The following is a 72,089-nucleotide window of genomic DNA, read 5'->3' as shown; positions in this document are numbered from 1 at the left end:
TAACGTATAACGATATGTAGCATTACGTTATAACGTATAACGTTACATACTATTACCTTATAACGTATAACGTTATGTATCATTACGTCATAACGTATAACGTTACATACTATTACCTTATAACGTATAACGTTATGTAGCATTACGTTACAACGTATAACGTTATATACTATTACCTTATAACGTATAACGTTATGTAGCATTACGTTATAACGTATAACGTTACATACTATTACCTTATAACGTATAACGTTATGTAGCATTACGCTATAGCGTATAACGTTGTATACAGCTACCATATAACGTATAACGTTATGTAGCATTACGTTATAACGTATAACGTTATATACTATTACCTTATAACGTATAACGTTATGTAGCATTACGTTATAACGTATAACGTTATGTAGCATTACGTTATAACGTATAACGTTATATACAATTATCTTATAACGTATAACGTTATATACTATTACCTTATAACGTATAACGTTATGTAGCATTACGTTACAACGTATAACGTTATATACTATTAGCTTATAACGTATAACGTTACATACTATTACCTTATAACGTATAACGTTATATACTATTACCTTATAACGTATAACGTTATATACTATTTTCTTATAACGTATAACGTTATGTAGCATAACCTTATATCGTATAACGCTATGTAGCATTACGTTATAACGTATAACGCTATATACTAATATCTTATAACGTATAACGTTATGTAGCATTACCTTATAACGTATAACGTTATGTAGCATTACGTTATAACGTATAACGTTATATACTATTACCTTATAACGTATAACGCTATATACTATTATCTTATTACGTATAACGTTATGTAGCATTACGTTATGACGTACAACGTTACATACTATTACCTTATAACGTATAACGTTATGTAGCATTACGTTATAACGTATAATGTTATATACTATTACCTTATAACGTATAACGTTATGTAGCATTACGTTATAACGTATAACGTTATATACTATTAGCTGATAACGTATAACGTTATATACTATTACCTTATAACGTATAACGTTATATACTATTTCCTTATAACGTATAACGTTATGTAGCATTACCTTGTATCGTATAACGCTATGTAGCATTACGTTATAACGTATAACGCTATATACTATTACCTTACATCGTTATACGTTAAATACTGTTTCCTTATAACGTTATACGTTATATACTAATACCGTATAACGTATAACGTTATGTAGCATTACGTTATAACGTATAATGTTATATACTATTACCTTATAACGTATAACGTTATGTAGCATTACGTTATAACGTATAACGTTATATACTATTAGCTGATAACGTATAACGTTATGTAGCATTACCTTATAACGTATAACGTTATATACTATGTCCTTATAACGTATAATGTTATATACTATTACCTTGTAACGTATAACGTTATGTAGCACTACGTTATAACGTATAACGCTATATACTATTATCTTATTACGTATAACGTTATGTAGCATTACGTTATAACGTACAACGTTACATACTATTACCTTATAACGTATAACGTTATGTAGCATTACGTTATAACGTATAATGTTATATACTATTACCTTATAACGTATAACGTTATGTAGCATTACGTTATAACGTATAACGTTATATACTATTAGCTGATAACGTATAACGTTATATACTATTACCTTATAACGTATAACGTTATATACTATTCCCTTATAACGTATAACGTTATGTAGCATTACCTTGTATCGTATAACGCTATGTAGCATTACGTTATAACGTATAACGCTATATACTATTATCTTATCACGTATAACGTTATGTAGCATTACCTTATAACGTATAACGTTATATATTATTCCCTTATAACGTATAACGTTATGTAGCATTACCTTGTATCGTATAGCGCTATGTAGCATTACGTTATAACGTATAACGCTATATACTATTACCTTATAACGTATAACGATATGTAGCATTACGTTATAACGTATAACGTTACATACTATTACCTTATAACGTATAACATTTTGTAGCATTACGTTATAACGTATAACGTTATATACAATTACCTTATAACGTATACCGTTCTATACTATTACCTTATAACGTATAACGTTATGTAGCATTACGCTATAGCGTATAACGTTGTATACTGCTACCATATACCGTATAACGTTATGTAGCATTACGTTATAACGTATAACGTTATATACTATTACCTTATATCGTTATACGTTAAATACTGTTACCTTATAACGTTATACGTTATATACTACTACCTTATAACGTATAACGTTATGGAGCGTTACGTTATAACGTATAACGTTATATACTATTACCTCCTAACGTATAACGTTATGTAGCATTACCTTATAACGTATAACGTTATATACTATTACTTGATAACGTATAACGTTATATACTATTACCTTATAACGTATAACGTTATATACTATTTCCTTATAACGTATAACGTTATGTAGCATTACCTTGTATCATATAACGCTATGTAGCATTACGTTATAACGTATAACGCTATATACTATTATCTTATTACGTATAACGTTATGTAGCATTACCTTATAACGTATAACGTTATATACTATTACCTTATAACGTATAACGTTATGTAGCATTACGTTATAACGTACAACGTTACATACTATTACCTTATAACGTATAACGTTATGTAGCATTACGTTATAACGTATAACGTTATATACAATTATCTTATAACGTATAACGTTATATACTATTACCTTATAACGTATAACGTTACATACTATTACCTTATAACGTATAACTTTATGTAGCATTACGTTATAACGTATAACGTTATATACAATTATCTTATAACGTATAACGTTATATACTATTACCTTATAACGTGTAACGTTATGTAGCATTACGTTACAACGTATAACGTTATATACTATTACCTTATAACGTATAACGTTATATACTATTTCCTTATAACGTATAACGTTATGTAGCATTACCTTATATCGTATAACGCTATGTAGCATTACGTTATAACGTATAACGCTATATACTAATATCTTATAACGTATAACGTTATGTAGCATTACCTTATAACGTATAACGTTATGTAGCATTACGTTATAACGTATAACGTTATATACTATTACCTTATAACGTATAACGTTGTATACTATTACCTTAAAACGTATAACGTTATGTACTATTACCTTATAACGTTATACGTTATATACTGTTACCCTATAACGTTATACGTTATATACTACTACCTTATAACGTATAACGTTATGTAGTGTTACGTTATAACGTATAACGTTATATACTATTACCTTATAACGTATAACGTTATATACTACTGCCACATAACGTATAACGTTATATACTATTTCCTTCTAACGTATAACGTTATGTAGCATTACGTTATAACGTATAACGTTATATACTATTTCCTTCTAACGTATAACGTTATGTAGCATTACCTCATAACGTATAACGTTATATGATATTACCTGATAACGTATAACGCTATATACTATTTCCTTCTAACGTATAACGTTATGTAGCATTATCTTATAACGTATAACGTTATATACAATTACCTTACAACGTATAACGTTATATACTAATACCTTATAACGTATAACGTTATGTAGCATTACGTTACAACGTATAACGTTATATACAATTACCTTATAACGTATAACGTTATATACTATTACCTTATAACGTATAACGTTATGTAGCATTACGTTATACCGTATAATGTTGTATACCACTACCATATAACGTATAACGTTATGTAGCATAACGTTATAACGTATAACGTTATATACTATTACCTTATATCGTTATAAGTTAAATACTGTTACCTTATAACGTTATACGTTAAATACTGTTACCCTATAACGTTATACGTTATATACTACTACCTTATAACGTATAACGTTATGTAGCGTTACGTTATAACGTATAACGTTATATGCTATTACCTTGTAACGTATAACGTTATGTTGCATTACGCTATAGCGTATAACGTTGTATACTACGACCATATAACGTATAACGTTATGTAGCATTACGGTATAACGTATAACGTTACATACTATTACCTTATAACGTATAACGTTATGTAGCATTACGTTATAACGTATAACGTTATATACTATTACCTTATAACGTATAACGTTATGTACCATTACGTTATAACGTATAACGTTATATCCTATTACCTTATAACGTATAACGTTATGTAGCATTACCTTATAACGTATAACGTTATATACTATTTCCTTAAAACGTATAACGTTATATACTATTACCTTATAACGTAAAAAGTTATGTAGCACTACGTTATAACGTATAACGTTATATACTATTACCTTATAACGTATAACGTTATGTAGCATTACGTTATAACGTATAACGTTACATACTATTACCATATAACGTATAACGTTATGTAGCATTACGTTGTAACGTATAACGTTACATACTATTACCTTATAACGTATAACGTTATGTAGCATTACGTTACAACGTATAACGTTATATACTATTACCTTATAACGTATAACGTTACGTAGCATTACGTTATAACGTATAACGTTACATACTATTACCTTATAACGTATAACATTATGTAGCATTACGTTATAACGTATAACGTTATATACAATTACATTATAACGTATAACGTTATATACTATTACATTATAACGTATAACGTTATGTAGCATTACGCTATAGCGTATAACGTTGTGTACTACTACCTTATAACGTATAACGTTATGTAGCATTACGTTATAACGTATAACGTTATATACAATTACCTTATAACGTATAACGTTATATACTATTACCTTATAACGTATAACGTTATGTAGCATTACGTTATACCGTATAACGTTGTATACCACTACCATATAACGTATAACGTTATGTAGCATAACGTTATAACGTATGTCGTTATATACTATTACCTTATATCGTTATAAGTTCAATACTGTTACCTTATAACGTTATACGTTAAATACTGTTACCCTATAACGTTATACGTTATATACTACTACCTTATAACGTATAACGTTATGTAGCGTTACGTTATAACGTATAACGTTATATACTATTACCTTATAACGTATAACGTTATGTAGCATTACGTTATACCGTATAACGTTGTATACCACTACCATATAACGTATAACGTTATGTAGCATTAAGTTATAACGTACAACGTTATATACTATTACCTAATACCGTTATACGTTAAATACTGTTACCTTCTAACGTTATACGTAAAATACGGTTACCTTATAACGTTATACGTTATATACTACTACTTTATAACGTATAACGTTATGTAGCATTACGTTATAGCGTATAACTTTGTATACAATTCCTTCTAACGTAAAACGTTATGTAGCATTGCGTTATAACGTATAGCGTTATGTAGCACTGCGTTGCAACTTCTAACGTTATATACTATTACCTTATAACGTATAACGTTATATACTATTACCTTATAAAGTATAACGTTATGTAGCATTACGTTATAGCGTATTACGTTCTATACTATTACGTTATAACGTATAACGTTATGAAGCACTACGTTATAACGTATAACGTTATATACTATTACGTTATAACGTATAACGTTATGTAGCATTACGGTATAACGTATAACGTTACATACTATTACCTTATAACGTATAACGTTATGTAGCATTACGTTATAACGTATAACGTTATATACTATTGCCTTATAACGTATAATGTTATATACTACTACCTTATAACGTATAACGTTATGTAGCACTACGTTATTACGTATAACGTTATCTACTATTACGTTATAACGTACATCGTTATGTAGCATTACGTTATAACGTATAACGTTATATATTATTACCTTATATCGCTATACGTTAAATACTGTTACCTTATAACGTTATACGTTATATACTATTACCTTATAACGTATAACGTTATGTTGCATTACGCTATAACGTATAATGTTATATACTATTACCCTATAACGTATAACGTTATGTAGCATTACGTTATAACGTATAACGTTATATACTATTACCTTATAACGTATAACGTTATGTAGCATTACCTTATAACGTATAACGTTATATACTACTTCCTTATAACGTATAACGTTATATACTATTACCTTATAACGTATAACGTTATGTAGCACTACGTTATAACGTATAACGTTATATACTATTACCTTATAACGTATAACGTTATGTAGCATTACGTTATAACGTATAACGTTACATACTATTACCTGATAACGTATAACGTTATATACTATTTCCTTCTAACGTATAACGTTATGTAGCATTACGTTATAACGTATAACGTTATATACTATTTCCTTCTAACGTACAACGTTATGTAGCATTACCTTATAACGTATAACGTTATATGTTATTACCTGATAACGTATAACGCTATATACTATTTCCTTCTAACGTATAACGTTATGTAGCATTAACTTATAACGTATAACGTTATATACAATTACCTTACAACGTATAACGTTATATACTAATACCTTATAACGTATAACGTTGTGTAGCATTACGTTATAGCGTATAACGTTGTATACAATTACCTTCTAACGTACAACGTTATGTAGCATTACCTTATAACGTATAACGTTACATACTATTACCTTATAACGTATAACTTTATGTAGCATTACGTTATAACGTATAACGTTATATACAATTATCTTATAACGTATAACGTTATATACTATTACCTTATAACGTGTAACGTTATGTAGCATTACGTTACAACGTATAACGTTATATACTATTACCTTATAACGTATAACGTTATATACTATTTCCTTATAACGTATAACGTTATGTAGCATTACCTTATATCGTATAACGCTATGTAGCATTACGTTATAACGTATAACGCTATATACTAATATCTTATAACGTATAACGTTATGTAGCATTACCTTATAACGTATAACGTTATGTAGCATTACGTTATAACGTATAACGTTATATACTATTACCTTATAACGTATAACGTTGTATACTATTACCTTAAAACGTATAACGTTATGTACTATTACCTTATAACGTTATACGTTATATACTGTTACCCTATAACGTTATACGTTATATACTACTACCTTATAACGTATAACGTTATGTAGTGTTACGTTATAACGTATAACGTTATATACTATTACCTTATAACGTATAACGTTATATACTACTGCCACATAACGTATAACGTTATATACTATTTCCTTCTAACGTATAACGTTATGTAGCATTACGTTATAACGTATAACGTTATATACTATTTCCTTCTAACGTATAACGTTATGTAGCATTACCTCATAACGTATAACGTTATATGATATTACCTGATAACGTATAACGCTATATACTATTTCCTTCTAACGTATAACGTTATGTAGCATTATCTTATAACGTATAACGTTATATACAATTACCTTACAACGTATAACGTTATATACTAATACCTTATAACGTATAACGTTATGTAGCATTACGTTACAACGTATAACGTTATATACAATTACCTTATAACGTATAACGTTATATACTATTACCTTATAACGTATAACGTTATGTAGCATTACGTTATACCGTATAATGTTGTATACCACTACCATATAACGTATAACGTTATGTAGCATAACGTTATAACGTATAACGTTATATACTATTACCTTATATCGTTATAAGTTAAATACTGTTACCTTATAACGTTATACGTTAAATACTGTTACCCTATAACGTTATACGTTATATACTACTACCTTATAACGTATAACGTTATGTAGCGTTACGTTATAACGTATAACGTTATATGCTATTACCTTGTAACGTATAACGTTATGTTGCATTACGCTATAGCGTATAACGTTGTATACTACGACCATATAACGTATAACGTTATGTAGCATTACGGTATAACGTATAACGTTACATACTATTACCTTATAACGTATAACGTTATGTAGCATTACGTTATAACGTATAACGTTATATACTATTACCTTATAACGTATAACGTTATGTACCATTACGTTATAACGTATAACGTTATATCCTATTACCTTATAACGTATAACGTTATGTAGCATTACCTTATAACGTGTAACGTTATATACTATTTCCTTAAAACGTATAACGTTATATACTATTACCTTATAACGTAAAAAGTTATGTAGCACTACGTTATAACGTATAACGTTATATACTATTACCTTATAACGTATAACGTTATGTAGCATTACGTTATAACGTATAACGTTACATACTATTACCATATAACGTATAACGTTATGTAGCATTACGTTGTAACGTATAACGTTACATACTATTACCTTATAACGTATAACGTTATGTAGCATTACGTTACAACGTATAACGTTATATACTATTACCTTATAACGTATAACGTTACGTAGCATTACGTTATAACGTATAACGTTACATACTATTACCTTATAACGTATAACATTATGTAGCATTACGTTATAACGTATAACGTTATATACAATTACATTATAACGTATAACGTTATATACTATTACATTATAACGTATAACGTTATGTAGCATTACGCTATAGCGTATAACGTTGTGTACTACTACCTTATAACGTATAACGTTATGTAGCATTACGTTATAACGTATAACGTTATATACAATTACCTTATAACGTATAACGTTATATACTATTACCTTATAACGTATAACGTTATGTAGCATTACGTTATACCGTATAACGTTGTATACCACTACCATATAACGTATAACGTTATGTAGCATAACGTTATAACGTATGTCGTTATATACTATTACCTTATATCGTTATAAGTTCAATACTGTTACCTTATAACGTTATACGTTAAATACTGTTACCCTATAACGTTATACGTTATATACTACTACCTTATAACGTATAACGTTATGTAGCGTTACGTTATAACGTATAACGTTATATACTATTACCTTATAACGTATAACGTTATGTAGCATTACGTTATACCGTATAACGTTGTATACCACTACCATATAACGTATAACGTTATGTAGCATTAAGTTATAACGTACAACGTTATATACTATTACCTAATACCGTTATACGTTAAATACTGTTACCTTCTAACGTTATACGTAAAATACGGTTACCTTATAACGTTATACGTTATATACTACTACTTTATAACGTATAACGTTATGTAGCATTACGTTATAGCGTATAACTTTGTATACAATTCCTTCTAACGTAAAACGTTATGTAGCATTGCGTTATAACGTATAGCGTTATGTAGCACTGCGTTGCAACTTCTAACGTTATATACTATTACCTTATAACGTATAACGTTATATACTATTACCTTATAAAGTATAACGTTATGTAGCATTACGTTATAGCGTATTACGTTCTATACTATTACGTTATAACGTATAACGTTATGAAGCACTACGTTATAACGTATAACGTTATATACTATTACGTTATAACGTATAACGTTATGTAGCATTACGGTATAACGTATAACGTTACATACTATTACCTTATAACGTATAACGTTATGTAGCATTACGTTATAACGTATAACGTTATATACTATTGCCTTATAACGTATAATGTTATATACTACTACCTTATAACGTATAACGTTATGTAGCACTACGTTATTACGTATAACGTTATCTACTATTACGTTATAACGTACATCGTTATGTAGCATTACGTTATAACGTATAACGTTATATATTATTACCTTATATCGCTATACGTTAAATACTGTTACCTTATAACGTTATACGTTATATACTATTACCTTATAACGTATAACGTTATGTTGCATTACGTTATAACGTATAATGTTATATACTATTACCCTATAACGTATAACGTTATGTAGCATTACGTTATAACGTATAACGTTATATACTATTACCTTATAACGTATAACGTTATGTAGCATTACCTTATAACGTATAACGTTATATACTACTTCCTTATAACGTATAACGTTATATACTATTACCTTATAACGTATAACGTTATGTAGCACTACGTTATAACGTATAACGTTATATACTATTACCTTATAACGTATAACGTTATGTAGCATTACGTTATAACGTATAACGTTACATACTATTACCTGATAACGTATAACGTTATATACTATTTCCTTCTAACGTATAACGTTATGTAGCATTACGTTATAACGTATAACGTTATATACTATTTCCTTCTAACGTACAACGTTATGTAGCATTACCTTATAACGTATAACGTTATATGTTATTACCTGATAACGTATAACGCTATATACTATTTCCTTCTAACGTATAACGTTATGTAGCATTAACTTATAACGTATAACGTTATATACAATTACCTTACAACGTATAACGTTATATACTAATACCTTATAACGTATAACGTTGTGTAGCATTACGTTATAGCGTATAACGTTGTATACAATTACCTTCTAACGTACAACGTTATGTAGCATTACCTTCTAACGTATAACGTTATATACTATTACCTGATAACGTATAACGTTATATACTATTAGCTTATAACGTATAATGTTATATACTATTTCCTTATAACGTATAACGTTATGTAACATTACGTTATAACGTATAGCGTTATGTAGAACTACGTTATAACTTATAACGTTATATACTATTACCTTATAACGTATAACGTTATGTAGCATTACGTTATAACTTATAGCGTTATATACAATTACCTTATAACGTATAACGTTATATACTATTACCTTATAACGTATAACGTTATGTAGCATTACGTTATACCGTATAACGTTGTATACCACTACCATATAACGTATAACGTTATGTAGCATAAAGTTATAACGTATAACGTTATATACTATTACCTTATATCGTTATACGTTAAATACTGTTACCTTATAACGTTATGCGTTAAATACGGTTACCTTATAACGTTATACGTTATATACTACTACCTTATAACGTATAACGTTATGTAGCGTTACGTTATAACGTACAACGTTATATACTATTACCTCATAACGTATAACGTTATATACTATTACCTTATAACGTATAACGTTATGTAGCATTGCGTTATACCGTATAACGTTGTATACCATTACCATATAACGTATAACGTTATGTAGCATTACGTTATAACGTATAACGTTATATACTATTGCCTTATAACGTATAACGTTATGTAGCTTTACCTTATAACGTATAACGTTATATACTTTTTTTTTTTTTTTTTTTTTTTTTTTTTTTTTTTTTTTTTTTTATCGTGGGGAAATCCTCATGGACACTCGGCGCTGCGTAGCAACGACCGTGTAGTGTCGGACTCCTACCGACTAAAACCCCACGGTGGTCATCCCGACGTTCGGAAGTGCACCCGGGGTCTCTTGCGAATCACTACCGAGTGCAGCCTCGTCGTCTATCTCCCTGCCGTTGTAGTTGTCTAGGGAGGCATCCCGGCTTGAGTTGGGAAGCTAGGGGGAACCACTCCTCCTAGCGCCACGTCCCCTAATCTGGCGCACCCGGGGCAGCGACGGCGGCGCCGCGCCCCTGCGTCGTACGGAGCCCCTGCGACGTTGATGCGATGATCTACTGGGATCGGCTCTTCTCTTCCGGTCCCTCTCTGCCCGCTCCTTTCTCTGCATAACCTCCTCGCAGTAGGCGCGGACAGCGTTAAACTCCCGGGGCCCTCGGAGCATGGCCTCAACGACCGCTTCCGGAGCCAACCTCTCGCCGATGTCGAGCTGCAGGACGCGCCGCGGTTCCGCCCACGCTGGACAGAACTCCAGCGTGTGCTGTGCCGTGTCCTCCTCTTCCCCGCAGTGGTGACAGGTGGACGTCACCTCCCGCCCGATCTTCAGCAGGTACTCACCGAAGACCCCGTGTCCGGCGAGCATCTGTGTCGTCCTGAAGGTGAGCGGAACCCCGCCTTGATCTCTCCAAGCCTCCCAATTGGGAAGCACGGCGCGGACGGCTCGGTGTGGCCGTCTGGCGTCCTCCTCCATCAGCTGGGAGCGCCACCGCTCCCAGATCTCCAGCTTTGCCTCTTCCCGGACGTTCGAGGCCGAGAGGCCGCCCAGCGACAGCGCCACCGTCGAAGGCGGTGCCCTCAGGTGTTCATGCACCCGACAGAGCTCGAGGGCCCGCAGCTCGAACGGGGGGGACGCCGCCAGCACTGTCGCCGACTCGTAGGATATTGTTCGATATCCTCTGGCTATTCGGATAGCGATCGTCCTTTGCAGTCTCCTCACCAGGGTACGACTGCGGCGGTTGGCCATCAGGTCTTGGGCCCACACCGGTGCCCCATAGAGGACCCGGGACCGGATCACTCCCTCGTAGAGTCGGCGGACTCCCGACCCTGCTCCGCCTATATTCGGAAGAAGGCCGCACAAGGCGTTGGCTGCAGCCGTCACCCTCGGGACCAGGAGCTCGAAATGTGGTCCGAACGTCCACCGACTGTCGATGGTGAGGCCCAGGTACCTCATACGACACTTCACCGGCACCGCTTCGCCATTTATGGCCACGGACAAACCATCGGGAGGGGATCCCCTGCGGCGGCGGTCGAAGAACCATAGGGCCTCCGACTTGGCCGGCGACACGTTCAATCCCAGTCGCTGAATAGCGTGCACCGCGCATGCCACAGCGTCTTCCGCGAGAATCACGGTCTCACTCCACCACCGTCCCCCGGCTAGTACCAAGGTATCGTCGGCGTAACAGACCAAGCCCGTGCCCGGGGGCATCGGGCATCGAAGGACGGAGTCGTAGGCCGTGATCCACAAGATTGGTCCCAACACCGAACCCTGCGGGACGCCGCGCTCCACGCGCCTTCTCTCTTCCCCGTTCTTCCCAGTGAAGGTGATCCACCTATCGTTTAGGTAGGCTCCGATGACCTCAACCAGGTACGCCGGCACCTCGAAATGTCGCAGAGCCTCCATTATCCTCGCCCAGGGGATAGAGTTGAAGGCATTGCTGACGTCCAGGGAGACCGCTACCGCCGTTCCGTAGCGGGAAACCATGTCCTCCGCCATGCTCCTAACCCGCTTCACAGCATCCACCGTGGAGCGACCCCGGCGAAAGCCGTACTGACTGTCGTGCCATCCGGGAACCCGCCCCGAGATATGGGCCTCCAGACGGGCGGCGATCACCCTCTCGAGGAGCTTCCCGATCTCGTCCAGCAGGCATATCGGCCTGTACGCTGACGGCGACTCCGGCGGACGACCCTCCTTTCGCAGCAGGACCAATCTCGCCATCCGCCATATCCGCGGGTAGATGCCCTCCCTCAGGCATCGGGTAAACAGATGCCGCACGCGAGGGGCCACCACCTCCATCGTCTCCGCCCAGACTCGGCCCGGAACTCCGTCCGGACCCGGTGCCACATCCCGGGACGCCATCTTCTTAGTCGCCGCGAGAAGCTCCTCCTGAGTGACCTGCAGCTCCTCGCTCCGCTCCGTCGACGTCGTCGCCACCGCTGCTGTTGACGACGTCTCGCCCCCGCCGGAGGAGAGGGACGATCCCGACCGCCCCGCGTCGCTGTCCTGCCGCGGAAACAGCGTCCCGATGACCCTGGCCAGCAGTACCGGATCCATGTTGGCGGTCAGCGAGGGGGCCGCGGGTCGCAACTTCTTCGTTACCACCTTGTACGGCCGCCCCCACGGGTCTGACTCAACCGCCTCGATCAGCTCCTTCCAAGACCGAGCCTTCGCGATCTTGATCTCCCGCTGCAGAGTTCGTCTCGCCTCTCTGTAGACCCCGTAGCAGCGGGAGATCTCCTCCTCGTCGCGCGTCCTTCTACGGCGACGGGCCCTCAGGAATCTTCTGCGTGCCCGTACGCAGCTCGCCCGCAATTCCGCTATCTCCGGCGTCCACCAGTGAACGCTGCGGTTGCGTCCACCGCCCGGGACGGAGCGCGGCATCGAGGCGTCGCACGCCGCGTTCATGTATTCTTGGAGGATCTCCGCCTCTTCGTCGACGCTTCCCAGACTGGTCGTCCCTTGGGCGTCCCAGCTCCACGCCGAGACGATGGCTGCCGCCCGCAGCATCTCCCTGTCCCGCTCCTTCAGGCGCCATCTGGGTGGTTGTGGGCCGGAGCGGCTCGCACCACCTCGGGCGACTTGGTTGTTATTTTCGTCCACGTCCTCCGAGACCACCTCCATAAGTATGTAGAGGTGATCGGACAAGGTCTCGACTCCCTCGGCCACTCTCCAGTCACGGATCCTCGGGTACAGCTTCGAGGTGGCCCACGTGATGTCGACCACGGAGGACCCCCTCCACGCCACGCAGGTGCTCGCCGTACCCTTGTTTACCAGCAGGAGTCCGAGTCCCGCAGCCCAGTCTGTCAGCCATCTTCCTCTGGCGTTCGTCGCGGAGTTCCCCCACTGCGTCGAGTGAGCGTTGAAGTCCCCGAGGACCAGCACCTGACGGGGAAAGCACCTTTTGACGCATTCCCCGACATCGTCCAGAAAATCCCCGAACGCGGCCAGGCCGCTGTTGGGGGAGACGTAGACCGCCACCACCGCTATTCCTGCCCATTCGACCGCGACGTAGCCGCTGCCACGGTCAAGCAGGGCGCCAAAGGCGCCCAGGGTCGGCGTCCAAGTTATGGCCGTCAGTCCGTCCAAATCCCCGATCCAGTTGGGAGCGTCAGGGACGCGATACGGCTCGGCCACTGTCGCGAGGGCGACCTCTCCCTCCCGGATAGTCTGGAGGAGCAGGTCATGCGCCCTTCTCGATCTGCCCAGGTTGCATTGGAGGAGACGGTTAAAATCCCTCAATCACCTCCATGGCCTCCTCCCGGCCATCTGCCGCTGAATGTTCGACGGTGCTCCCCTCTTGCGTTACCTCCGCGGTCGGTTCACGGATCGGTGGCTTCCTCTTAGTTCTCGGCGGAGCACATGCCGCCCCGCACATCCTGTGGTTGGCTGGCGCCCCCAGCGACTCGCATAACGGGCACTTGGGCGCGGAGGCGGGACACCCCCTGGCACGATGCCCGCTACCGCCACACCTGTAGCACAGATGCCCGCGATCCACGTTGGACGTGCAGGTTGCCCGCATGTGCCCCAGCTCCAGGCATTTAAAGCACTGCAAGGGTCTCTTCGGGATAGCCGTGACCTTCGCCGTGGACCATCCCAGAGCTACTTTCCCGTCCCGGGCTAATTTCCGGGCTCCAGCCACTGGGCACCTTACCCATGCAGTCCCAAGGCCGTATCTGGTGGTGCGGATCTCTCCGACCCGCACTTCCGCACTGCCGCATCCCGCCGCTGAGGCCAGCGCCTGCCGCAGCTCCTCCTTAGCGATCGAGATGTCTATCCCGGCTACCCTCAGCTCCGCCGTCCTGTTCGGGGCCGCTACTCTCACCGCGGCCGGATCCAGCACCTCGGCCAGACGCGTCGCCAATCGCGACGCCTTTCCTCTGTCTCTGTCGCCTGGGAGCCGGATAATTATACCCCCGGTCATCGACTTCCTCATTCCGAGGGATTCGACGCCGATCTCCGCAAGCGGGACCTTCTGTCGCGCCGTCGCGAGAACATCGGCGTATGAAGTCTTAACCCCCTCGTTGATAGTCAACGTCACCGCGGACGTACGCGGTGCGCGGGGGAGCCCGGCCGTTTTTGTCGCCTGCGCCGTTCCTTTTTTAGCCACCAGTGCGACGCCCGTCTTCCGTACGCCCGTTACTCGCGACGAAGGAGCAGCGGGCATTCTCTCTTTTTCGTCCTCCTTCCTTGCGGCCCTTTTCTTCCGCTGCCGTCTTTCCACCACCCTCCATTCGCCACCCTCCTGCTCCCTCGGGAGCATTGTGGCTTGGGTGACGCGTGGGACAGCGGGTTGGTCCGCCTTGCGCCGAGGTTCGGGGCTGCGCGGTCTTCGGCCCCCGAACCGTTCCTCGATGGCCCTCATGATGGAGGGACCGAGTTCGCCCATCTTTTTCTCTAGGGCGTCCAGACGCGCGCCTTCTTGCTTCCCCTCCCGCGGAGGGTGGCCGGGCTCAATAGCCCGACCGTTGCACCGCGGGCACTCGTGGGTGCGAGCGGCCAGCCTCGTTTTCTCTTTACGCAAGGCCGCGTTTTCCTCCTCCAACGCGGTCAGCCTTGCTTCCGCGAGCTTGGCGGCCGTGGAGCTACCGCTGTGGACCACCTCAGCCCTCTGTAGGTTAAGCTCCCTCCATGCGGCGGCGACGTAGGCCGCCGCGTTTTTTAGGTCCTTGACACTTGCTCCCTTCAGGTTCGGCGCTGTCGTCGCCACCCGCAAGATCTTAGACACCTGCCTGGTGAACTCGGCGCTCATGTCGGCCGCCGAGCTCATCCGTATGTCCAGCGCCAAATCCACAGAAATCTCCGGGGTCAGCGTCGTCATGCGCCTTCTCTTCCCCCCGGAGACGATCGATCCCAGGGATGACCGGGACGCGGAAGAGGCGACCGAATCCCCGTCATCGGACCTCGTCCGCGCTCTTAGCTCCCTTACCGGCGCGAGGCCCGTTACCGCGGCCGGTGCGAGGAAGACGCCGTCCGCCCCGCCCGTGGTTCTCCGCGATGCTCTTGTTATTCTTCTCGGAGGTTCCTTATGAATCTCCGTACTATTGCCTCCCGCCTCACCAGACGTGAAAACACATCCGGGGGCCTGGCGGTCCACCCCCGAACAGCCGTGGTGGTGAGATGACGACGCAGGTGAGCCCACTTGACTACCCACCGCTGCGCCGGTACTGGGGTATCCCTCCCCTGCACCGTAAACCATTTTCGCTTTTTGGTCGCAATCCATGATGTTTGTCATTGTTGTCGCCGCGGTCATCAACAAAGTCCGTCCTGGTGCCACTCACTCTTTCGCACCCTGTCCCGGTCAAAGCCGGTGCAGGGTGTCGGGGGGCCCCACAAGAAGGTGAGGTGAGTGGTCTTGACAGGCATGGGCCCACCAACTTCTCCGAAACTCTCCGCATCGGATCGGCAAAATTGACGGGCGCCAGAGGCACCGACCAGCTGCCACCCGACTGTAAGAGAGCATCAGATCTATCGGGGTTTCCCGGGACGTGGTCCTACGGCCCGAAAACCCATGCCCGCCTCATGCTCCCCCATAACGTTATATACTATTACCTGATAACGTATAACGTTATATACTATTACCTTATAACGTATAACGTTATATACTATTTCCTTATAACGTATAACGTTATGTAGCATTGCGTTATAACGTATAGCGTTATGTAGCACTGCGTTGTAACTTCCAACGTTATATACTATTACCTTATAACGTATAACGTTATATACTATTACCTTATAACGTATAACGTTATGTAGCATTACGTTATAGCGTATAACGTTGTATACTATTACGTTATAACGTATAACGTTATGAAGCACTACGTTATAACGTATAACGTGATATACTATTACGTTATAACGTATAACGTTATGTATCATTACGGTATAACGTATAACGTTACATACTATTACCTCATAACGTATAACGTTATTTAGCATTACGTTATAACGTATAACGTTATATAATATTGCCTTATAACGTATAATGTTATATACTACTACCTTATAACGTATAACGTTATGTTGCACTACGTTATTACGTATAACGTTATCTACTATTACGTTATAACGTATATCGTTATGTAGCATTACGTTATAACGTATAACGTTATATATTATTACCTTATATCGTTATACGTTAAATACTGTTATCTTATAACGTTATACGTTATATACTATTACCTTATAACGTATAACGTTATGTAGCATTACGTCATAACGTATAATGTTATATACTATTACCTTATAACGTATAACGTTATTTAGCATTACGTTATAACGTATAACGTTATATACTATTACCTTATAACGTATAACGTTATATACTACTTCCTTATAACGTATAACGTTATATACTATTACCTTATAACGTATAACGTTATGTAGCACTACGTTATAACGTATAACGTTATATACTATTACCTTATAACGTATAACGTTATGTAGCATTACGTTATAACGTATAACGTTACATACTATTACCTTATAACGTATAACATTATGTAGCATTACGTTATAACGTATAACGTTGTATACTATTACGTTATAACGTATAACGTTATGAAGCACTACGTTATAACGTATAACGTTATATACTATTACGTTATAACGTATAACGTTATGTAGCATTATGTTATAACGTATAACGTTACATACTATTACCTTATAACGTATAACGTTATGTAGCATTACGTTACAACGTATAACGTTATATACTATTACCTTATAACGTTTAACGTTATGTAGCATTACGTTATAACGTATAACGTTACATAATATTACCTTATAACGTATAACATTATGTAGCATTACGTTATAACGTATAACGTTATATACAATTACCTTATAACGTAAAACGTTATATACTATTACCTTATAACGTATAACGTTATGTAGCATTACGCTATAGCGTATAACGTTGTATACTGCTACCATATAACGTATAGCGCTATGTAGCATTACGTTATAACGTATAACGTTATATACTATTACCTTATATCGTTATACGTTAAATACTGTTACCTTATAACGTTATACGTTATATACTACTACCTTATAACGTATAACGTTATGCAGCGTTACGTTATAACGTATAACGTTATATACTATTACCTTCTAACGTATAACGTTATGTAGCATTACCTTATAACGTATAACGTTATATACTATTTCCTTATAACGTATAACGTTATGTAGCATTACCTTACTTCGTATAACGCTATGTAGCATTACGTTATAACGTATAACGCTATATACTATTATCTTATTACGTATAACGTTATGTAGCATTACCTTATAACGTATAACGTTATATACTATTACCTTATAACGTATAACGTTATGTAGCATTACGTTATAACGTACAACGTTACATACTATTACCTTATAACGTATAACGTTATGTAGCATTACGTTATAACGTGGCCTCTCGGCCTCGAACGTCCGGGAAGAGGCAAAGCTGGAGATCTGGGAGCGGTGGCGCTCCCAGCTGATGGAGGAGGACGCCAGACGTCCACACCGAGCCGTCCGCGCCGTGCTTCCCAATTGGGAGGCTTGGAGAGATCAAGGCGGGGTTCCGCTCACCTTCAGGACGACACAGATGCTCGCCGGACACGGGGTCTTCGGTGAGTACCTGCTGAAGATCGGGCGGGAGGTGACGTCCACCTGTCACCACTGCGGGGAAGAGGAGGACACGGCACAGCACACGCTGGAGTTCTGTCCAGCGTGGGCGGAACCGCGGCGCGTCCTGCAGCTCGACATCGGCGAGAGGTTGGCTCCGGAAGCGGTCGTTGAGGCCATGCTCCGAGGGCCCCGGGAGTTTAACGCTGTCCGCGCCTACTGCGAGGAGGTTATGCAGAGAAAGGAGCGGGCAGAGAGGGACCGGAAGAGAAGAGCCGATCCCAGTAGATCATCGCATCAACGTCGCAGGGGCTCCGTACGACGCAGGGGCGCGGCGCCGCCGTCGCTGCCCCGGGTGCGCCAGATTAGGGGACGTGGCGCTAGGAGGAGTGGTTCCCCCTAGCTTCCCAACTCAAGCCGGGATGCCTCCCTAGACAACTACAACGGCAGGGAGATAGACGACGAGGCTGCACTCGGTAGTGATTCGCAAGAGACCCCGGGTGCACTTCCGAACGTCGGGATGACCACCGTGGGGTTTTAGTCGGTAGGAGTCCGACACTACACGGTCGTTGCTACGCAGCGCCGAGTGTCCATGAGGATTTCCCCACGATAAAAAAAAAAAAAAAAAAAAAAAAGCATTACGTTATAACGTATAACGTTATATACAATTACCTCATAACGTATAACGTTATATACTATTACCTTCAACGTATAACGTTATGTAGCATTACGTTATAACGTATAACGTTGTATACTACTACCATATAACGTATAACGTTATGTAGCATTACGTTATAACGTATAACGTTATATATTATTACCTTATATCGTTATACGTTAAATACTGTTACCTTATAACGTTACACGATATATACTATTTCCTTCTAACGTATAACGTTATGTAGCATTACGTTATAACGTATAACGTTATATACTATTTCCTTCTAACGTATAACGTTATGTAGCATTACCTTATAACGTATAACGTTATATGTTATTACCTGATAACGTATAACGCCATATACGATTTCCTTCTAATGTATAACGTTATGTAGCATTAACTTATAACGTATAACGTTATATACAATTACCTTACAAAGTATAACGTTATATACTAATACCTTATAACGTATAACGTTATGTAGCATTACGTTATAGCGTATAACGTTGTATACAATTACCTTCTAACGTAAAACGTTATGTAGCATTACCTTATAACGTATAACGTTATATACTATTACCTGATAACGTATAACGTTATATACTATTAGCTTATAACGTATAATGTGATATACTATTTCCTTATAACGTATAACGTTATGTAACATTACGTTATAACGTATAGCGTTATGTAGCACTACGTTATAACTTATGACGTTATATACTATTACCTTATAACGTATAACGTTATGTAGCATTACGTTATAACGTATAACGTTATATACTATTACCTTCTAACGTATAACGTTATGTAGCATTACGTTATACCGTATAACGTTGTATACCACTACCATATAACGTATAACGTTATGTAGCATAACGTTATAACGTATAACGTTATATACTATTATCTTATATCGTTATACGTTCAATACTGTTACCTTATAACGTTATACGTTAAATACTGTTACCGTATAACGTTATACGTTATATACTACTACCTTATAACGTATAACGTTATATACTATTTCCTTCTAACGTATAACGTTATGTAGCATTACGTTATACCGTATAACGTTGTATACCACTACCATATAACGTATAACGTTATGTAGCATAAAGTTATAACGTATAACGTTATATACTATTACCTTATATCGTTATACGTTAAATACTGTTACCTTATAACGTTATACGTTAAATACGGTTACCTTATAACGTTATACGTTATATACTACTACCTTATAACGTATAACGTTATGTAGCGTTACGTTATAACGTACAACGTTATATACTATTACCTTATAACGTATAACGTTATATACTATTACCTTATAACGTATAACGTTATGTAGCATTGCGTTATACCGTATAACGTTGTATACCACTACCATATAACGTATAACGTTATGTGGCATTACGTTATAACGTATAACGTTATATACTATTACCTTATATCGTTATACGTTAAATACTGTTACCTTATAACGTTATACGTTAAATACGGTTACCTTATAACGTTATACGTTATATACTACTACCTTATAACGTATAACGTTATGTAGCGTTACGTTATAACGTATAACGTTATATACTATTACCTTCTAACGTATAACGTTATGTAGCATTATCTTATAACGTATAACGTTATATACTGTTACCTGATAACGTATAACGTTATATACTATTACCTTATAACGTGTAAAGTTATATACTATTTCCTTATAACGTATAACGTTATGTAGCATTGCGTTATAACGTATAGCGTTATGTAGCACTGCGTTGTAACTTCCAACGTTATATACTATTACCTTATAACGTATAACGTTATATACTATTACCTTATAACGTATAACGTTATGTAGCATTACGTTATAGCGTATAACGTTGTATACTATTACGTTATAACGTATAACGTTATGAAGCACTACGTTATAACGTATAACGTTATATACTATTACGTTATAACGTATAACGTTATGTATCATTACGGTATAACGTATAACGTTACATACTATTACCTCATAACGTATAACGTTATGTAGCATTACGTTATAACGTATAACGTTATATAATATTGCCTTATAACGTATAATGTTATATACTACTACCTTATAACGTATAACGTTATGTTGCACTACGTTATTACGTATAACGTTATATATTATTACCTTATATCGTTATACGTTAAATACTGTTATCTTATAACGTTATACGCTATATACTATTACCTTATAACGTATAACGTTATGTAGCGTTACGTTATAACGTATAACGTTATATACTATTACCTTCTAACGTATAACGTTATGTAGCATTACCTTATAACGTATAACGTTATATACTATTACCTGATAACGTATAACGTTATATACTATTACCTTATAACGTGTAACGTTATATACTATTTCCTTATAACGTATAACGTTATGTAGCATTGCGTTATAACGTATAGCGTTATGTAGCACTGCGTTGTAACTTCCAACGTTATATACTATTACCTTATAACGTATAACGTTATATACTATTACCTTATAACGTATAACGTTATGTAGCATTACGTTATAGCGTATAACGTTGTATACTATTACGTTATAACGTATAACGTTATGAAGCACTACGTTATAACGTATAACGTTATGTACTATTACGTTATAACGTATAACGTTATGTATCATTACGGTATAACGTATAACGTTACATACTATTACCTCATAACGTATAACGTTATGTAGCATTACGTTATAACGTATAACGTTATATAATATTGCCTTATAACGTATAATGTTATATACTACTACCTTATAACGTATAACGTTATGTTGCACTACGTTATTACGTATAACGTTATATATTATTACCTTATATCGTTATACGTTAAATACTGTTATCTTATAACGTTATACGCTATATACTATTACCTTATAACGTATAACGTTATGTAGCATTACGTCATAACGTATAGTGTTATATACTATTACCTTATAACGTATAACGTTATGTAGCATTACGTTATAACGTATAACGTTATATACTATTACCTTATAACGTATAACGTTATGTAGCATTACCTTATAACGTATAACGTTATATACTACTTCCTTATAACGTATAACGTTATATACTATTACCTTATAACGTATAACGTTATGTAGCATTACGTCATAACGTATAGTGTTATATACTCTTACCTTATAACGTATAACGTTATGTAGCATTAGGTTATAACGTATAACGTTATATACTATTACCTTATAACGTATAACGTTATGTAGCATTACCTTATAACGTATAACGTTATATACTACTTCCTTATAACGTATAACGTTATATACTATTACCTTATAACGTATAACGTTATGTAGCATTACCTTATAACGTATAACGTTATATACTACTTCCTTATAACGTATAACGTTATATACTATTACCTTATAACGTATAACGTTATGTAGCACTACGTTATAACGTATAACGTTATATACTATTACCTTATAACGTATAACGTTATGTAGCATTACGTTATAACGTATAACGTTACATACTATTACCTTATAACGTATAACATTATGTAGCATTACGTTATAACGTATAACGTTGTATACTATTACGTTATAACGTATAACGTTATGAAGCACTACGTTATAACGTATAACGTTATATACTATTACGTTATAACGTATAACGTTATGTAGCATTATGTTATAACGTATAACGTTACATACTATTACCTTATAACGTATAACGTTATGAAGCACTACGTTATAACGTATAACGTTATATACTACTACCTTATAACGTATAACGTTATGCAGCGTTACGTTATAACGTATAACGTTATATACTATTACCTTCTAACGTATAACGTTATGTAGCATTACGTTATAACGTATAACGTTATATACTATTTCCTTATAACGTATAACGTTATGTAGCATTACCTTACTTCGTATAACGCTATGTAGCATTACGTTATAACGTATAACGCTATATACTATTATCTTATTACGTATAACGTTATGTAGCATTACCTTATAACGTATAACGTTATATACTATTACCTTATAACGTATAACGTTATGTAGCATTACGTTATAACGTACAACGTTACATACTATTACCTTATAACGTATAACGTTATGTAGCATTACGTTATAACGTATAACGTTATATACAATTACCTCATAACGTATAACGTTATATACTATTACCTTCAACGTATAACGTTATGTAGAATTACGTTATAACGTATAACGTTGTATACTACTACCATATAACGTATAACGTTATGTAGCATTACGTTATAACGTATAACGTTATATATTATTACCTTATATCGTTATACGTTAAATACTGTTACCTTATAACGTTACACGATATATACTATTTCCTTCTAACGTATAACGTTATGTAGCATTACGTTATAACGTATAACGTTATATACTATTTCCTTCTAACGTATAACGTTATGTAGCATTACCTTATAACGTATAACGTTATATGTTATTACCTGATAACGTATAACGCCATATACTATTTCCTTCTAATGTATAACGTTATGTAGCATTAACTTAGAACGTATAACGTTATATACAATTACCTTACAAAGTATAACGTTATATACTAATACCTTATAACGTATAACGTTATGTAGCATTACGTTATAGCGTATAACGTTGTATACAATTACCTTCTAACGTAAAACGTTATGTAGCATTACCTTATAACGTATAACGTTATATACTATTACCTTATAACGTATAACGTTATGTAGCATTACGTTATAGCGTATAACTTTGTATACTATTACGTTATAACGTATAACGTTATGAAGCACTACGTTATAACGTATAACGTTGTATACCACTACCATATAACGTATAACGTTATGTAGCATTACGTTATAACGTATAACGTTATGTAGCGTTACGTTATAACGTACAACGTTATATACTATTACCTTATAACGTATAACGTTATATACTATTACCTTATAACGTATAACGTTATGTAGCATTGCGTTATACCGTATAACGTTGTATACCACTACCATATAACGTATAACGTTATGTAGCATTACGTTATAACGTATAACGTTATATACTATTACCTTATATCGTTATACGTTAAATACTGTTACCTTATAACGTTATACGTTAAATACGGTTACCTTATAACGTTATACGTTATATACTACTACCTTATAACGTATAACGTTATGTAGCGTTACGTTATAACGTATAACGTTATATACTATTACCTTCTAACGTATAACGTTATGTAGCATTACCTTATAACGTATAACGTTATATACTATTACCTGATAACGTATAACGTTATATACTATTACCTTATAACGTGTAACGTTATATACTATTTCCTTATAACGTATAACGTTATGTAGCATTGCGTTATAACGTATAGCGTTATGTAGCACTGCGTTGTAACTTCCAACGTTATATACTATTACCTTATAACGTATAACGTTATATACTATTACCTTATAACGTATAACGTTATGTAGCATTACGTTATGGCGTATAACGTTGTATACTATTACGTTATAACGTATAACGTTATGAAGCACTGCGTTATAACGTATAACGTTATATACTATTACGTTATAACGTATAACGTTATGTATCATTACGGTATAACGTATAACGTTACATACTATTACCTTATAACGTATAACGTTATGTAGCATTACGTTATAACGTATAACGTTATATACTATTGCCTTATAACGTATAATGTTATATACTACTACCTTATAACGTATAACGTAATGTAGCACTACGTTATTACGTATAACGTTATCTACTATTACGTTATAACGTATATCGTTATGTAGCATTACGTAATAACGTATAACGTTATATATTATTACCTTATATCGTTATACGTTAAATACTGTTATCTTATAACGTTATACGTTATATACTATTACCTTATAACGTATAACGTTATGTAGCATTACGTTATAACGTATAATGTTATATACTATTACCTTATAACGTATAACGTTATGTTGCATTACGTTATAACGTATAACGTTATATACTATTACCTTATATCGTATAACGTTATGTAGCATTACCTTATAACGTATAACGTTATATACTACTTCCTTATAACGTATAACGTTATATACTATTACCTTATAACGTATAACGTTATGTAGCACTACGTTATACCGTATAACGTTGTATACCACTACCATATAACGTATAACGTTATGTAGCATTACGTTATAACGTATAACGTTATATACTATTACCTTATATCGTTATACGTTAAATACTGTTACCTTATAACGTTATACGTTAAATACGGTTACCTTATAACGTTATACGTTATATACTATTACCTTATAACGTATAACGTTATGTAGCATTACGTCATAACGTATAATGTTATATACTATTACCTTATAACGTATAACGTTATGTAGCATTACGTTATAACGTATAACGTTATATACTATTACCTTATAACGTATAACGTTATGTAGCATTACCTTATAACGTATAACGATATATACTACTTCCTTATAACGTATAACGTTATATACTATTACCTTATAACGTATAACGTTATGTAGCACTACGTTATAACGTATAACGTTATACACTATTACCTTATAACGTATAACGTTATGTAGCATTACGTTATAACGTATAACGTTACATACTATTACCTTATAACGTATAACATTATGTAGCATGACGTTATAACGTATAACGTTGTATACTATTACGTTATAACGTATAACGTTATGAAGCACTACGTTATAACGTATAACGTTATATACTATTACGTTGTAACGTATAACGTTATGTAGCATTATGTTATAACGTATAACGTTACATACTATTACCTTATAACGTATAACGTTATGTAGCATTACGTTACAACGTATAACGTTATATACTATTACCTTATAACGTTTAACGTTATGTAGCATTACGTTATAACGTATAACGTTACATACTATTACCTTATAACGTATAACATTATGTAGCATTACGTTATAACGTATAACGTTATATACAATTACCTTATAACGTAAAACGTTATATACTATTACCTTATAACGTATAACGTTATGTAGCATTACGCTATAGCGTATAACGTTGTATACTGCTACCATATAACGTATAGCTCTATGTAGCATTACGTTATAAAGTATAACGTTATATACTATTACCTTATATCGTTATACGTTAAATACTGTTACCTTATAACGTTATACGTTATATACTACTACCTTATAACGTATCACGTTATGCAGCGTTACGTTATAACGTATAACGTTATATACTATTACCTTCTAACGTATAACGTTATGTAGCATTACCTTATAACGTATAACGTTATATACTATTTCCTTATAACGTATAACGTTATGTAGCATTACCTTATATCGTATAACGCTATGTAGCATTACGTTATAACGTATAACGCTATATACTATCATCTTATTACGTATAACGTTATGTAGCATTACCTTATAACGTATAACGTTATATACTATTACCTTATAACGTATAACGTTATGTAGCATTACGTTATAACGTACAACGTTACATACTATTACCTTATAACGTATAACGTTATGTAGCATTACGTTATAACGTATAACGTTATATACAATTACCTTATAACGTATAACGTTATATACTATTACCTTCAACGTATAACGTTATGTAGCATTACGTTATAACGTATAACGTTGTATACTACTACCATATAACGTATAACGTTATGTAGCATTACGTTATAACGTATAACGTTATATATTATTACCTTATATCGTTATACGTTAAATACTGTTACCTTATAACGTTACACGATATATACTATTACTTTATAACGTATAACGTTATGTAGCATTACGTTATAACGTATAACGTTATATACTATTACCTGATAACGTATAACGTTATATACTATTACCTTCTAACGTATAACGTTATGTAGCATTATCTTATAACGTATAACGTTATATAATATTACCTGATAACGTATAACGTTATATACTATTTCCTTCTAACGTATAACGTTATGTAGCATTACGTTATAACGTATAACGTTATATACTATTTCCTTCTAACGTATAACGTTATGTAGCATTACCTTATAACGTATAACGTTATATGTTATTACCTGATAACGTATAACGCTATATACTATTTCCTTCTAACGTATAACGTTATGTAGCATTAACTTATAACGTATAACGTTATATACAATTACCTTACAAAATATAACGTTATATACTAATACCTTATAACGTATAACGTTATGTAGCATTACGTTATAGCGTATAACGTTGTATACAATTACCTTCTAACGTAAAACGTTATGTAGCATTACCTTATAACGTATAACGTTATATACAATTACCTGATAACGTATAACGTTATATACTATTAGCTTATAACGTATAATGTGATATACTATTTCCTTATAACGTATATCGTTATGTAACATTACGTTATAACGTATAGCGTTATGTAGCACTACGTTATAACTTATAATGTTATATACTATTACCTTATAACGTATAACTTTATGTAGCATTACGTTATAACGTATAACGTTATATACTATTACCTTATAACGTATAACGTTATGTAGCATTACGTTATACCGTATAACGTTGTATACCACTACCATATAACGTATAACGTTATGTAGCATAACGTTATAACGTATAACGTTATATGCTATTATCTTATATCGTTATACGTTAAATACTGTTACCTTACAACGTTATACGTTAAATACTGTTACCTTATAACGTTATACGTTATATACTACTACCTTATAACGTATAACGTTATATACTATTTCCTTATAACGTATAACGTTATGTAGCATTGCGTTATAACGTATAGCGTTATGTAGCATTACGTTATAACGTATAACGTTATATACTATTACCTTATAACGTATAACGTTATGTAGCATTACGTTATAACGTATAACGTTGTATACTATTACGTTATAACGTATAACGTTATGAAGCACTACGTTATAACGTATAACGTTATATACAATTACCTTATAACGTATAACGTTATGTAGCATTACGTTATAACGTATAACGTTACATACTATTACCTTATAACGTATAACATTATGTAGCATTACGTTATAACGTATAACGTTGTATACTATTACGTTATAACGTATAACGTTATGAAGCACTACGTTATAACGTATAACGTTATATACTATTACGTTATAACGTATAACGTTATGTAGCATTACGTTATAACGTATAACGTTATATACTATTACGTTATAACGTATAACGTTATGTAGCATTACGTTATAACGTATAACGTTACATTCTATTTCCTTATAACATATAACATTATGTAGCATTACGTTATAACGTATAACGTTATATACTATTACCTTATAACGTATAACGTTATGTAGCATTACGCTATAGCGTATAACGTTGTATACTGCTACCATATAACGCATAGCGTTATGTAGCATTACGTTATAACGTATAACGTTATATACTATTACCTTATATCGTTATACGTTAAATACTGTTACCTTATAACGTTATACGTTATATACTACTACCTTATAACGTATAACGTTATGCAGCGTTACGTTATAACGTATAACGTTATATACAATTACCTTATAACGTAAAACGTTATATACTATTACCTTATAACATATAACGTTATGTAGCATTTCGCTATAGCGTATAACGTTGTATACTGCTACCATATAACGTATAGCGTTATGTAGCATTACGTTATAACGTATAACGTTACATACTATTACCTTATAACGTATAACATTATGTAGCATTACGTTATAACGTATAACGTTATATACAATCACCTTATAACGTAAAACGTTATATACTATTACCTTATAACGTATAACATTATGTAGCATTACGTTATAACGTATAACGTTACATACTATTACCTTATAACGTATAACGTTATGTAGCATTACGTTATAACGTATAACGTTATATACTACTTCCTTATAACGTATAACGTTATATACTATTACGTTATAACGTATAACATTATGTAGCATTACGTTATAACGTATAACGTTATATACAATCACCTTATAACGTAAAACGTTATATACTATTACCTTATAACGTATAACATTATGTAGCATTACGTTATAACGTATAACGTTACATACTATTACCTTATAACGTATAACATTATGTAGCATTACGTTATAACGTATAACGTTATATACAATCACCTTATAACGTAAAACGTTATATACTATTACCTTATAACGTATAACATTATGTAGCATTACGTTATAACGTATAACGTTACATACTATTACCTTATAACGTATAACGTTATGTAGCATTACGTTATAACGTATAACGTTATATACTACTTCCTTATAACGTATAACGTTATATACTATTACGTTATAACGTATAACGTTATGAAGCACTACGTTATAACGTATAACGTTATATACTATTACGTTATTACGTATAACGTTATGTATCATTACGGTATAACGTATAACGTTACATACTATTACCTTATAACGTATAACGTTATGTAGCATTACGTTATAACGTATAACGTTATATACTATTGCCTTATAACGTATAACGTTATGTAGCACTACGTTATAACGTATAACGTTATATACTATTACCTTATAACGTATAACGTTATGCAGCATTACGTTATAACGTATAACGTTACATACTATTACCTTATAACGTATAACATTATGTAGCATTACGTTATAACGTATAACGTTGTATACTATTACGTTATAACGTATAACGTTATGAAGCACTACGTTATAACGTATAACGTTATATACTATTACGTTATAACGTATAACGTTATGTAGCATTACGTTATAACGTATAACGTTATATACAATTACCTTATAACGTAAAACGTTATATACTATTACCTTATAACGTATAACGTTATGTAGCATTACGCTATAGCGTATAACGTTGTATACTGCTACCATATAACGTATAGCGTTATGTAGCATTACGTTATAACGTATAACGTTATATACTATTACCTTATATCGTTATACGTTAAATACTGTTACCTTATAACGTTATACGTTATATACTACTACCTTATAACGTATAACGTTATGCAGCGTTACGTTATAACGTATAACGTTATATACAATTACCTTATAACGTAAAACGTTATATACTATTACCTTATAACGTATAACATTATGTAGCATTACGTTATAACGTATAACGTTGTATACTACCACCATATAACGTATAACATTATGTAGCATTACGTTATAACGTATAACGTTATATATTATTACCTTATATCGTTATACGTTAAATACTGTTACCTTATAACGTTACACAATATATACTATTTCCTTCTAACGTATAACGTTATGTAGCATTACGTTATAACGTATAACGTTATATACTATTTCCTTCTAACGTATAACGTTATGTAGCATTACGTTATACCGTATAACGTTGTATACCACTACCATATAACGTATAACGTTATGTAGCATAACGTTATAACGTATAACGTTATATACTATTATCTTATATCGTTATACGTTAAATACTGTTACGTTATAACGTTATACGTCAAATACTGTTACCTTATAACGTTATACGTTATATACTACTACCTTATAACGTATAACGTTATATACTATTTCCTTATAACGTATAACGTTATGTAGCATTGCGTTATAACGTATAGCGTTATGTAGCATTACGTTATAACGTATAACGTTATATACTATTACCTTATAACGTATAACGTTATGTAGCATTACGTTATAGCGTATAACGTTGTATACTATTACGTTATAACGTATAACGTTATGAAGCACTACGTTATAACGTATAACGTTATATACTATTACGTTATAACGTATAACGTTATGTATCATTACGGTATAACGTATAACGTTACATACTATTACCTTATAACGTATAACGTTATGTAGCATTACGTTATAACGTATAACGTTATATACTATTGCCTTATAACGTATAATGTTATATACTACTACCTTATAACGTATAACGTAATGTAGCACTACGTTATTACGTATAACGTTATCTACTATTACGTTATAACGTATATCGTTATGTAGCATTACGTAATAACGTATAACGTTATATATTATTACCTTATATCGTTATACGTTAAATACTGTTATCTTATAACGTTATACGTTATATACTATTACCTTATAACGTATAACGTTATGTAGCATTACGTTATAACGTATAACGTTATATACTATTACGTTATAACGTATAACGTTATGTAGCATTACGTTATAACGTATAACGTTACATACTATTACCTTATAACGTATAACATTATGTAGCATTACGTTATAACGTATAACGTTATATACAATTACCTTATAACGTAAAACGTTATATACTATTACCTTATAACGTATAACGTTATGTAGCATTACGCTATAGCGTATAACGTTGTATACTGCTGCCATATAACGTATAGCGTTATGTAGCATTACGTTATAACGTATAACGTTATATACTATTAATTTATATCGTTATACGTTAAATACTGTTACCTTATAACGTTATACGTTATATACTACTACCTTATAACGTATAACGTTATGCTGCGTTACGTTATAACGTATAACGTTATATACAATTACCTTATAACGTAAAACGTTATATACTATTACCTTATAACGTATAACATTATGTAGCATTACGTTATAACGTATAACGTTACATACTATTACCTTATAACGTATAACGTTATGTAGCATTACGTTATAACGTATAACGTTATATACTACTTCCTTATAACGTATAACGTTATATACTATTACGTTATAACGTATAACATTATGAAGCACTACGTTATAACGTATAACGTTATATACTATTACGTTATAACGTATAACGTTATGTATCATTACGGTATAACGTATAATGTTACATACTATTACCTTATAACGTATAACGTTATGTAGCATTACGTTATAACGTATAACGTTATATACTATTGCCTTATAACGTATAACGTTATGTAGCACTACGTTATAACGTATAACGTTATATACTATTACCTTATAACGTATAATGTTATGTAGCATTACGTTATAACGTATAACGTTATATACAATTACCTTATAACGTAAAACGTTATATACTATTACCTTATAACATATAACGTTATGTAGCATTTCGCTATAGCGTATAACGTTGTATACTGCTACCATATAACGTATAGCGTTATGTAGCATTACGTTATAACGTATAACGTTACATACTATTACCTTATAACGTATAACATTATGTAGCATTACGTTATAACGTATAACGTTATATACAATTACCTTATAACGTAAAACGTTATATACTATTACCTTATAACGTATAACGTTATGTAGCATTACGTTATAGCGTATAACGTTGTATACTATTACGTTATAACGTATAACGTTATGAAGCACTACGTTATAACGTATAACGTTATATACTATTACGTTATAACGTATAACGTTATGTATCATTACGTTATAACGTATAACGTTATATACTATTACCTTATAACGTATAACGTTATGTAGCATTACGTTATACCGTATAACGTTGTATACCACTACCATATAACGTATAACGTTATGTAGCATAACGTTATAACGTATAACGTTATATACTATTATCTTATATCGTTATACGTTAAATACTGTTACCTTATAACGTTATACGTTAAATACTGTTACCGTATAACGTTATACGTTATATACTACTACCTTATAACGTATAACGTTATATACTATTTCCTTATAACGTATAACGTTATGTAGCATTGCGTTATAACGTATAGCGTTATGTAGCATTACGTTATAACGTATAACGTTATATACTATTACCTTATAACGTATAACGTTATGTAGCATTACGTTATAGCGTATAACGTTGTATACTATTACGTTATAACGTATAACGTTATGAAGCACTCCGTTATAACGTATAACGTTATATACTATTACGTTATAACGCATAACGTTATGTATCATTACGGTATAACGTATAACGTTACGTACTATTACCTTATAACGTATAACGTTATGTAGCATTACGTTATAACGTATAACGTTATATACTATTGCCTTATAACGTTTAATGTTATATACTACTACCTTATAACGTATAACGTTATGTAGCACTACGTTAGTACGTATAACGTTATCTTCTATTACCTTATAACGTATAACGTTATGTAGCATTACGTTATAACGTATAATGTTATATACTCTTACCTTATTACGTATAACGTTATGTAGCATTACGTTATAACGTATAACGTTATATACTATTACCTTATAACGTATAACGTTATGTAGCATTACCTTATAACGTATAACGTTATATACTACTTCCTTATAACGTATAACGTTATATACTATTACCTTATAACGTATAACGTTATGTAGCACTACGTTATAACGTATAACGTTATATACTATTACCTTATAACGTATAACGTTATGTAGCATTACGTTATAACGTATAACGTTACATACTATTACCTTATAACGTATAACGTTATGTTGCATTACGTTATAGCGTATAACGTTGTATACTATTACGTTATAACGTATAACGTCATGAAGCACTCCGTTATAACGTATAACGTTATATACTATACAAGCTCTTTAGTGCCTGAACTGTCGGAGAGTGAACATCGAAGAAGAACTTAAATATACGGTAAATAAACAAAAAATATTAACAATAACATTGAACTAGTAATTTATAACGTCTAAACCGTTAGTTTAGAACACTTAAGCTATTAATTTATAACATTTAAGCTATTAATTTACAATATTTAAGCTATTAATTTACAACATTTACACTGTTATTTTATACATTTAAGCCATTAATCTCTAACATTTAAACTATTAATTGATAACATGTAAGCCATTAATTTATAACATTTAAGCCATTAATCTAAAACAATTACTCCATGAATTCTTAACAATTATACCAATAATTTATAACTATAATATTTAAAGTAATTTAAATTAAAGTAATTTTTTAATTACTTAAAGTAATTATGCTCTTAATTTATAACAGTTGTACCATTAATTGGAAACAACTCTACATTCATTGATTTAAATGAATACCGTCAATTCGTTGTGAGTAAATTAATGATTTATTTTGTTTTATTTAATATTTACGAAATCTTTCAAGTCCCTGAAGTGCTATTGTATTTCTATATAGCATTACTTTTTAATTTTAAATTCTAAAGTATTTAATTTCTCATTTCACTATTTCATATAAAACCAGTGGTGACGCAGAGTGTACCTATTGAGTGTCTATGGATGAAATGTAATTTTCCATGTCTGCACAAAATCAAGGAAACAACACCGTATTCATCCATACGCACTACAATTCGTATCTTGCATGGTTTCGTTTTTTCGATGATAAGTTCAATATTCCAGTATGATTATGCAGATCCACGTAATACAGCCATTCTAATTAATAAATTTCAATACACGCTACTTCTTTGTTATAAAATAATTTTGCATCTCTGCTTCCAATGCTTAAAAACTGTTTATGTAAATGGGACCCGAGCGTAGTTACCTCCTCGTGGTGGGTCCCGGTAATTGGTATCGTTTTCCAAATAATAATATACCAAGTACTATTTTGAATATTAGTATTATTATTTGAAAAACGATATCAAGCTAAAAACTACTTGAATATAGTCTGGTCTTGATCATCCAAAATAATTTTGGTGATCTAGACTAGACTAAGACCCTCCCGCGTGGGCAACGTTGGACACCGTGGGACATCGTGGGACCCCGTGGGACACCGTGGGATGCGTGCGTTTTAGCTTTAATTAATCATAAGATAGATACCAATGTTATGTGCATTGTAAGCTCATTTCGTACAAAGATACTTATCCATCTTGAAACGAAAAATATAAATCTCGTCTCTCTTGATGCCCTCGCTTACCACGTTGGAAAAATTGTTCCCGCAATTTATCGGTTCACGATCGCTCAGTTCTTTCAAACTGCCGCGTGGCGTACTCGCTCGCGCGTATTCCGGGTACGTGCGGATCAACGTGCACTGGACAACTCTTTGGATTCGCAGATCGCCCAAGAACACCTCTTGTCTTGGTGACTACTCGACGACTGCTCGTCGTTTGCCTCGAATCGCGGGCGTTGTCATCACGCTGGTGATACTTGTGAATCTGTTGACGATCGAGTCGCAGGTCTGCAATCCTGTCCGATTGGTACTTCGGTACTTGGACAGGGGACCTGCATTTAATGTCCTCCGTAATCCTGTTCGAACTCGCGGGGGTGGACCCCACTGTTCAGTTGGGGCCTTGCCATTGTAATCCTGTTCAGCGGTCCCTTCCCGGGTTCAACTGTTCAGTTGGAGTGTGTTAAATTGCAGGCCCATTTGCTGGACACTGGTATCATCGGTAAGTGCCATCGACCGTGATAAGATCCAAACGACGTGACAGGAATCGAGCGAAGGTCAATGCTTGCGCTTCCACTGAATCTTAGGTTATCTGGTGCACGGGGGTACGACACGTAGGTTTGTTAGTTCTTTCGAGAGATCGTGATTACGTTCGTTCCGGGCGAACCGCGATTTTTCTTTCATCGCCTGATTGTTGAGGCTCCTTTTCCATAGTAGCCTCATTTCTTTTGTTTCATTCCAAGTTACACAAATGTATCTTTGATACGGAATGTTGCCAATAGGGTTGCGAATTATTGTACGATGTTTGTACCGATCGATGTAATCGTTGTGTGTGAGATACATGTTGCGTTGTGTGGGAGATAGATATTGCGTCGTGTAAGCTTTGTTATACGTTTGTACAGATTCATGTAACTGCTGCGTAAGAGATAGGTGTTTCGCGGTTAGGCTACGAAATAACTATCTCTTTACGCAGGCCCATGATCGAGTAGAGTCAGAACTCGACATTCTTGCCAATGGATTGAATGTTGAGACCGATGTGTAATGTTAAATAACTCATGGGCGGGTCTCGTGCGTAGTCACCTCCTCGTGGTGAGACCTGGTAATTGGCATCCTTTTCCAAAAATTGATCAGTTGATTAATCTTTGGAAAACAATGCCAAGCTAAGAACTACGCACCAGTCCAGTTCGGGTTACCAAAAGCCGCGAAAAGAATTTTGGATGATCTAGACTGGACTGCAACGTGGGACACCGTTGGACACCGTTGGACACCGTTGGACACCGTGGGACACCGTTGGAGAACGTTAGACAGGGTTGGAAAACATTGTACAGAGTTGGAAAACGTCCTACAGAGTTGGAATGCTCCATACAGAGTTGGAATACCTTTGCGCAGAGTTAGAATGTTATGAACTGGGTTGGAATGCTTTCTACAGGGTTGGAATGCTCTCTACAGGGTTGGAGTGCTTCCTACAGTGATGGAATACCTTTGTACAGAGTTGGAATGCTTTCTACAGGGTTGGAATGCTTTCTACAGGGTTGGAATGCTTTCGACATAGTTGGAATACCTTTGTGCAGAGTTGGAATGTTTTCTACAGGGATGGAATACCTTTGTACAGAGTTGGAATACATTTGTACAGAGTTGGAATGCTTTCTACAGGGTTGGCATACCTTTGTACAGAGTTGGAATGCTTTCTACAGGGTTGGAATACCTTTGTACAGAGTTGGAATGCTTTCTACAGGGTTGGAAATCTTTCTGCAGGGTTGGAATGCCTTTGTACAGGGTTGGAAAACCTTTGTATAGGGTTGGAATACCCTTGTACAGGGTTGGAATATCTTTGTACAGGGTTGGAATGCTTTCGAAAGAGTTGCAATACCTTTGTACAGGGTTGGAATAACTTTGTACAGGGTTGGAATGCTTTCTACAGGGTTGGAATGCTTTCTACAGGGTTGGAATGCTTTCTACAGGGTTGGAATGCTTTCTACAGGGTTGGAATGCTTTCTACAGGGTTGGAATACCTTTGTACAGGGTTGGAATACCTTTGTACAGGGTTGGAATACCTTTGTACAGGGTTGGAATACCTTTGTACAGGGTTGGAATACCTTTGTACAGGGTTGGAATGCTTTCGAAAGAGTTGGAATACCTTTGTACAGGATTGGAATAACGTCGTACAGGGTTGGAATGCTTTCTACAGGGTTGGAATGCTTTCTACAGGGTTGGAATGCTTTCTACAGAGTTGAAATACCTTTGTACAAGGTTGAAATTCTTTCTAGAGTGTTGGAATGCTTTAGACAGGATTGGAATACCTTTACGCAGAGTTAGAATGTTATGTACTGGGTTGGAATGCTTTCGACAGAGTTGGAATACCTTTGCGCAGAGTTAGAATGTTATGAACTGGGTTGGAATACCTTTGTACAGAGTTGGAATGCTTTCTACAGGGTTGGAATGCTTTCGACATAGTTGGAATACCTTTGTACAGAGTTGGAATGCTTTCTACTGGGTTGGAATGCTTTCGACAGAGTTGGAATACCTTTGTATAGGGTTGGAATGCTTTCTACAGTGTTGGAATACCTGTGTACCGGGTTGGAATGCTGTCTACGGGGTTGGAATGCTTCCTACATGGTTGGAATGCTTTCGACAGGATTGGAATACCTTTGCGCAGAGTTAGAATGTTATGTACTGGGTTGGAATGCTTTCGACAGAGTTGGAATACCTTTGCGCAGAGTTAGAATGTTATGAACTGGGTTGGAATACCTTTGTACAGAGTTGGAATGCTTTCTACAGGGTTGGAATTCCTTTGTACAGGGTTGGAATACCTTTGTACAGGGTTGGAATGCCTTCGAAAGAGTTGCAATACATTTGTACAGGGTTGGAATAACGTTGTACAGGGTTGGAATGCTTTCTACAGGGTTGGAATGCTTTCTACAGGGTTGGAATGCTTTCTACAGGGTTGCAATGCTTTCTACAGGGTTGGAATGCTTTCGAAAGAGTTGCAATGCCTTTGTACCGGGTTGGAATAACTTTGTACAGGGTTGGAATGCTTTCTACTGAGTTGGAATACCTGTGTACCGGGTTGGAATGCTGTCTACAGGGTTGGAATGCTTTCGAAAGAGTTGCAATGCCTTTGTACCGGGTTGGAATAACTTTGTACAGGGTTGGAATGCTTTCTACTGAGTTGGAATACCAGTGTACCGGGTTGGAATGCTGTCTACAGGGTTGGAATGCTTTCTACATGGTTGGAATGCTTTCTACAGGGTTGGAATGCTTTCTACAGGGTTGGAATACCTTTGTACAGGGTTGGAATGCTTTCAACAGGGTTGGAATGCTTTCTACAGGGTTGGAATGCTTCCTACATGGATGGAAAGCTTTCTACAGGGTTGGAATGCCTTCTACAGGGTTGGAATACCTTTGTACAGGGTTGGAATACCTTTGTACAGGGTTGGAATACCTTTTTACAGGGTTGGAATACCTTTGTACAGGGTTGGAATGCTTTCGAAAGAGTTGCAATACATTTGTACAGGGTTGGAATAACGTTGTACAGGGTTGGAATGCTTTCTACAGGGTTGGAATGCTTTCTACAGGGTTGGAATGCTTTCTACAGGGTTGCAATGCTTTCTACAGGGTTGGAATGCTTTCGAAAGAGTTGCAATGCCTTTGTACCGGGTTGGAATAACTTTGTACAGGGTTGGAATGCTTTCTACTGAGTTGGAATACCAGTGTACCGGGTTGGAATGCTGTCTACAGGGTTGGAATGCTTTCTACATGGTTGGAATGCTTTCTACAGGGTTGGAATGCTTTCTACAGGGTTGGAATACCTTTGTACCGGGTTGGAATAACGTTGTACAGGGTTGGAATGCTTTCTACAGGGTTGGAATGCTTTCGAAAGAGTTGCAATACCTTTGTACAGGGTTGGAATAACTTTGTACAGGGTTGGAATGCTTTCTACAGGGTTGGAGTACCTTTGTACAGAGTTGGAATTCTGTCTACAGGGTTGGAATGCTTTCTACAGAGTTGGAATGCTTTCTACAGTGTTGGAATGCTATCTACAGTGTTGGAATGATTTCTACAGAGTTGGAATACTTTCGACAGAGTTGGACTACCTTTTTACAGAGTTGGAATACCATTTTACAGAGCTGGAGTACCTTTTTACAGAGTCGGAATGCATTCTACAGGGTTGGAATGATCTGGACAGAGTTGGAATACCTTTGAACAGAGTTAGAATGTTATGTACTGGGTTGGAATGCCTTGGACAGAGTTGGAATACCTTTGTACAAGGTTGGAATGCTTTCTACAGTTTTGGAATACCTTTGTCCAGAGTTGGAATAACTTTGTACAGAGTTGGAATACCTTTGTACAGAGTTGGAATGCTTTCGACAGTTTTGGAATGCTGTCTACAGGGTTGGAATTCTGTCTACAGGGTTGGAATGCTTTCTACAGGGTTGGAATGCTTTCTACAGAGTTGGAATACCTTTGTACAGGGTTGGGATGCCTTCTACACGGTCGGAATTCTTTCGACAGAGTTGGAATACCTTTGTACAGGGTTGGAATGCTTTCTACTGAGTTGGAATACCTGTGTACCGGGTTGGAATGCTGTCTACAGGGTTGGAATGCTTTCTACATGGTTGGAATGCTTTCTACAGGGTTGGAATGCTTTCTACAGGGTTTGAATGCTTTCTACAGGGTTGCAATGCTTTCTGCAGGGTTGCAATGCTTTCTACAGGGTTGGAATGCTTTCGAATGAGTTGCAATGCCTTTGTACCGGGCTGGAATAACTTTGTACAGGGTTGGAATGCTTTCGACAGAGTTGGAATACCCTTGTACAGGGTTGGAATGCTTTCTATAGGGTTGGAATGCTTTCCACAGAGTTGGAATACCTTTGTACAGGGTTGGAATACCTTTGTACAGAATTGGAATACCTTTGTACAGAGTTGGAATACTATTGTACAGAGTTGGAATGCTTTCTACAGGGTTGGAATGCTTTCTACAGAGTTGGAATGCTTTCTACAGAGTTGGAATGCTTTCGAAAGAGTTGGAATACCTTTGTACAGGGTTGGAATAACGTCGTACAGGGTTGGAATGCTTTCTACAGGGTTGGAATGGTTTCTACAGGGTTGGAATGCTTTTTACAGAGTTGAAATACCTTTGTACAAGGTTGAAATTCTTTATAGAGTGTTGGAATGCTTTCGACAGGATTGGAATACCTTTGCGCAGAGTTAGAATGTTATGTACTGGGTTGGAATGCTTTCGACAGAGTTGTAATACCTTTGCGCAGAGTTAGAATGTTATGAACTGGGTTGGAATACCTTTGTACAGAGTTGGAATGCTTTCTACAGGGTTGGAAATCCTTCTACAGGGTTGGAATGCGTTCGACAGAGTTGGAATGCTTCTTACAGTGTTGGAATGCTTTCTACAGGGTTGGAATACCTTTGTACAGAGTTGGAATGCTTTGTACGGGGTTGGAATGCTTTCGACAGAGTTGGAATACCTTTGCGCAGAGTTAGAATTTTATGTACTGGGTTGGAATACCTTTGTACAGAGTTGGAATACATTTGTACACAGTTGGAATACTTTTGTACTGGGTTGGAATACCCCTGTACAGGGTTGGAATACCTTTGTACAGGGTTGGAATGCTTTCTACGGGGTTGGAATGCCTTGGACAGAGTTGGAATACCTTTGTACAAGGTTGGAATGCTTTCTACAGGGTTGGAATACCTTTGTCCAGAGTTGGAATAACTTTGTACAAAGTTGGAATACCTTTGTACAGAGTTGGAATGCTTTCGACAGTTTTGGAATGCTGTCTACAGGGTTGGAATTCTGTCTACAGGGTTGGAATGCTTTCTACAGGGTTGGAGTACCTTTGTACAGAGTTGGAATGCTTTCTACTGAGTTGGAATACCTGTGTACCGGGTTGGAATGCTGTCTACAGGGTTGGAATGCTTTCTACATGGTTGGAATGCTTTCTACAGGGTTGGAATGCTTTCTACAGGTTTGGAATACCTTTGTACAGGGTTGGAATACTTTTGTACTGGGTTGGAATACCTTTGTACAGCGTTGGAATACCTTTGTACAGGGTTGGCATGCTTTCGAAAGAGTTGCAATACCTTTGTACAGGGTTGGAATAACGTTGTACAGGGTTGGAATGCTTTCTATAGGGTTGCAATGCTTTCTACAGGGTTGGAATGCTTTCGAAAGAGTTTGAATACCTTTGTACAGAGTTGGAATACCTTTGTACAGGGTTGGAATACCTTTGTACAGGGTTGGAATACCTTTGTACAGGGTTGGAATGCTTTCGAAAGAGTTGCAATACATTTGTACAGGGTTGGAATAACGTTGTACAGGGTTGGAATGCTTTCTACAGGATTGGAATGCTTTCTACAGGGTTGGAATGCTTTCTACAGGGTTGGAATGCTTTCTACAGGGTTGCAATGCTTTCTACAGGGTTGGAATGCTTTCGAAAGAGTTGCAATGCCTTTGTACCGGGTTGGAATAACTTTGTACAGGGTTGGAATGCTTTCTACTGAGTTGGAATACCTGTGTACCGGGTTGGAATGCTGTCTACAGGCTTGGAATGCTTTCTACATGGTTGGAATGCTTTCTACAGTGTTGGAATGCTTTCTACAGGGTTGGAATACCTTTGTACAGGGTTGGAATGCTTTCGAAAGAGTTGCAATACATTTGTACAGGGTTGGAATAACGTTGTACAGGGTTGGAATGCTTTCTACAGGATTGGGATGCTTTCTACAGGGTTGGAATGCTTTCTACAGGGTTGGAATGCTTTCTACAGGGTTGCAATGCTTTCTACAGGGTTGGAATGCTTTCGAAAGAGTTGCAATGCCTTTGTACCGGGTTGGAATAACTTTGTACAGGGTTGGAATGCTTTCTACTGAGTTGGAATACCTGTGTACCGGGTTGGAATGCTGTCTACAGGGTTGGAATGCTTTCTACATGGTTGGAATGCTTTCTACAGGGTTGGAATACCTTTGTACAGGGTTGGAATGCTTTCTACAGGGTTGGAATGCTTTCTACAGGGTTGGAATGCTTTCTACAGGTTTGGAATACCTTTCTACAGGGTTGGAGTACCTTTGTACAGAGTTGGAATGCTTTCTACTGAGTTGGAATACCTGTGTACCGGGTTGGAATGCTGTCTACAGGGTTGGAATGCTTTCTACATGGTTGGAATGCTTTCTACAGGGTTGGAATGCTTTCTACAGGTTTGGAATACCTTTGTACAGGGTTGGAATACTTTTGTACTGGGTTGGAATACCTTTGTACAGCGTTGGAATACCTTTGTACAGGGTTGGCATGCTTTCGAAGGAGTTGCAATACCTTTGTACAGGGTTGGAATAACGTTGTACAGGGTTGGAATGCTTTCTACAGGGTTGCAATGCTTTCGAAAGAGTTGCAATACCTTTGTACCGGGTTGGAATAACGTTCTACATGGTTGGAATGCTTTCTACAGGGTTGGAATGCTTTCTACAGGGTTGGAATGCTTTCTACAGGGTTGCAATGCTTTCTACAGGGTTAGAATGCTTTCGAAAGAGATGCAATACCTTTGTACAGGGTTGGAATAACTTTGTACAGGGTTGGAATGCTTTCTACAGGGTTGGAATGCTTTCGAAAGAGTTGCAATACCTTTGTACAGGGTTGGAATAACTTTGTACAGGGTTGGAATGCTTTCTACAGGGTTGGAATCCTTTCTACAGGGTTGCACTGCTTTCTACAGGGTTGGAGTACCTTTGTACAGAGTTGGAATGCTTTCTACGGGGTTGGAATGCGTTCGATAGAGTTGGAATACCTTTGTCCAGAGTTGGAATAACTTTGTACAGAGTTGGAATACCTTTGTACAGAGTTGGAATGCTTTCGACAGTTTTGTAATGCTGTCTACAGGGTTGGAATTCTGTCTACAGGGTTGGAATGCTTTCTACAGTGTTGGAATGCTTTCTACAGGGTTGGAATGCTTTCTACAGTGTTGGAATGCTATCTACAGAGTTGGAATACCTTTGTACAGGGTGGGGATGCCTTCTACAGGGTCGGAATTCTTTCGACAGAGTTGGACTACCTTTTTACAGAGTTGGAATACCATTTTACAGAGTTGGAGTACCTTTTTACAGAGTCGGAATGCATCCTACAGGGTTGGAATGATCTGGACAGAGTTTGAATACCTTTGAACAGAGTTAGAATGTTATGTACTGGGTTGGAATGCCTTGGACAGAGTTGGAATACCTTTGTACAAGGTTGGAATGCTTTCTACAGGGTTGGAATACCTTTGTCCAGAGTTGGAATAACTTTGTACAGAGTTGGAATACCATTGTACAGAGTTGGAATGCTTTCTACAGGGTTGGAATGCTTTCGACAGAGGTGGAATACCTTTGTACAGAGTTGGAATGCTTTCTACAGGGTTGGAATGCTTTCGACAGAGTTGGAATACCTTTGTAGAGGGTTGGAATGCTTTCTACAGTGTTGGAATACCTGTGTACCGGGTTGGAATGCTGTCTACAGGGTTGGAATGCTTCCTACATGGTTGGAATGCTTTCTACAGGGTTGGAATGCTTTCTACAGGGTTGGAATACCTTTGTACAGGGTTGGAATACCTTTGTACAGGGTTGGAATACCTTTGTACAGGGTTGGAATACCTTTGTACAGGGTTGGAATACCTTTGTACAGGGTTGGAATACCTTTGTACAGGGTTGGAATGCTTTCGAAGGAGTTGCAATACCTTTGTACAGGGTTGGAATAACGTTGTACAGAATTGGAATACCTTTGTACAGAGTTGGAATACCATTGTACAGAGTTGGAATGCTTTCTACAGGGTTGGAATGCTTTCTACAGAGTTGGAATGCTTTCTACAGAGTTGGAATACCTTTGTACAGGGTTGGAATACCTTTGTACAGGGTTGGAATACCTTTGTACAGGGTTGGAATACCTTTGTACAGGGTTGGAATACCTTTGTACAGGGTTGGAATACCTTTGTACAGGGTTGGAATACCTTTGTACAGGGTTGGAATGCTTTCGAAGGAGTTGCAATACCTTTGTACAGGGTTTTAATAACGTTGTACAGGGTTGGAATGCTTTCTACAGGGTTGGAATGCTTTCTACAGGGTTGGAATGCTTTCTACAGGGTTGGAGTACCTTTGTACAGAGTTGGAATGCTTTCTACGGGGTTGGAATGCGTTCGACAGAGTTGGAATACCTTTGTCCAGAGTTGGAATAACTTTGTACAGAGTTGGAATACCTTTGTACAGAGTTGGAATGCTTTCGACAGTTTTGGAATGCTGTCTACAGGGTTGGAATTCTGTCTACAGGGTTGGAATGCTTTCTACAGAGTTGGAATGCTTTCTACAGGGTTGGAATGCTTTCTACAGGGTTGGAATGCTTTCTACAGGGTTGCAATGCTTTCTACAGGGTTGGAATGCTTTCGAAAGAGTTGCAATACCTTTGTACCGGGTTGGAATAACGTTGTACAGGGTTGGAATGCTTTCTACAGGGTTGGAATGCTTTCTACAGTGTTGGAATGCTATCTACAGTGTTGGAATGATTTCTACAGAGTTGGAATACTTTCGACAGAGTTGGACTACCTTTTTACAGAGTTGGAATACCATTTTACAGAGTTGGAGTACCTTTTTACAGAGTCGGAATGCATTCTACAGGGTTGGAATCATCTGGACAGAGTTGGGATACCTTTGAACAGAGTTAGAATGTTATGTACTGGGTTGGAATGCCTTGGACAGAGTTGGAATACCTTTGTACAAGGTTGGAATGCTTTCCACATGGTTGGAATACCTTTGTCCAGAGTTGGAATAACTTTGTACAGAGTTGGAATACCTTTGTACAGGGTTGGAATGCTTTCTACAGAGTTGGAATGCTTTCTACAGGGTTGGAATGCTTTCTACAGAGTTGGAATACCTTTGTACAGGGTTGGGATGCCTTCTACAGGGTCGGAATTCTTTCGACTGAGTTGGAATACCTTTGTACAGGGTTGGAATGCTTTCTACTGAGTTGGAATACCTGTGTACCGGGTTGGAATGCTGTCTACAGGGTTGGAATGCTTTCTACATGGTTGGAATGCTTTCTACATTGTTGGAATGCTTTCTACAGGGTTGGAATGCTTTCTACAGGGTTGCAATGCTTTCTGCAGGGTTGCAATGCTTTCTACAGGGTTGGAATGCTTTCGAATGAGTTGCAATGCCTTTGTACCGGGCTGGAATAACTTTGTACAGGGTTGGAATGCTTTCGACAGAGTTGGAATACCCTTGTACAGGGTTGGAATGCTTTCTATAGGGTTGGAATGCTTTCGACAGAGTTGGAATACCTTTGTACAGGGCTGGAATACCTTTGTACAGAATTGGAATACCTTTGTACAGAGTTGGAATGCTTTCTACTGAGTTGGAATACCTGTGTACCGGGTTGGAATGCTGTCTACAGGGTTGGAATGCTTGCTACATGGTTGGAATGCTTTCTACAGGGTTGGAATGCTTTCTACAGAGTTGGAATGCTTTCTACAGGGTTGCAATGCTTTCTGCAGGGTTGGAATACCTTTGTACAAGGTTGAAATTCTTTCTAGAGTGTTGGAATGCTTTCGATAGAGGTTGGATTACCTTTGCGCAGAGTTAGAATGTCATGTACTGGGTTGGAATGCTTTCGACAGAGTTGGAATACCTTTGCGCAGAGTTGGAATGTTATGAACTGGGTTGGAATGCTTTCTACAGGGTTGGAATGCTTTCGACGGAGGTGGAATACCTTTGTACAGAGTTGGAATGCTTTCTACAGGGTTGGAATGCTTTCTATAGGTTTGGAATGCTTTCGACAGAGTTGGAATACCCTTTACAGGGTTGGAATGCTTTCTATAGGGTTGGAATGCTTTCTACAGGGTTGGAATGCTTTCTACAGGGTTGCAATGCTATCTGCAGGGTTGGAATACCTTTGTACAAGGTTGAAATTCTTTCTAGAGTGTTGGAATGCTTTCGATAGGGGTTGGATTACCTTTGCGCAGAGTTAGAATGTCATGTACTGGGTTGGAATGCTTTCGACAGAGTTGGAATACCTTTGCGCTGAGTTAGAATGTTATGAACTGGGTTGGAATGCTTTCTACAGGGTTGGAATGCTTTCGACAGAGTTGGAATACATTTGTACAGGGTTGTAATGCTTTCTACAGGGTTGGAATGCTTTCGACAGAGTTGGAATGCTTTCGACAGTGTTGGAATGCTTTCTATAGGGTTGGAATGCTTTCGACAGAGTTGGAATACCCTTGTACAGGGTTGGAATGCTTTCTATAGGGTTGGAAAGCTTTTTACAGGGTTGGAATGCTTTCTACAGGGTTGCAATGCTTTCTGCAGGGTTGGAATACCTTTGTACAAGGTTGAAATTCTTTCTAGAGTGTTGGAATGCTTTCGATAGGGGTTGGATTACCTTTGCGCAGAGTTAGAATGTCATGTACTGGGTTGGAATGCTTTCGACAGAGTTGGAATACCTTTGCGCAGAGTTAGAATGTTATGAACTGGGTTGGAATGCTTTCGACAGAGTTGGAATACATTTGTACAGGGTTGTAATGCTTTCTACAGGGTTGGAATGCTTTCGACAGAGTTGGAATGCTTTCGAAAGAGTTGGAATGCTTTCGACAGAGTTGGAATGCTTTCGACAGAGATGGAATATATTTGTACAGGGTTGTAATGCTTTCTACAGAGTTGGAATACATTCTACAGGGTTGGAATGCTTAGGACAGAGTTGGAATAATTAGGACAGAGTTGGAATGATTTGGACAGAGTTGCAATACCTTTGAACAGAGTTAGAATGTTATGTACAGGGTTGGAATGCTTTCTACGGGGTTGGAATGCATTCTACAGAGTTGGGATGCATTCTACAGGGTTGGAATGCTTTCTACAGTGTTGGAATGCTATCTACAGTGTTGGAATGATTTCTACAGAGTTGGAATACCTTTGAACAGAGTTAGAATGTTATGTACAGGGTTGGAATGCTTTGTACGGGGTATGGAATGCTTTCGACAGAAGTGGGATAACTTTGTACAGGGTTGGAATGCTTTCTATAGGGTTGGAATGCTTTCGACGGAGTAGGAATACCTTTGTACAGGTTTGGAATGCTTTCTAGAGGGTTGGAATGCTTTCGACAGAGGTGGAATACCTTTGTGCAGAGTTGGAATGCTTTCTACAGGGTTGGAATTCTTTCTATAGGGTTGGAATGCTTTCTATAGGGTTGGAATGCTTTCTGTAGGGTTGGAATGCTTTCGACAGAGTTGGAATACCCTTATACAGGGTTCGAATGCTTCCTACAGGGTTGGAATGCTTTCTACAGGGTTGGAATGCTTTCTACAGGATTGGAATGCTTTCGACGGGATTGGAATGCTTTCGACAGAGTTGGAATACCTTTGTACAGAGTTGGAGTGCTTTGTACGGGGTTGGAATGCTTTCTATAGGGTTTGTATGCTTTCTATAGGGTTGGAATGCTTTCTATAGGGTTGGAATGCTTTCGACAGTGTTGGAATACCTTTGTACATGGTTGGAATGCTTTCTATAGGGTTGGAATGCTTTCGGCGGAGTTGGAATACCTTTGTACAGGTTTGGAAAGCTTTCTACAGGGTTGGAATGCTTTCGACAGATGTGGAATACCTTTGTGCAGAGTTGGAATGCTTTCTACAGGATTGGAATGCTTTCTATAGGGTTGGAATGCTTTCTATAGGGTTGGAATGCTTTCGACAGAGTTGGAATACCCTTGTACAGGGTTGGAATGCTTTCTATAGGGTTGGAATGCTTTCGACAGAGTTGGCATACCTTTGTACAGGATAGGAATACCTTTGTACAGAGTTGGAATACCTTTGTACATAGCTGGAATACCATTGTACAGAGTTGGAATGCTTGCTACAGGGTTGGAATGCTTCCTACAGAGTTGGAATGCTTTCTACAGGGTTCGAATGCTTCCTACAGAGTTGGAATGCTTTCGACAGAGTTGGAATACCTTTGTACAGGTGCGGAATGCTTTCTACAGGGTTGGAATGCTTGCGACAGAGTTGGAATGCCTTTGCGCAGAGTTGGAATGATATGTACTGGGTTGGAATGCTTTCTATAGGGTTGGAGTGCTTTCGACAGAGTTGGAATACCTTTGTACAGGATTGGAATACCTTTGTACAGATTTGGAATACCTTTGTACAGAGTTGGAATACCATTGTACAGAGTTGGAATGCTTTCTACAGGGTTGGAATGCTTCCTACAGAGTTGGAATGCTTTCTACAGGGTTCGAATGCTTCCTACAGAGTTGGAATGCTTTCGACAGAGTTGGAATACCTTTGTACAGGTGCGGAATGCTTTCTACAGGGTTGAAATGCTTTCGACAGAGGTGGAATACCTTTGTGCAGAGTTGGAATGCTTTCTACAGGGTTGGAATGCTTTCTATAGGGTTGGAATGCTTTCTATAGGGTTGGAATGCTTTCTATAGGGTTGGAATGCTTTCGACAGAGTTGGAATACCCTTGTACAGGGTTGGAATGCTTTCTATAGGGTTGGAATGCTTTCGACAGAGTTGGAATACCTTTGTACAGGGTTGGAATACCTTTGTACAGAATTGGAATACCTTTGTACAGAGTTGGAATACCATTGTACAGAGTTGGAATGCTTTCTACAGGGTTGGAATGCTTTCTACAGAGTTGGAATGCTTTCTACAGAGTTAGAATGCTTTCGAAAGAGTTGCAATAGCTTTGTACAGGGTTGGAATAACTTTGTACAGGGTTGGAATGCTTTCTACAGGGTTGGAATGCTTTCTACAGGGTTGCAATGCTTTCTGCAGGGTTGGAATACCTTTGTACAAGGTTGAAATTCTTTCTCGAGTGTTGGAATGCTTTCGATAGGGGTTGGATTACCTTTGCGCAGAGTTAGAATGTCATGTACTGGGTTGGAATGCTTTCGACAGAGTTGGAATACCTTTGCGCAGAGTTAGAATGTTATGAACTGGGTTGGAATGCTTTCAACAGAGTTGGAATACATTTGTACAGGGTTGTAATGCTTTCTACAGGGTTGGAATGCTTTCGACAGAGTTGGAATGCTTTCGACAGAGTTGGAATGCTTTCGACAGAGTTGGAATGCTTTCGACAGAGATGGAATATATTTGTACAGGGTTGTAATGCTTTCTACAGAGTTGGAATACATTCTACAGGGTTGGAATGCTTAGGACAGAGTTGGAATGCTTAGGACAGAGTTGGAATGATTTGGACAGAGTTGGAATACCTTTGAACAGAGTTAGAATGTTATGTACAGGGTTGGAATGCTTTCTACGGGGTTGGAATGCATTCTACAGAGTTGGGATGCATTCTACAGGGTTGGAATGCTTTCTACAGTGTTGGAATGCTATCTACAGTGTTGGAATGATTTCTACAGAGTTGGAATACCTTTGAACAGAGTTAGAATGTTATGTACAGGGTTGGAATGCTTTGTACGGGGTATGGAATGCTTTCGACAGAAGTGGGATAACTTTGTACAGGGTTGGAATGCTTTCTATAGGGTTGGAATGCTTTCGACGGAGTAGGAATACCTTTGTACAGGTTTGGAATGCTTTCTACAGGGTTGGAATGCTTTCGACAGGGTTGGAATGCTTTCTACAGGATTGGAATGCTTTCCACGGGATTGGAATGCTTTCGACAGAGTTGGAATACCATTGTACAGAGTTGGAGTGCTTTGTACGGGGTTGGAATGCTTTCTATAGGGTTTGTATGCTTTCTATAGGGTTGGAATGCTTTCGACAGAGTTGGCATACCTTTGTACAGGATAGGAATACCTTTGTACAGAGTTGGAATACCTTTGTACAGAATTGGAATACCTTTGTACAGAGTTGGAATGCTTTCTACTGAGTTGGAATACCTGTGTACCGGGTTGGAATGCTGTCTACAGGGTTGGAATGCTTTCTACATGGTTGGAATGCTTTCTACAGGGTTGGAATGCTTTCTACAGAGTTGGAATGTTTTCTACAGAGTTGGAATGCTTTCGAAAGAGTTGCAATACCTTTGTACAGGGTTGGAATAACTTTGTACAGGGTTGGAATGCTTTCTACAGGGTTGGAATGCTTTCTACAGGGTTGCAATGCTTTCTGCAGGGTTGGAATACCTTTGTACAAGGTTGAAATTCTTTCTAGAGTGTTGGAATGCTTTCGATAGGGGTTGGATTACCATTGCGCAGAGTTAGAATGTCATGTACTGGGTTGGAATGCTTTCGACAGTGTTGGAATACCTTTGCGCAGAGTTGGAATGTTATGAACTGGGTTGGAATGCTTTCTACAGGGTTGGAATGCTTTCGACGGAGGTGGAATACCTTTGTACAGAGTTGGAATGCTTTCTACAGGGTTGGCATGCTTTCTATAGGGTTGGAATGCTTTCGACAGAGTTGGAATACCCTTGTACAGGGTTGGAATGCTTTCTATAGGGTTGGAATGCTTTCTACAGGGTTGGAATGCTTTCTACAGGGTTGCAATTCTTTCTGCAGGGTTGGAATACCTTTGTACAAGGTTGAAATTCTTTCTAGAGTGTTGGAATGCTTTCGATAGGGGTTGGATTACCTTTGCGCAGAGTTAGAATGTCATGTACTGGGTTGGAATGCTTTCGACAGAGTTGGAATACCTTTGCGCAGAGTTAGAATGTTATGAACTGGGTTGGAATGCTTTCTACAGGGTTGGAATGCTTTCGACAGAGTTGGAATGCTTTCGACAGAGTTGGAATGCTTTCGACAGAGATGGAATACATTTGTACAGGGTTGTAATGCTTTCTACAGAGTTGGAATACATTCTACAGGGTTGGAATGCTTAGGACAGAGTTGGAATGCTTAGGACAGAGTTGGAATGATTTGGACAGAGTTGGAATACCTTTGAACAGAGTTAGAATGCTATGTACAGGGTTGGAACGCTTTCTACGCGGTTGGAATGCATTCTACAGAGTTGGGATGCATTCTACAGGGTTGGAATGCTTTCTACAGTGTTGGAATGCTATCTACAGTGTTGGAATGATTTCTACAGAGTTGGAATACCTTTGAACAGAGTTAGAATGTTATGTACAGGGTTGGAATGCTTTGTACGGGGTATGGAATGCTTTCGACAGAAGTGGGATACCTTTGTACAGGGTTGGAATGCTTTCTATAGGGCTGGAATGCTTTCGACGGAGTAGGAATACCTTCGTACAGGTTTGGAATGCTTTCTACAGGGTTGGAATGCTTTCGACAGAGGTGGAATACCTTTGTGCAGAGTTGGAATGCTTTCTACAGGGTTGGAATGCTTTCTATAGGGTTGGAATGCTTTCTATAGGGTTGGAATGCTTTCGACAGAGTTGGAATACCCTTATACAGGGTTGGAATGCTTTCTACAGGGCTGGAATGCTTTCGACAGGGGTGGAATACCTTTGTACTGAGTTGGAGTGCTTTCTACAGGGTTGGAATGCTTTCGACAGAGGTAGAATACCTTTGTGCATGGTTGGAATGCTTTCTATAGGGTTGGAATTCTTTCTATAGGGTTGGAATGCTTTCGACAGAGTTGGCTTACCTTTGTACATGGTTGGAATGCTTTCGACAGAGGTGGAATACCTTTGTACAGGATTGGAATGCTTTCTATAGGGTTGGAATGCTTTCTATAGGGTTGGAATGCATTCGACAGTGTTGGAATACCCTTGTACAGAGTTGGAATGCTTTCTACAGGTTTGGAATGCTTTCGACAGAGGTGGAATACCTTTGTGCAGGGTTGGAATGCTTTCTATAGGGTTGGAATGCTTTCTATAGGGTTGGAATGCTTTCGACAGAGTTGGAATACCTTTGTACATGGTTGGAATGCTTTCGACAGAGGTGGAATATCTTTGTACAGAGTTGGAATGCTTTCTACAGGGTTGGAATGCTTTCTATAGGATTGGAATGCTTTCGACAGAGTTGGAATACCATTGTACAGAGTTGGAATGCTTTTGACAGGGTTGCAATGCTTTCTACAGAGTTGTAATACCTTTGCACACGGTTGGAATGCATTCTACATGGTTGGAATGCTTTCTACAGGGTTGGAATGCATGCGACAGAGGAGGAATACCTTTGTACAGAGTTGGAGTGCTTTCTACACGGTTGGAATGCTTTCGACAGAGGTGGAATACCTTTGTGCAGGGTTGGAATGCTTTCTATAGCGTTGGAATGCTTTCGACATAGTTGGAATACCCTTGTACAGAGTTGGAATGCTTTCTATAGAGTTGGAATGCTTTCGACAGAGTTGGAATACCTTTGTACAGGGTTGGAATACCTTTCTACAGGTGTGGAATGCTTTCTACAGGGTTGGAATGCATGCGACAGAGGTGGAATACCTTTGTACAGAGTTGGAGTGCTTTCTACACGGTTGGAATGCTTTCGACAGAGGTGGAATACCTTTGTGCAGGGTTGGAATGCTTTCTATAGGGATGGAATGCTTTCGACAGAGTTGGCATACCTTTGTACATGGTTGGAATGCTTTCGACAGAGGTGGAATACCTTTGTACAGGGTTGGAATGCTTTCTATAGGGTTGGAATGCTTTCTATAGGGTTGGAATGCTTTCGACAGTGTTGGAATACCCTTGTACAGGGTTGGAATGCTTTCGACAGGGTTGGAATGCTTTCGACAGGGTTGGAATGCTTTCGACAAAGTTGGAATACCTTTCTACAGGTGTGGAATGCTTTCTATAGGGTTGGAATGCTTTCGACATAGTTGGAATACCATTGTACAGAGTTGGAATGCTTTCTACAGGGTTGGATTGCTTCCTACAGAGTTGGAATGCTTTCGACAGAGGTGGAATACCTTTGTGCATGGTTGGAATGCTTTCTATAGGGTTGGAATGCTTTCGACAGAGTTGGCATACCTTTGTACATGGTTGGAATGCTTTCGACAGAGGTGGAATACCTTTGTACAGGGTTGGAATGCTTTCTATAGGGTTGGAATGCTTTCTATAGGGTTGGAATGCTTTCGACAGTGTTGGAATACCCTTGTACAGGGTTGGAATGCTTTCTACATGGTTGGAATGCTTCCGACAGGGGTGGAATACCTTTGTACTGAGTTGGAGTGCTTTCTACAGGGTTGGAATGCTTTCGACAGAGGTGGAATACCTTTGTGCATGGTTGGAATGCTTTCTATAGGGTTGGAATTCTTTCTATAGGGTTGGAATGCTTTCGACAGAGTTGGCATACCTTTGTACATGGTTGGAATGATTTCGACAGAGGTGGAATACCTTTGTACAGGATTGGAATGCTTTCTATAGGGTTGGAATGCTTTCTATAGGGTTGGAATGCATTCGACAGTGTTGGAATACCTTTGTACATTGTTGGAATGCTTTCTACAGGGTTGGAATGCTTTCTATAGGGTTGGAATGCTTTCGACAGAGTTGGAATACCTTTGTACATGGTTGGAATGCTTTCGACAGAGGTGGAATACCTTTGTACAGTTGCGGAATGCTTTCTACAGGGATGGAATGCTTTCGACAGAGTTGGAATACCTTTGTACAGGGTTGGAATACCTTTCTACAGGTGTGGAATGCTTTCTACAGGGTTGGAATGCATGCGACAGAGGTGGAATACCTTTGTACAGAGTTGGAATGCTTTCTATAGGGTTGGAATGCTTTCTATAGGGTTGGAATGCTTTCGACAGAGTTGGAATACCTTTGTACATGGTTGGAATGCCTTCGACAGAGGTGGAATACCTTTGTACAGGGTTGGAATGCTTTCTATAGGGTTGGAATGCTTTCGACAGTGTTGGAATACCCTTGTACAGGGTTGGAATGCTTTCTACAGGGTTGGAATGCTTTCGACAGAGGTGGAATACCTTTGTGCAGGGTTGGAATGCTTTCTATAGGGTTGGAATGCTTTCGACAGAGTTGGCATACCTTTGTACATGGTTGGAATGCTTTCGACAGAGGTGGAATACCTTTGTACAGGGTTGGAATGCTTTCTATAGGGTTGGAATGCTTTCTATAGGGTTGGAATGCTTTCGACAGTGTTGGAATACCCTTGTACAGGGTTGGAATGCTTTCTACAGGGTTGGAATGCTTTCGACAGGGGTGGAATACCTTTGTGCAGGGTTGGAATGCTTTCTATAGGGATGGAATGCTTTCGACAGAGTTGGCATACCTTTGTACATGGTTGGAATGCTTTCGACAGAGGTGGAATACCTTTGTACAGGGTTGGAATGCTTTCTATAGGGTTGGAATGCTTTCTATAGGGTTGGAATGCTTTCGACAGTGTTGGAATACCCTTGTACAGGGTTGGAATGCTTTCGACAGGGTTGGAATGCTTTCGACAAAGTTGGAATACCTTTCTACAGGTGTGGAATGCTTTCTATAGGGTTGGAATGCTTTCGACATAGTTGGAATACCATTGTACAGAGTTGGAATGCTTTCTACAGGGTTGGAATGCTTCCTACAGAGTTGGAATGCTTTCGACAGAGGTGGAATACCTTTGTGCAGGGTTGGAATGCTTTCTATGGGGTTGGAATGCTTTCGACAGAGTTGGCATACCTTTGTACATGGTTGGAATGCTTTCGACAGAGGTGGAATACCTTTGTACATGGTTGGAATGCTTTCGACAGATGTGGAATACCTTTGTACTGAGTTGGAGTGCTTTCTACAGGGTTGGAATGCTTTCGACAGAGGTAGAATACCTTTGTGCATGGTTGGAATGCTTTCTATAGGGTTGGAATTCTTTCTATAGGGTTGGAATGCTTTCGACAGAGTTGGCATACCTTTGTACATGGTTGGAATGCTTTCGACAGAGGTGGAATACCTTTGTACAGGATTGGAATGCTTTCTATAGGGTTGGAATGCTTTCTATAGGGTTGGAATGCTTTCGACAGAGTTGGAATACCTTTGTACATGGTTGGAATGCTTTCGACAGAGGTGGAATACCTTTGTACAGAGTTGGAATGCTTTCTACAGGGTTGGAATGCTTTCTATAGGATTGGAATGCTTTCGACAGAGTTGGAATACCATTGTACAGAGTTGGAATGCTTTCGACAGAGGTGGAATACCTTTGTACAGAGTTGGAATGCTTTCTACAGGGTTGGAATGCTTTCTATAGGATTGGAATGCTTTCGACAGAGTTGGAATACCATTGTACAGAGTTGGAATGCTTCCTACAGGGTTGGAAGTCTTCCTACAGAGTTGGAATGCTTTCGACAGAGTTGGAATACCTTTGTACATGGTTGGAATGCTTTCGACAGAGGTGGAATACCTTTGTACAGAGTTGGAATGCTTTCTACAGGGTTGGAATGCTTTCTATAGGATTGGAATGCTTTCGACAGAGTTGGAATACCATTGTACAGAGTTGGAATGCTTCCTACAGGGTTGGAAGTCTTCCTACAGAGTTGGAATGCTTTCGACAGAGTTGGAATACCTTTGTACATGGTTGGAATGCTTTCGACAGAGGTGGAATACCCTTGTGCAGAGTTGGAATGCTTTCTACAGGGTTGGAATTCTTTCTATAGGGTTGGAATGCTTTCTATAGGGTTGGAATGCTTTCTGTAGGGTTGGAATGCTTTCGACAGAGGTGGAATACCTTTGTGCAGGGTTGGAATGCTTTCTATAGGGTTGGAATGCTTCCTACAGAGTTGTAATACCTTTGCACACGGTTGGAATGCATTCTACATGGTTGGAATGCTTTCTACAGGGTTGGAACGCATGCGACAGAGGAGGAATACCGTTGTACAGAGTTGGAGTGCTTTCTACACGGTTGGAATGCTTTCGACAGAGGTGGAATACCTTTGTGCAGGGTTGGAATGCTTTCTATAGCGTTGGAATGCTTTCGACATAGTTGGAATACCCTTGTACAGAGTTGGAATGCTTTCTATAGTGTTGGAATGCTTTCGACAGAGTTGGAATACCTTTGTACAGGGTTGGAATACCTTTCTACAGGTGTGGAATGCTTTCTACAGGGTTGGAATGCATGCGACAGAGCTGGAATACCTTTGTACAGAGTTGGAGTGCTTTCTACACGGTTGGAATGCCTTCGACAGAGGTGGAATACCTTTGTGCAGGGTTGGAATGCTTTCTATAGTTATGGAATGCTTTCGACAGAGGTGGAATACCTTTGTACAGGGTTGGAATGCTTTCTATAGGGTTGGAATGCTTTCTATAGGGTTGGAATGCTTTCGACAGTGTTGGAATACCCTTGTACAGGGTTGGAATGCTTTCGACAGGGTTGGAATGCTTTCGACAAAGTTGGAATACCTTTCTACAGGTGTGGAATGCTTTCTATAGGGTTGGAATGCTTTCGACATAGTTGGAATACCATTGTACAGAGTTGGAATGCTTTCTACAGGGTTGGAATGCTTCCTACAGAGTTGGAATGCTTTCGACAGAGGTGGAATACCTTTGTGCAGGGTTGGAATGCTTTCTATAGGGTTGGAATACTTTCGACAGAGTTGGCATACCTTTGTACATGGTTGGAATGCTTTCGACAGAGGTGGAATACCTTTGTACAGGGTTGGAATGATTTCTATAGGGTTGGAATGCTTTCTATAGGGTTGGAATGCTTTCGACAGTGTTGGAATACCCTTGTACAGGGTTGGAATGCTTTCTACAGGGTTGGAATGCTTTCGACAGGGGTGGAATACCTTTGTACTGAGTTGGAGTGCTTTCTACAGGGTTGGAATGCTTTCGACAGAGGTGGAATACCTTTGTGCATGGTTGGAATGCTTTCTATAGGGTTGGAATTCTTTCTATAGGGTTGGAATGCTTTCGACAGAGTTGGCATACCTTTGTACATGGTTGGAATGCTTTCGACAGAGGTGGAATACCTTTGTACAGGATTGGAATGCTTTCTATAGGGTTGGAATGCTTTCTATAGGGTTGGAATGCATTCGACAGTGTTGGAGTACCTTTGTACATTGTTGGAATGCTTTCGACAGAGGTGGAATACCTTTGTACAGTTCCGGAATGCTTTCTACAGGGATGGAATGCTTTCGACAGAGTTGGAATACCTTTGTACAGGGTTGGAATACCTTTCTACAGAGGTGGAATACCTTTGTACAGTTCCGGAATGCTTTCTACAGGGATGGAATGCTTTCGACAGAGTTGGAATACCTTTGTACAGGGTTGGAATACCTTTCTACAGGTGTGGAATGCTTTCTACAGGGTTGGAATTCTTTCGACAGAGGTGGAATACCTTTGTACAGAGTTGGAATGCTTTCGACAGGGTTGCAATGCTTTCTACAGAGTTGTAATACCTTTGTACAGGGTTGGAATACCTTTCTACAGGTGTGGAATGCTTTCTACAGGGTTGGAATGCATGCGACAGAGGTGGAATACCTTTGTACAGAGTTGGAATGCTTTCTATAGGGTTGGAATGCTTTCTATAGGGTTGGTATGCTTTCTATAGGGTTGGAATGCTTTCTATAGGGTTGGAATGCTTACGACAGAGTTGGAATACCTTTGTACATGGTTGGAATGCCTTCGACAGAGGTGGAATACCTTTGTACAGGGTTGGAATGCTTTCTATAGGGTTGGAATGCTTTCTATAGGGTTGGAATGCTTTCGACAGTGTTGGAATACCCTTGTACAGGGTTGGAATGCTTTCTACAGGGTTGGAATTCTTTCGACAGAGGTGGAATACCTTTGTGCAGGGTTGGAATGCTTTCTATAGGGTGGGAATGCCTTCTATAGGGTTGGAATGCTTTCGACAGAGTTGGAATACCTTTGTACATGGTTGGAATGCTTTCGACAAAGGTGGAATACCTTTGTACAGAGATGGAATGCTTTCTACAGGGTTGGAATGCTTTCTATAGGATTGGAATGCTTTCGACAGAGTTGGAATACCATTGTACAGAGTTGGAATGCTTTCTACAGGGTTGGAATGCTTCCTACAGAGTTGGAATGCTTTCGACAGAGTAGGAATACCTTTGTACAGTTGCGGAATGCTTTCTACAGGGATGGAATGCTTTCGACAGAGTTGGAATACCTTTGTACAGGGTTGGAATACCTTTCTACAGGTGTGGAATGCTTCCTACAGTGTTGGAATGCGTCCTACAGGCTTGGAGTGCTTTCTACAGAGTTGGAATACCTTTGTACAGAGTTGGAATGCTTTCGAAAGGGTTGCAATGCTTTCTACAGAGTTGTAATACCTTTGCACAGGGTTGGAATGCTTTCTACATGGTTGGAATGCTTTCTACAGGGTTGGAAAGCTTTCGTCAGTGTTGGAATACCATTGTACAGGGTTGGAATGCTTTCGACAGGGTTGGAATGCTTTCGACAAAGTTGGAATACCTTTCTACAGGTGTGGAATGCTTTCTATAGGGTTGGAATGCTTTCGACATAGTTGGAATACCCTTGTACAGAGTTGGAATGCTTTCTATAGTGTTGGAATGCTTTCGACAGAGTTGGAATACCTTTGTACAGGGTTGGAATACCTTTCTACAGGTGTGGAATGCTTTCTACAGGGTTGGAATGCATGCGACAGAGGTGGAATACCTTTGTACAGAGTTGGAGTGCTTTCTACACGGTTGGAATGCTTTCGACAGAGGTGGAATACCTTTGTGCAGGGTTGGAATGCTTCTATAGGGTTGGAATGCTTTCGACAGAGTTGGCATACCTTTGTACATGGTTGGAATGCTTTCGACAGAGGTGGAATACCTTTGTACAGGGTTGGAATGCTTTCTATAGTGTTGGAATGCTTTCTACAGGGTTGGAATGCATGCGACAGAGGTGGAATACCTTTGTACAGAGTTGGAATGCTTTCTATAGGGTTGGAATGCTTTCTATAGGGTTGGAATGCTTTCGACAGAGTTGGAATACCTTTGTACATGGTTGGAATGCCTTCGACAGAGGTGGAATACCTTTGTACAGGGTTGGAATGCTTTCTATAGGGTTGGAATGCTTTCTATAGGGTTGGAATTCTTTCGACAGTGTTGGAATACCCTTGTACAGGGTTGGAATGCTTTCTACAGGGTTGGAATGCTTTCGACAGAGGTGGAATACCTTTGTGCAGGGTTGGAATGCTTTCTATAGGGTTGGAATGCTTTCTATAGGGTTGGAATGCTTTCGACAGAGTTGGAATACCTTTGTACATGGTTGGAATGCTTTCGACAGAGGTGGAATACCTTTGTACAGAGATGGAATGCTTTCTACAGGGTTGGAATGCTTTCTATAGGATTGGAATGCTTTCGACAGAGTTGGAATACCATTGTACAGAGTTGGAAAGCTTTCTACAGGGTTGGAATGCTTCCTACAGAGTTGGAATGCTTTCGACAGAGTTGGAATACCTTTGTACAGAGTTGGAATGCTTTCTACAGGGTTGGAATGCTTCCTACATGGTTGGAATGCTTTCTACAGGGTTGGAAAGCTTTCGTCAGAGTTGGAATACCGTTGTACAGGGTTGGAATGCTTTCGACAGGGTTGGAATGCTTTCGACAAAGTTGGAATACCTTTCTACAGGTGTGGAATGCTTTCTATAGGGTTGGAATGCTTTCGACATAGTTGGAATACCCTTGTACAGGGTTGGAATGCTTTCTACAGGGATGGAATGCTTTCGACAGAGTTGGAATACCTTTGTACAGGGTTGGAATACCTTTCTACAGGTGTGGAATGCTTCCAACAGTGTTGGAATGCGTCCTACAGGGTTGGAATGCTTTCTACAGAGTTGGAATACCTTTGTACAGAGTTGGAATGCTTTCGACAGGGTTGCAATGCTTTCTACAGAGTTGCAGTACCTTTGCACAGGGTTGGAATGGTTTCTACATGGTTGGAATGCTTTCTACGGGGTTGGAAAGCTTTCGTCAGTGTTGGAATACCGTTGTACAGTGTTGGAATGCTTTCTATAGGGTTGGAATGCTTTCGACAAAGTTGGAATACCTTTCTACAGGTGTGGAATGCTTTCTATAGGGTTGGAATGCTTTCGACATAGTTGGAATACCCTTGTACAGAGTTGGAATGCTTTCTATAGTGTTGGAATGCTTTCGACAGAGTTGGAATACCTTTGTACAGGGTTGGAATACCTTTCTACAGGTGTGGAATGCTTTCTACAGGGTTGGAATGCATGCGACAGAGGTGGAATACCTTTGTACAGAGTTGGAGTGCTTTCTACACGGTTGGAATGCTTTCGACAGAGGTGGAATACCTTTGTGCATGGTTGGAATGCTTTCTATAGGGTTGGAATGCTTTCTATAGGGTTGGAATGCTTTCGACAGAGTTGGAATACCTTTGTACATGGTTGGAATGCTTTCGACAGAGGTGGAATACCTTTGTACAGGGTTGGAATGCTTTCTATAGGGTTGGAATGCTTTCTATAATGTTGGAATGCTTTCGACAGTGTTGGAACACCCTTGTACAGGGTTGGAATGCTTTCTACAGGGTTGGAATGCTTTTGACAGAGGTGGAATACCTTTGTACAGAGTTGGAGTGCTTTCTACACGGTTGGAATGCTTTCGACAGAGGTGGAATACCTTTGTGCAGGGTTGGAATGCTTCTATAGGGTTGGAATGCTTTCGACAGAGTTGGCATACCTTTGTACATGGTTGGAATGCTTTCGACAGAGGTGGAATACCTTTGTACAGGGTTGGAATGCTTTCTATAGTGTTGGAATGCTTTCTACATGGTTGGAATGCATGCGACAGAGGTGGAATACCTTTGTACAGAGTTGGAATGCTTTCTATAGTGTTGGAATGCTTTCTATAGGGTTGGAATGCTTTCGACAGAGTTGGAATACCTTTGTACATGGTTGGAATGCCTTCGACAGAGGTGGAATACCTTTGTACAGGGTTGGAATGCTTTCTATAGGGTTGGAATGCTTTCTATAGGGTTGGAATTCTTTCGACAGTGTTGGAATACACTTGTACAGGGTTTTAATGCTTTCTACAGGGTTGGAATGCTTTCGACAGAGGTGGAATACCTTTGTGCAGGGTTGGAATGCTTTCTATAGGGTTGGAATGCTTTCTATAGGGTTTGAATGCTTTCGACAGAGTTGGAATACCTTTGTACATGGTTGGAATGCTTTCGACAGAGGTGGAATACCTTTGTACAGAGATGGAATGCTTTCTACAGGGTTGGAATGCTTTCTATAGGATTGGAATGCTTTCGACAGAGTTGGAATACCATTGTACAGAGTTGGAATGCTTTCTACAGGGTCGGAATGCTTCCTACAGAGATGGAATGCTTTCGACAGAGTTGGAATACCTTTGTACAGAGTTGGAATGCTTTCTACAGGGTTGGAATGCTTCCTACATGGTTGGAATGCTTTCTACAGGGTTGGAAAGCTTTCGTCAGAGTTGGAATACCGTTGTACAGGGTTGGAATGCTTTCGACAGGGTTGGAATGCTTTCGACAAAGTTGGAATACCTTTCTACAGGTGTGGAATGCTTTCTATAGGGTTGGAATGCTTTCGACATAGTTGGAATACCCTTGTACAGGGTTGGAATGCTTTCTACAGGGATGGAATGCTTTCGACAGAGTTGGAATACCTTTGTACAGGGTTGGAATACCTTTCTACAGGTGTGGAATGCTTCCTACAGTGTTGGAATGCGTCCTACAGGGTTGGAATGCTTTCTACAGAGTTGGAATACCTTTGTACAGAGTTGGAATGCTTTCGACAGAGTTGCAATGCTTTCTACAGAGTCGTAGTACCTTTGCACAGGGTTGGAATGGTTTCTACATGGTTGGAATGCTTTCTACAGGGTTGGAAAGCTTTCGTCAGTGTTGGAATACCGTTGAACAGTGTTGGAATGCTTTCTATAGGGTTGGAATGCTTTCGACAAAGTTGGAACACCTTTCTACAGGTGTGGAATGCTTTCTATAGGGTTGGAATGCTTTCGACATAGTTGGAATACCCTCGTACAGAGTTGGAATGCTTTCTATAGTGTTGGAATGCTTTCGACAGAGTTGGAATACCTTTGTACAGGGTTGGAATACCTTTCTACAGGTGTGGAATGCTTTCTACAGGGTTGGAATGCATGCGACAGAGGTGGAATACCTTTGTACAGAGTTGGAGTGCTTTCTACACGGTTGGAATGCTTTCGACAGAGGTGGAATACCTTTGTGCATGGTTGGAATGCTTTCTATAGGGTTGGAATGCTTTCTATAGGGTTGGAATGCTTTCGACAGAGTTGGAATACCTTTGTACATGGTTGGAATGCTTTCGACAGAGGTGGAATACCTTTGTACAGGGTTGGAATGCTTTCTATAGGGTTGGAATGCTTTCTATAATGTTGGAATGCTTTCGACAGTGTTGGAACACCCTTGTACAGGGTTGGAATGCTTTCTACAGGGTTGGAATGCTTTTGACAGATGTGGAATACCTTTGTACAGAGTTGGAGTGCTTTCTACATGGTTGGAATGCTTTCGACAGAGGTGGAATACCTTTGTGCATGGTTGGAATGCTTTCTACAGGGTTGGAATGCTTTCTATAGGATTGGAATGCTTTCGACAGAGATGGAATACCATTGTACAGAGTTGGAATGCTTTCTACAGGGTTGGAATGCTTCCTACAGAGTTGGAATGCTTTCGACAGAGTTGGAATACTTTGTACAGTTGCGGATTGCTTTCTACAGGGATGGAATGCATTCGACAGAGTTGGAATACCTTTGTACAGGGTTGGAATACCTTTCTACAGGTGTGGAATGCTTTCTACAGGGTTGGAATGCATGCGACAGAGGTGGAATACCTTTGTACAGAGTTGGAATGCTTTCTACAGGGTTGGAATGCTTTCTATAGGATTGGAATGCTTTCGACAGAGATGGAATACCATTGTACAGAGTTGGAATGCTTTCTACAGGGTTGGAATGCTTCCTACATGGTTGGAATGCTTTCTACAGGGTTGGAAAGCTTTCGTCTGAGTTGGAATACCGTTGTACAGGGTTGGAATGCTTTCGACAGGGTTGGAATGCTTTCGACAAAGTTGGAATACCTTTCTACAGGTGTGGAATGCTTTCTATATGGTTGGAATGCTTTCGACATAGTTGGAATACCCTTGTACAGGGTTGGAATGCTTTCTACAGGGATGGAATGCTTTCGACAGAGTTGGAATACCTTTGTACAGGGTTGGAATACCTTTCTACAGGTGTGGAATGCTTCCTACAGTGTTGGAATGCGTCCTACAGGGTTGGAATGCTTTCTACAGAGTTGGAATACCTTTGTACAGAGTTGGAATGCTTTCGACAGAGTTGCAATGCTTTCTACAGAGTCGTAGTACCTTTGCACAGGGTTGGAATGGTTTCTACATGGTTGGAATGCTTTCTACAGGGTTGGAAAGCTTTCGTCAGTGTTGGAATACCGTTGAACAGTGTTGGAATGCTTTCTATAGGGTTGGAATGCTTTCGACAAAGTTGGAACACCTTTCTACAGGTGTGGAATGCTTTCTATAGGGTTGGAATGCTTTCGACATAGTTGGAATACCCTCGTACAGAGTTGGAATGCTTTCTATAGTGTTGGAATGCTTTCGACAGAGTTGGAATACCTTTGTACAGGGTTGGAATACCTTTCTACAGGTGTGGAATGCTTTCTACAGGGTTGGAATGCATGCGACAGAGGTGGAATACCTTTGTACAGAGTTGGAGTGCTTTCTACACGGTTGGAATGCTTTCGACAGAGGTGGAATACCTTTGTGCATGGTTGGAATGCTTTCTCTAGGGTTGGAATGCTTTCTATAGGGTTGGAATGCTTTCGACAGAGTTGGAATACCTTTGTACATGGTTGGAATGCTTTCGACAGAGGTGGAATACCTTTGTACAGGGTTGGAATGCTTTCTATAGGGTTGGAATGCTTTCTATAATGTTGGAATGCTTTCGACAGTGTTGGAACACCCTTGTACAGGGTTGGAATGCTTTCTACAGGGTTGGAATGCTTTTGACAGATGTGGAATACCTTTGTACAGAGTTGGAGTGCTTTCTACATGGTTGGAATGCTTTCGACAGAGGTGGAATACCTTTGTGCATGGTTGGAATGCTTTCTATAGGGTTGGAATGCTTTCGACAGAGTTGGAATACCTTTGTACATGGTTAGAATGCTTTCGACAGAGGTGGAATACCTTTGTACAGGGTTGGAATGCTTTCTATGGGGTTGGAATGCTTTCTATAGGATTGGAATGCTTTCGACAGTGTTGGAATACACTTGTACAGGGTTGGAATGCTTTCTACAGGGTTGGAATGCTTTCTACAGGGTTGGAATGCTTTCGACAGAGGTGGAATACCTTTGTGCACGGTTGGAATGCTTTCTATAGGGTTGGAATGCTTTCTATAGGGTCGGAATGCTTTCGACAGAGTTGGAATACCTTTGTACAGAGTTGGAATGCTTTCTACAGGGTTGGAATGCTTTCTATAGGATTGGAATGCTTTCGACAGAGATGGAATACCATTGTACAGAGTTGGAATGCTTTCTACAGGGTTGGAATGCTTCCTACAGAGTTGGAATGCTTTCGACAGAGTTGGAATACTTTGTACAGTTGCGGATTGCTTTCTACAGGGATGGAATGCATTCGACAGAGTTGGAATACCTTTGTACAGGGTTGGAATACCTTTCTACAGGTGTGGAATGCTTTCTACAGGGTTGGAATGCATGCGACAGAGGTGGAATACCTTTGTACAGAGTTGGAATGCTTTCTACAGGGTTGGAATGCTTTCTATAGGATTGGAATGCTTTCGACAGAGATGGAATACCATTGTACAGAGTTGGAATGCTTTCTACAGGGTTGGAATGCTTCCTACATGGTTGGAATGCTTTCTACAGGGTTGGAAAGCTTTCGTCTGAGTTGGAATACCGTTGTACAGGGTTGGAATGCTTTCGACAGGGTTGGAATGCTTTCGGCAAAGTTGGAATACCTTTCTACAGGTGTGGAATGCTTTCTACAGGGTTGGAATGCATGCGACAGAGGTGGAATACCTTTGTACAGAGTTGGAGTGCTTTCTACACGGTTGGAATGCTTTCGACAGAGGTGGAATACCTTTGTGCGGGGTTGGAATGCTTTCTATAGGGTTGGAATGCTTTCGACAGAGTTGGAATACCTTTGTACAGGGTTGGAATGCTTTCTATAGGGTTGGAATGCTTTCGACAGTGTTGGAATACCCTTGTACAGGGTTGGAATGCTTTCTACAGGGTTGGAATGCTTTCGACAGAGGTGGAATACCATTGTGCAGAGTTGGAGTGCTTTCTACAGGGTTGGAATGCTTTCGACAGAGGTGGAATACCTTTGTGCATGGTTGTAATGCTTTCTATATGGTTGGAATGCTTTCTATAGGGTTGGAATGCTTTCGACAGAGTTGGAATACCTTTGTACATGGTTGGAATGCTTTCGACAGAGGTGGAATACCTTTATACAGGGTTGGAATGCTTTCTATAGGGTTGAAATGCTCTCTATAGAGTTGGAATGCTTTCGACAGTGTTGGAATACCCTTGTACAGGGTTGGAATGCTTTCTACAGGGTTGGAATGCTTTCGACGGAGGTGGAATACCTTTGTGCAGGGTTGGAATGCTTTCTATAGGGTTGGAATGCTTTCTATAGGGTTGGAATGCTTTCGACAGAGTTGGAATACCTTTGTACATGGTTGGAATGCTTTCGACAGAGGTGGAATACCTTTGTACAGAGTTGGAATGCTTTCTACAGGGTTGGAATGCTTTCTATAGGATTGGAATGCTTTCGACAGTGTTTTAATACCTTTGTACAGAGTCAGAATGTTATGTACATTGTTGGAATTCATTCTACAGGGTCGGAATGCTTCCTACAGTGTTGGAATGCGCCCTACAGGGTTGGAATGCTTTCGACAGAGTTGGAATACCTTTGTACAGGGTTGGAATGCTTTCGACAGTGTTGGAATACCTCTCTACATGTGTGGAATGCTTTCTATAGGGTTGGAATGCTTTCGTCAGAGTTGGAATACCGTTGTACAGGGTTGGAATGCTTCCTATAGGGTTGGAATGCTTTCTATAGTGTTGGAATGCTTTCGACAGAGTTCGAATACCTTTGTACATGGTTGGAATGCTTTCGACAGAGGTGGAATACCTTTGTACAGGGTTGGAATGCATTCCAACCCTGTAGCAAGCATTCCAACTCTGTACAAAGGTATTCCACCTCTGTGGAAAGCATTCCAACCCTGTAGAAAGCATTCCAACCCTGTACAACGGTATTCCAACTATGTCGAAAGCATGCCAACCCTACAGAAAGCATTCCACACCTGTCGAAAGGTATACCAAACCTGTACAAAGGTATTCCAACTCTGTCGAAAGCATTCCAACCCTGTAGAAAGCATTCCAACCCTGTACAACGGTATTCCAACTCTGCGCAAAGGTATTCCAACTCTGTCGAAAGCATTCCAACTCTGTAGGAAGCATTTCAACCCTGTACAACGGTATTCCAACTCTGTCGAAAGCTGTCCAACCCTGTTGAAAGCACTCCAACCCTGTAGAAAGCATTCCAACCCTGTAGAAAGCATTCCAACCCTGTGCAAAGGTATTACAACTCTGTCGAAAGCATTGCAACCCTGTCGAATGCATTCGAACCCTTTAGAAAGCATTCCAACCCTGTAGAAAGTATTCCAACCCCGTACATAACATTCTGACTCTGTACAAATGTATTCCAACTCTGTCGAAAGCATTCCAACTCTGTACAAAGGTATTCCAACTCTGTAGAAAGAATTCCAACCCTGTCCATAACATTCTGACACTGTTCAAAGGTATTCCAACTCTGTCGAAAGCATTCCATCCCTGTAGAAAGCATTCCAACTCTGTCGAAAGCATTCCAACCCTGTCGAAAGCATTCGAACCCTTTAGAAAGCATTCCAACCCTGTAGAAAGTATTCCAATCCTGTTCAAAGCTGTTCCAACACTGTACAAAGGTATTCCAACTCTGTCGAAAGCATTCCAACCCTGTCGAAAGCATTCGAACACTTTAGAAAGCATTCCAACCCTGTAGAAAGTATTCCAACCCTGTTCAAAGCTGTTCCAACCCTGTAAAAAGGTATTCCAACTCTGTCGAAAGCATTCCAACCCTGTTGAAAACATTCCAACCCTCTAGAAAGCATTCCAACCCTGTCGAAAGCATTCCAACCCTCTAGAAAGCATTCCAACCCTGTAGCAAGTATTCCCACCCTGTCCAAAGCTGTTCCAACACTGTACAAAGGTATTCCAACTCTGTACAAAGGTATTCCAACTCTGTCGAAAGCATTCGAACCCTGCAGAAAGCATTCCAACTCTGTGCAAAGGTATTCCAAACCTGTAGAAAGCATTCCAACTCTGTACAAAGGTATTCCAACTCTGTACAAAGGTATTCCAACTCTGTAGAAAGAATTCCAACCCTGTACATAACATTCTGACTCTGTACAAAGGTATTCCAACTCTGCCGAAAGCATTCCAACCCTGTCGAAAGCATACCAACCCTGTAGAAAGTATTCCAAAGCTGTACAAAGCTGTTCCAACCCTGTACAAATGTATTCCAACTCTGTCGAAAGCATTCCAACCCTGTCGAAAGCATTCGAACCCTTTAGAAAGCATTCCAACCCTGTAGAAAGTATTCCAACCCTGTACAAAGCTGTTCCAACCCTGTACAAAGCTGTTCCAACCCTGTACAAAGGAATTCCAACTCTGTACAAAGGTATTCCAACTCTGTCGAAAGCATTCGAACCCTTTAGAAAGCATTCCAACCCTGTAGAAAGTATCCCAACCCTGTACAATGCTGTTCCAACCCTGGACAAAGGTATTCCAACTCTGTGCAAAGGTATTCCAACTCTGTAGAAAGAATTCCAACCCCGTACATAACATTCTGACTCTGTACAAATGTATTCCAACTCTGTCGAAAGCATTCCAACTCTGTACAAAGGTATTCCAACTCTGTCGAAAGCACTCCAACCCTGTCGAAAGCATTCCAACCCTCTAGAAAGCATTCCAACCCTGTCGAAAGCATTCCAACGCTCTAGAAAGCATTCCAACCCTCTAGGAAGCATTCCAACCATCTAGAAAGCATTCCAACCCTGTAGCAAGTATTCCCACCCTGTCTAAAGCTGTTCCAACACTGTACAAAGGTATACCAACTCTGTCGAAAGCATTCCAACCCTGTAGAAAGTATTCCAACCCTGTTCAAAGCTGTTCCAACCCTGTACAAAGGTATTCCAACTCTGTCGAAAGCATTCCAGCCCTCTAGAAAGCATTCCAACTCTGTCGAAAGCATTCCAACCCTCTAGAAAGCCTTCCAACCCTCTAGGAAGCATTCCAACCCTCTAGAAAGCATTCCAACCCTGTAGCAAGTATTCCCACCCTGTCCAAAGCTGTACCAACACTGTACAGAGGTATTCCAACTCTGTCGAAAGTATTCCAACCCTGTAGCAAGCATTCCAACTCTGTACAAAGGTATTCCAACCCTGTAGAAAGAATTCCAACCCTGTACATAACATTCTGACTCTGTACAAAGGTATTCCAACTCTGTCGAAAGCATTCCAACCCTGTAGAAAGTATTCCAACCCTGTACAAAGCTGTTCCAATCCTGTACAAAGGAATTCCAACTCTGTACAAAGGTATTCCAACTCTGTCGAGAGCATTCGAACCCTTTAGAAAGCATTCCAACCCTGTAGAAAGTATTCCAACCGTGTTCAAAGTTGTTCCAACCCTGTACAAAGGTATTCCAACTCTGTCGAAAGCATTCCAACCCTGTAGGAAGCATTCCAACTCTGTACAAAGGTATTCCAACTCTGTCGAAAGCATTCCAACCCTGTAGAAAGTATTCCAACCCTGTACAAAGCTGTTCTAACCCTGTACAAAGGAATTCCAACCCTGTACAAAGCTGTTCCAACCCTGTACAAAGGTATTCCAATTCTGTCGAAAGTATTCCAACCCTGTAGAAAGAATTCCAACCCTGTAGAAAGTATTCCAACCCTGTAGAAAGCATTCCAACTCTGTACAAAGGTATTCCAACCCTGTAGAAAGAATTCCAACTCTGTACAAAGGTATTCCAACTCAGTCGAAAGCATTCCAACACTGTAGAAAGCATTCCAACCCTGTACATAACATTCTGACTCTGTACAAAGGTATTCCAACCCTGTAGAAAGCATTCCAACTCTGTACAAAGGTATTCCAGCTCTGTAGAAAGCATTCCAACTATGTACAAAGGCATTCCAACCCCGTAGAAAGCATTCCAACTATGTACAAAGGTAGTCCAACCCTGTAGGAAGCATTCCAACTCTGTACAAAGGTATTCCAACTCTGTCGAAAGCATTCCAACCCTGTAGAAAGTATTCCAACCCTGTACAAAGCTGTTCCAACCCTGTACAAAGGTATTCCAATTCTGTCGAAAGCATTCCAACCCTGTAGAAAGCATTCCAACCCTGGAGAAAGCATTCCAACTATGTACAAAGGTATTCCAACCCTGTAGAAAGCATTCCAACTATGTGCAAAGGTATTCCCACCATATAGAAAGCATTCCAACTATGTACAAAGGTATTCCAAACCTGTAGAAAGCATTCCAACTCTGTAGAAAGGTATTCCAACTCTGTCGAAAGCATTCCACCCCTATCGAAAGCACTCGAACCCTTTAGAAAGCATTCCAACCCTGTAGAAAGTATTGCAACCCTGTCGAAAGCATTCCAACCCTGTAGAATGCATTCAAACTCTGTACAAATGTCTTCCAACTCTGTAGAAAGCATTCCAACCCTGTAGAATGCATTCCAACCCTGTAGAATGCATGCCAACCCTGTCGAAAGCATTCCAACCCTGTCGAAAGCATTCCAACCCTGTAGAATGCATTCAAACTCTGTACAAATGTCTTCCAACTCCGTAGAAAGCATTCCAACCCTGTAGAATGCATTCAAACTCTGTACAAAGGTCTTCCAACCCTGTCGAAAGCATTCCAACCCTGTCGAAATAATTCCAACCCTGTACAATGGTATTCCAACCCTGTAGATAGCATTCCAACCCTGTAGAAAGCATTCCAACCCTGTAGAAAGCATTCAAACACTGTACAAAACATTCCAACCCTGTACAAAGTTATTCCAACTCTGTCGAAAGCACTCGAACCCTGTCGAAAGCATTCCAACCCTCTAGAAAGCATTCCAACCCTGTAGAAACTATTCCAGCCCTGTAGAAAGCATTCCAACCCTGTAGAAAGCATTCCAACCCTGTAGAAAGCTTTCCAACTCTGAACAAAGGCATTCCATCTCTGTCGAAAGAATTCCAACCCTCTAGGAAGCATTCCCACCCTGTAGAAATCATTCCAACCCCGTACAAAACATTCCAATCCTGTAGAAAGTATTCCAACCCTGTAGAAAGCATTCCAACCCTGTAGGAAGCATTCCCACCCTGTACATAACATTCTCACTCTGCACAAACGTATTCCAACTCTGTCGAAAGCATTCCCACCCTGTACATAACATTCTAACTCTGCACAAACGTATTCCAACTCTGTCGAAAGCATCCCAACCCTGTACAATGGTATTCCAACCCTGTAGATAGCATTCCAACCCTGTAGAATGCATTCCAACCCTGTAGAGTGCATGCCAACTCTGTCGAAAGCATTCCAACTCTGTCGAAAGCATTCCAGCCCTTTAGAAAGCATTCCAACCCTGTAGAAAGCATTCCAACCCTGTAGAAAGCATTCCAACTATGTAGAAAGCATTCCAACTCTGTAGAAAGCATTCCAACTCTGTACAAAGGTATTCCAACTCTGTACAAAGGTGTTCCAACTCTGTCGAAAGAATTCCAACCCTGTAGGAAGCATTCCCACCCTGTACATAACATTCTCACTCTGCACAAAGGTATTCCAACTCTGTCGAAAGCATTCCAACTCTGTCAAAAGCATTCCAGCCCTTTAGAAAGCATTCCAACCCTGTAGAAAGCATTCCAACCCTGTACAAGGGTATGCCAACTCTGTAGAAAGCATTCCAACCCTGTAGAAACCATTCCAGCCCTGTAGAAAGCATTCCAACCCTGTAGAAAGAATTCCAACCCTGTCGATAGAATTCCAACCCTCTAGGAAGCATTCCCACCCTGTAGAAATCATTCCAACCCCGTACAAAACATTCCAATCCTGTAGAAAGTATTCCAACCCTGTAGAAAGCATTCCAACCCTGTACAAAGTTATTCCAACTCTGTACAAAGGTATTCCAACACTGTCGAAACCATTCTAACCCTGTAGAAAGCATTCCAACCCTGTAGAAGGCATCCCAACCCTGTACAAAGGTATTCCAACCCTGTACAAAGGTATTCCAACCCTGTACAAAGGTATTCCAACCCTGTACAAAGGTATTCCAACCCTGCACAAAGGTATTCC

This window comes from Bombus fervidus, chromosome 7 (assembly GCF_041682495.2).
Source record: "Bombus fervidus isolate BK054 chromosome 7, iyBomFerv1, whole genome shotgun sequence".
Classification (NCBI taxonomy): Eukaryota; Metazoa; Arthropoda; class Insecta; order Hymenoptera; family Apidae; genus Bombus; species Bombus fervidus.
Note: the sequence above shows the minus strand (reverse complement) of the source record.